At 40.2% G+C, this 72089-nt stretch overlaps 1 protein-coding gene across 1 annotated transcript; it reads left to right on the top strand.

Annotated features, from left to right (window-relative positions):
• Positions 1 to 14306: 14306 nt before the first annotated feature.
• LOC148021300 (uncharacterized) lies at positions 14307 to 18189 on the top strand. Its single transcript, XM_087699167.1, has 2 exons — positions 14307 to 15077; positions 15869 to 18189. Exon 2 carries the CDS (start codon positions 15915 to 15917, stop codon positions 17592 to 17594), a length of 1680 nt encoding a protein of 559 aa, XP_087555293.1. The 5' UTR covers positions 14307 to 15077; positions 15869 to 15914; the 3' UTR covers positions 17595 to 18189.
• Positions 18190 to 72089: the final 53900 nt, after the last annotated feature.

Raw genomic sequence — 72089 nt, 5'->3', positions numbered from 1 at the left:
GCTTTGAACACTTGCCATCAACAATAGCGATCCAATGATCTAGGAAGAAGCCGTGGACTTGCAAAAGGGGGGCCATGAGAGTGTCCCGACAGGGCAGTTGATTGAGCAGTGAACAAAAGTGATCATGGAGTAAATCCCGAGGTGTGATGCATGGTGTATTTCAATTACTGTTCAAGTAGCTGGACGAGTAAAGAAGCAGAGAGGACAGGGAGGTCTTGCAGGTATAGGTGTAAATTGGACTCTATGAAGACAAGAAGAGATTGCATGATACAAATGGAAGTTTAGCAGCTTCTCCTCATTGACACAGAGATAAGTTTGCACAGTCTAACAAGGTGCACAGAATAGCATTTGGCAATAACAAGGCTGGACTCTCGATCTCTTACCTCTGAAGCAGTTCAGCGTACCCCTTGGGCACATCTTTCTCTACAGTAAGGTTTCAACATCCTTGAGAAGGAGACAACGTGTGTTGATGTTGAAGGATATTCCAGGGAGTCAAGAATAGTGCCAGTACTTTTCTTCATATGATCAATGTGCAAGATGATGATGAAATGAAGGTTATGAAGGATTGAACTCTGAGTTTGAGATGGCTGCCTATTTCAATGAAGATGTATTGGAGCATGTCCTAAAATTTGCAGCTAAAGTAGATCCCTGAACATCTCTTATTGCTTTGCTGGCCTGTTTTGGTCCACAGGCCTTAACAAGTTCTAATAAACAACTTTCAGTAGCCTTTCAGACTTCAAAAGGTCTTATCAAACGCAAGCTTGATACAATTGCAAATCAATCAGTGGATAGAGAACCTAAAATTCACCAACACAGACAAGGACAGGAACAACATATCCCTCGTTTGTAAAGTTTGGTAAAAGAACCACAGGCTGTGTAGGCATTGGCAGACATAGAAAAAAGAGCAAGACTTGAATCAAATGCTTATGCTTATGGCCAACATGTATATGCTGATGGTACACACTATGATCTACATGCATCTTATGAATATGAACAGCAACAACATGCAAATGAACATGAGCAGTATGCAAGTACATCGGGACAGCATGTTAATGCTTATAAACATGATGTACCAGGTCATAATGCAGAGTATCATTCCATTGAACCTTGGCAATAGAATGGCTATTATGGACAACATGCTTATGCTTATGAACGCATTTGATAATGAGTACCTTGATCATGGTTATGATGACTGGTACATGTCCGATGATGATATAATACATGATTTGGGCATACATGAATATGAAGATGGCATTGTGCTTCCCGATGATCCGGGAGATTATGGATGTGATCATGGACTTGATTATGGGGATACTTCATCGTATCCATTTGATTCGGGTGGATTGGAGTATGTGGTTGATGGGCATTCTATTCTCTTGGACAATCATTATGACGGAATACCTTTTGATCTAAGAGGTTTTGAGCAGGATTTTGCACCTTCATTAGGCCAACGTCCATATTGGGGTTCAGAATCTTCATCTTTGAGAGGTTTATTTGGCTGAAAATTAGTCCATTTATCTTTTGTTCTACTGCAGACAGTTTCTGGATAGCTTACTGTTTTGGTTCAGCTTCAATTCCAGTTTGATTACAAAAGAAGGATATCTATATGGATTGCAAGTATGTCCAATCAGTTTTCTTTTGACTCATAGCACACTTGATTTAAATATGCCCATCACAAGATATCTCCATTTTACTGCAACAGGTTCTGTAGTAGACAGCAAGCTGTCTATTTCTTGTAGGTGTCCTTTCTTGGAGTTATGATGGTTTAGTTTTCAGTTTTATCATTTCAAAATGGATGTTTATATGGCCTATTCACTTTTCCACTTATGATCCTCTCCATTACTTAGTACAAACTAGTGCTTTTCCTATTTTTGTAGCCCTTGTATCAGAGCAGTACTCTGTTTCATCTATCCTTTTCTAGTCTTTCAGGTTTTTTTTAAGGACAAAAACTTTTGGGAAGGGATGGATTGTAAGAAGCTGGGAATGAGGAATTTAGTGTGTATTGCCATGTCACACTGACATTAGTATAAAAGGAGAGTACATGTAATTTTATGTTATCTTTTTGACACATTAATACAATTACAGTCTTTCTCTCCCATCTTGCTTACAGCTTCTATGGCTTCTCCCTCTTTCCTGTCTTTCTCTCTCTAAATCTAGTATTTCTCTCTCCTCGTCACTCTTCTCTCTTTTCATGCAGTCTTTATCTCTCTTCTATAGTCTTCTCTCCCCTCTTTCTCTCTCCCTAGTTCTCTCTCTGACACAAATGCATCTTGAAGACCCACTTGAGTCCTATATGTGGGATAAACAAATTGAAACCTCACTCTAGATGCTACTTACTATAGCAAATTCTATTGTAGTCAATCATATGGTCTAATGCACGTATGTTTAAATTTAATGCATTGGAAGTTAATCTAATGTCACCTAGGATTTTTCACTGTTTCTAATTTTTAAGACAAGATAAGAATAGTTGATATGCACCTTGATGCTGACGCATGTGTTTTGCACAGCATGGAGGACAAAAATGTGTCAGTAGCAAATGTTGTGCAGTGCGCTCCCAGTGTGCAAATGAATATGTGCAAAGGGAAAGAGGTTATAAGGAAGAAGGCAGTTTGTTGTGCACTCAAGCATATTGGAGGATATGAAAGTTTTGTTAGTTTCTTGAGAGTCATTCATCGCTTGGATGGGATTGAGAAGCAAGTAAAGGCACTATTTCGACGTCAAAGGGCTTCAGTTTCTCTTGGTGAGAGCATTGATAGCCATCTACAAAGGATTGAGAGAATTTTGGAGGAGAAATACGAAGGAAACCTTTGTGATGGGGTAAGGATATATGATGAGTTGGTGGAAGAAATCAAGGGTTACATAGGGGAGATATATTACCATGTCTGAAAGTATTGGCCATGTATTGGATCCTTGGATGATCATGATGAGAAGATAAAATATCTTATTGACAGTGCTGGTCGTATAGAGGATGGCGTATGTGAGTTAATTGCTCACAAGAATGAAATTGTTTCCCTTGATATGCAACTTACTTCTTTGAAAGTTTCTCTTAATAGGTTTTTGGCAATGTTAACCCAGATCAATCACCGTGTGGGGTCATTCCCTTTCAATCGAGAGCATTTCCCTTGATGTGCAACTTGCTTCTTTCAAAGTTTATATAGATAGGTTTTTGGCAATATTAACTTGGATGAGTCGCCGCTGCATAAGCACATCCTTGGAAATCTCCATTTTGAAAAACATTGTCTATCTCTTCCAAATTGAAAATCGCCACATACTTGATATATATAATCTTTGCAAGACTTTTTAAATGAGTTGTGTTTTATTCGATTGATGAAAATATCCATTTTAAAAAACATTATCTATCTCTTCCAAATTATTAAGATTTTTTAATCTCATTTTAATAGCTTATTTTTCCATATTTTCACCTTGGTATTCATTCATCTTTGAGTGTCGAACACCTTTGGATCTTTAACACATTCGAGCCTTTGGCAAGACCTATGTATGGATCTAGACGAATGAACATCCATTAGTAGGGCTTGCACACACAGAGACACAGAGAGAGAGAGAGAGAGAGAGAGAGAGAGAGAGAGAGAGAGAGAGAGAGAGAGAGAGAGAGAGAGAGAGAGAGAGAGAGAGAGAGAGAGAGAGAGAGAGAGAGAGAGAGAGAGAGGAGAGGAGGTAAGGCATGGCTATATATGCATTTGGTTATGCGTGTTGGGCTTAATACATGTGTATTCTTTCACTTTCGAGTCTAGGATATCATCGAGACTAACATGTCTTCAAGTTTGAGTGATGCTTGCTGGGCCTTTGGTGAGTGTCATGTGCACATGTGGATGAATGGACATCCATCGGAGAGGGGAATCATTAATTGGCTTTTGGCGAGCACTGTGTATGTATGTGCTCATGCATGATTATTTACACATGTGTTCGTGCATGACTATTCTTTTGTCTTTGAGTCCAAGGCACTTTCAATTTAGGGTTTTCAGTTGGAAATGTATTTGTCTTCAATGGCTTTGAGATTTCTCTATTGGGACTCTTATACTCTATTGAAAGTTTCATGTAGTCATCGTGGAACAAAGCAAAGCTATGGACGATGTTCTAGACATAGTGCATTCGACTCCATTGAATGCATTTGATTTGGTTGAATAAATAAAACAGCCACAATATCATCTCTTCGATGCTTGCCTGTTTGGAGCCATTTGCATGAGTATGGGAGATAGTTATTCTAATAATTGTATTTTCTCCAAGGTATTGTGTTCTTTTTGGGGAGATAGTCATTTTTATACTTTGTTGCAATGTGGAGTTTAATAGAGTGAATAAAGTTAATGTGCGAAATATGAAAGAAGTGGCGAGGCAACAGGGAGGGCATGTTAGTAAATCCACAAGGACATCAATGATCCGAAGAAACACAAAGGCTGCTTCAAGTTCTTTGGAGTTTAAACACCTTGAGACCAAGATGAATGAGTTGATGGAATTGCATACGAGTTTATCCACACGTGTCGATCATGCACTTGCTATTTACTTTGCAGAGTTGCATGAACAAGCTAAAGGTTTGTATGGTGTTGTGTGCAAGACAAAGCACGCCCAGAGTGTTCTTCAACAAGTCTCGAGTGGTTTGGGTGGTGAAGTGAGGGAACTTTCAGCAATTGTCTTTGAGACAAGCAAGTTGATGAATTTGTTGTTGAATGATATGTGGGCATCATTTTGGGGGCTTGGAGATGACCATGAGCTTGTGATTTGCTAGAGGGGTTGTCAACTACCATTCTTGCAGTTTCAAATGAATGTTAATAGGTTCAATGCCTTGCTACAACAATTGAGTCGTCAAATGAACGGTCCCAATTGAGGAGGACTTGCTTGGCTGAGGCTTATGATCTATTATCGTCTCGCTTATATCTTATTTGAAAGTGCTTGGACTAATGTTTTTTTTATGATGATGTGTGCTTTCTTTTTGTGAAGCTTATATTGGTTTTAGCGTAACGATGTGATACCTCTTTCTTGAGGTTTGATATGTATAAAGAATTATCATGTCTTGCAATTTGGATACAACTTTTTTTATTTTTGTAGTGTAGTGCATGCGAGAGTAATATTCTCTAATTGTATGGGCTAATTATAATTGTAATGTTTGAATATTCACCTCTCTCTCTCTCTCTCTCTCCAACATTTGGATGAAGGTTATGATCTATTGTTGTCTCGCTTATGAATATATTGAAATGCTTGGGCCACTCCTTTTTTTGTGATAATGTGTGCTTTCTTTTTTTGTAACGAGACTAAATTGAGTAAACTGTATTGGGTATCTACAGTGTGGTGTGATGTCTCTTTCTTGATGCTTGATTTGTACAAAGAATTATTATTATTATCATGTCAAACAATGTGGATTTATAACTTTATTCATTTTTGTGGTATAATGCATGTGAGTAATAGTCTCTAATTGTATGGTTCAATTGTAATATTCTCTCTCTCTCTCCTTCTCTCTCTCTCTAGTGTTTGGTTCAATTTATTGGGGAGCTTCAATCTATGATGCATTCTTCTCTCTTTAAAGAGTTTGTAAACATTGATCGCATTTATAATTCTATGTATGTGTCCATTGTCTCTTTGTTGAGGTTTTATCTATAGTTTTTTTATAGATAGAATTATTATATCTTGCAATCTAGAGAGAAAACTTCATTGATTTTTGCAATATAGTACGTATCAAAGAGTAATATTCTCTGTAACATACTTGGATATGGACATCTCTCTCTCTCTCTCTCTCTCTCTCTCTCTCTCTCTCTCTCTCTCTCTCTCTCTCTCTCTCTCTCTCTCTCTCTCTCTCTCTCCAATATTAGTTTCAATGTCTAGGAACTTGCTATGGATTGGAATAAGATTGTGTATTCTTTCTCTTTTGAAGAGTTTGTAAATATTAAATACATTTTTATTTTTAATTATATTGCCTCTTTCTTGAGGTTTGTTCTATCGAAATACTCATTATGTCTTGCAATCTATAGAAAAGGGTTCATTGATTAAGAATCCTAACATTTTATAGTTTATCACGCATTCATGTTGAAGAGTGATGTTTGGGTTTGAGTTATAGGCTTTGGGGGATCGCGCGCCGGTTAGATATAGTTTTTTTTCATTTGTCTTTGGGTTAGATATCTAATTTTATAGAATATATAAAAATATATGATGATTCTAATTTTAACTACTATTGTTCCTTGTACATAGGAGGATTGTGTTGATTTAAATTGCTGTAGTATTTTGGATTATGTGATTCTAGATTGATTCTACTTTTAAGTCTTTTTGAAAATACTAATCCCAATCAAGTCTCTCCTTGAAAGAATGCATGTTTTCTCTTGATGTGCAGGCTTTGTGAGAATCCAAACAATATGGAATTAAATAATCAGAGAACTAGCAGGGATTATGTGTTGCGTATTCATAGGCATAGACTCAACTCTACACGATATAGACGACGACAGGTTTCTAGGCTTAGAGATCAAATGACAAAACATGACCGGAGGGGGTATAAAGAGATGTGTTCTACTATAGTTGAGTGTTAGAACATTTTGTAAGGAGGGGATCTAAATCCTGATAGCTTGATTTGTGAGGGACTTCACAGTTTGATTAAGCAGCAATTTGCTAATGATTATAATTGTGATGTTGAAAATCACCAAAACCTAGGAAATCTTGTGATTAATGAGTCACGTGTCAATAATGCTCCAACCTTTAGTCCTCAAAATGGAGGTTTTTGCTCCATTTTACGTGCTTTGCCTGCAATGGATATTCATCCTACAACTACAATATTGTTATTTCAAGACCCGATTGTGCATTCCATAGGGAGTCTTTCTGAGATGTGTGAGCGATGTTTTGCTAAATTATGGAGATGTGAGGCTCAAGTGCAGGGGTTAGTTTTGTTTGGTAAACATTGTTGTCAAAATGGAAAAGTAATGTTGCCATAGTTGCAATATCCACCACAGCTATTGCATGATTTATTGCATGGTATGCATCCTCAAAGCAGAGTATTTAAAAATAATATACGAGCATATAATAGTGCTCTTGCATTTGTGTCACTTGGTGCCAATGTTGATGAGCTTTTGTCTGTTGTGGAAAATTCTTATACCTTTAGAGTGCATGGCTGCATTTATCATCGTATAGGCCCTTTGATTCCTAATGTGCAACGACAGGAAAGGCCAAGATTTGCACAACTTTATGTTTATGATACTGAGCATGAGTTATCTAATCAGTTGGATGTTATGCCTAATTTATTGCCAAACTTGCTTGGGGAGTTTCAATCTATGATGCATCAACACAATGCATATGCACAAGCTTTTAGATCCGTTGGTATGCAATTGCAAAACAATCCCTTGCATGATTTTAGAATGACTATTTTTGGGGTTCAACATGCTCATAGACAATACTGAGCTCCAGTGGCAACTGAGGTTGTGGCTATCATGCCAGGAAAAGGCGATGATAATACTCTTGATCGTCGAGACATACATGTTTATAGGCAGGATGGACGATGTGTTGCTATTTCAAACTTGCATACGGTATATATGCCAATGCTATATGTTCTTCTTTTTCCTATGGGTGATGATGGTTGGCATGTAAAGGTACCTTATAGTGGTGTTAATGTTCCAATTAATATACATGGATTGTCTAATAAGGACTGTGTTACTTATATGCAATTTTATGCATTTCAACTACAAGTGCATGAGGACACTGAGGTGTGCATGTTGCAGGGTGGTCGATTGTTGTAATAATTTATTGTTGATGCTTATTGTAGTATAGAGCAATGTAGGTTAGCTTGTGTCGTCAAAATCAATCAATTTTATGCTCGAAAGTTTATAAGGGCTTAGCAGATATGGTGGGAGTGATGGATGATGGGCTGGTGGGGATTATTGGTGCCTCTATTGGTAAAAGGGTGGTTTTGCTGTCTTCCTTTACTAGTGGGCCAAGTCACATGTATAAGTTGTATCAGGATGCCATGGCTATAGTGTGGAGTAAGGGAAAACCTAATCTGTTTATAACGATGATATGTAATCCAAAGTGGTTAGAGATAACTAATGCTTTTTTTTCCTGGACACTGCTTATGATCGTCCTCATTTGACTGCTCAGGTATTCCATAAAAAACATGCTGATATTATGCATACATTGTTGAAAAGGAATCTGTTTGGGAATGTTGCAGGCTATGTTAGTGTGATTGAGTTTCAAAAGCGGGGGCTACCGCATTCTCATACTTTGCTAATTTTGGAGCACCCTTTTAAACCCTCTGAAGCATGCCATTATGATAGATTTGTTTGTGCCGAGTTTCTTGATAAAGCAAAGTTTTCAACTTTTTTTGAAACTATCTCAAAGTGCAATGTCCATGGTCCTTGCGGTGCAATGAATCCCAAGAGCCCTTGCATGCGCAATGGTTGATGCACTAAAAAATTCCCTCGGAGGTTTGTGAATGTAGCAATTGTTGATAGCTCTGGCTATCCTGTTTATAGAAGACAAGATGATGGAAAGACGGTCACAATAAAGGGTAATACTATTGATAATCGATGGATTGTTCCATACAATCCATACTTGAGTAAAAAATACAATGCACATTTAAATGTTGAGGCATGCTCAACGGTGGCAGCGGTTAAGTATTTGTATAAGTATATATACAAGGGACATGATCGTGCAACTATTTTTTTTTTTTGGAAACTTAGGGTTAAATGGTACGAACTTTCGTGAATTGGATGAGATCAAGAGTTATTTAGATGCACGGTATGTTTCTGCTTCGGAAGCATGTTGGCGAATATATGACTATGCATTGCACAACGAGAAGCCTGATATACAATGGTTGCAGGTGCACTTGCCTGATGAGAATTATATGGTGTTTCAAGATACCGACAATATATCAAATGTTATGCAAAATGAAGATATCAGGAAAACTACTCTTACGGAATGGTTTGTGTGCAATCATATTCATCCAAAGGCTCGAGCTATTCGGTATCAAGACTTTCCGGTGTATTGGGTGTGGAATGCACAACGAAAGGTATGGACAAAGAGAAAGAGTGGAAATACATGTGGTCAAATATACTTTGTGCCGCCCACATCTGGTGAGCATTATTACTTGCGAATGCTCTTGACAGTGTCTCGAGGATGTATGTCTTTTGATGAATTGCGTATTGTTGGCAACATGGTGTACAACACCTTTAAAAAAGCCTGCATTGCAAAGGGCATGTTAGAGGGTAATGATGAGTGTGTTGTGTGCTTGGAAGAGACTGCATCTATACAAATTGGTTCCTAGTTGCGTGCTTTGTTTGCTGCAATTTTGGTCTTCTATGAATTTGCACAGCCTGGTCAGCTATGGGATAGGTTTATGTCACCAATGGTGGAGGATATTTTGTATAAGTTACAGCTAGAGCATGTGCATATATCTTCTACAGTTCTACAACAAGAGGCATCAAAGAGGGCTTTATTACATCTTCACGATCTTTTGCGACAGCATAGGCGAAGATTGTCTAACTTTGATGGATTGCCAGAACCTCATCAAACAGATTCTTGGTTGTGTGCTAACCCTCTTTTAGAATATGAATATGCATATGATATACTGGAGCAACGTAGAGTTTGTGTTTGTATGGAAGCAATGTTGAATGACGGACAGAGGGTTGCATATAATGCAGTTATAGGTGCCATTGGTGGAAACTTTGGGGATTATTTTTTTAAAAATGGTCCCAGTGGGTCTGGAAAGACATTTCTTTACAAGTGTTTGCTTGCTAGGTTGCGCAGTGATCGTCATATAGCATTAGCAACGGTATCATCTGGCATTGTTGCTTTGCTTCTGCAGGGCGCTCATACTGCTCACTCGAGGTTTAAAATTCCATTGGATCTATGTAATCAATCCACCTGTAATATTCATGTTCAAAGCAATCTTGCTCCACTGTTCAGACAATCGAGCCTTATTTTATGGGATGAGGCTTCCATGATGCACATGTTTGCATTTGAAGCTGTCGATAGAGCTTTAAGAGATATTATGAGCTGTGATAAACCATTTGGTGGAAAGGTTACTTTGCTTGGGGGTGATTTTAGGCAAATCCTGCCCGTCGTGATGAAGGGCTCCCGTGAAGATATTGCTAATGCAACACTATATTACTCTCATTTATGGCAGTATGTTAAGGTGCTAAGGTTGTCTGGGAATATAAGGATGTCAACCGCTGGTGGTGTAATGGATAATGGATTTGTTGGTTGGATTCAAGGGATAGGGGATGGAGTGGGTATTACACAGAATTGTGATAAGTTACATATTCCATCTAGCATGATATTGAAAGGGCGCTCTATTGAAACCTTGGTTAATAGTGTGTAGGTGAAGTGTCCACGGTGAGAGACTTTGGGACATATTTTAGTGAGTGTGCTATACTTGCAGCGCGGGATACAGAGGTGGCTTCTTTGAATCATTGTGCACTGCAATCGATGCTAATAGAAGTTATACAGTACTATAGTGCGGATTCAATTGCAAAGACGGGTGATAGCTCATTTTTATACTCTATAGAGTATTTAAATACACTAGATCTTGGAGGTGGATTTCCTCCCCATCTATTGCTGCTAAAGATGAATGCACCTATTATTCTACTTAGGAACTTAAATCCAACAAAAGGTTTGTGTAATGGTACACGGTTGATGTGTAAGGCATTCAATAAAAAGGTGATAGATGTTGAGATAATAACAAGGACAAATATAGGGGAACGAGTTTTTATTCCTAGGATCACTTTTATTCATAGCACCTTGCAATTTCTGTTTGCTATGAGGTGGAGGCAATTTCCTATTCGACTGGCGTTTGTTATGACAATGAATAAGTCGCAAGGTCAGATATTGTATGTTATTGGTCTTTACTTAAAGATACCGGTATTTACACATGGATAGTTGTATGTTGCATTTTCAAGGGTGAAATCCTCATGCGGTGTGAGAGTGTTATTGGATGAGGATGGAAGCACTGTGAATGTCACGACGAACAATGTGTATAAGGAGGTACTTCAGAAGATGCAATGAGGTGCATTGCTTTTTTGCAAAGATGCATACATAGATGAATTTTTTGGAGGGTGAAATGATATGCTTGCATTTTTTGATGGCTTTGTAGTCCTTTCTTGGTGTGTATGTGAAATGGCCTCGAAGTTATATTCGGTTGGCATATACTTGATGGTAATTGAGTATATATTCTCTACACTGTATATAAGTGTTTGCTTGACTTTTGCAGATGCCTACTCCAAGATGGGGTTATTATCCAGCTTCTGAGTATCAGAAGGAACTGCAGTATATCTTGCGCGTAGTGATAACACATGATATTATAAGAAGAACACTTGCAAGGGTCATTGAGCGTTTGTATGATGATGTCAACATATAGATTTTACTTTTAGTTTTTATTGAGGTGGTGCATTGTGGGTATACTCAGTGCTTTCGAGTGGATATGGGTGAAGCTAATCATGAAAAGAGGTTTCGGTGATCTCACACTGATAGAATATTGACGGGGTGGCCGGTGTATGAATTTAAGGACCTTAGTTGTTTTGTGATGCTACATCAAGCTGTGACAATGCCTGCCAAGTGGTTTGCAAATGTTAAGCCAGGTATTGTTATTCCAATGTTAAGTGATCTTGGTCAATTGTTAGATGTGTTCACGTTTACGTTGTGGGCTTTTAAAAATTTAGGCGCAAGAAAGAGATGAAAGACTATTATGTCCCCTATACCATCATCGGGATGAAGAGCAGAAATGGGACTTGCTTCACCTGAGCATGCTATGTTGGAGAATGAAATTTTTTTCAATGATTCCTCAAAGAAAAGAAAGTTTCATTTTGATTAAGCCCCATGGAAAGTTTCAACATTTTTGTAGCATTTGGATGTAGATGCATAGGTGTAATCAAGAAGTGGTACTTTGTGGCTTGTTGATACTTGGATTTATGGTACAAAGTTTTTGGCTCTGGAGCAAGATTTGGTTTTGGGCTTTGCTTCACCTATCTATATTTGCTTGGATATGCTTACACTTTGGGGCTCATTTCAATGTAGCAATGTTATTTCTGATTGTAACATCGAATGATCATGTAGAGCTACTTCTAGCTATTGCGCATAGCAAGTATAGATGCAGCTACAATATTGGTACATGGTAATTACATGTATATATGTAAGTCTATGTACTCCTAGATGCATGTTTGGCCTTTTGTACATGCGTGTAAGAGTAAGAGAGAGAGAGAGAGAGAGAGAGAGAGAGAGAGAGAGAGAGAGAGAGAGGGAGGGAGGGAGGGAGGGAGGGGGGGAGGGAGGGAGGGGGGGAGGGAGGGAGAGTGTGAGTGAATGAGTGTGAATAGAGGAGGGGAGAGGTGTAAAAGGGGTGAGAGAGAGAGTAGAGGAGAGGGGTAAAAGAGGGGAGGGAGTGAGAGGTAACAAGGGGGGAGGGAGGAAGAGATAAAGGTTGTGGAGGGAGAAGAAAGATAACAAGGGAGGAGGGAGAGAATGAGGATGATAGATGTGAGAAAGAGAGATGGGTAACAAATGGAGGGGGGGTGAAGATAGATAGGGAGAGGGATAGAGATAATATGGTAAGCAAGCATATAGTTTCTTGCACTCAAGGATAAAAAATATGCATTTTGTATGTCTTTTGTTTCTATTTTGGTGCAATGTTATTTCCAATTGCAACATCCAAGGATCGTATAGAGCTACTTCTAGGTATCATGCAAAGTACGTATGGGTAAAGTTTACGAGTTTGGTGTGTAAAAGGCATTGTATACATATGTGAGTCTCTATACATCTAGATGCAAATGCATATCTATCCTTTTATACATGTGTACATGAGAGAGAGAGAGAGAGAGAGAGAGAGAGAGAGAGAGAGAGAGAGAGAGAGAGAGAGAGAGAGAGAGAGAGAGAGAGAAATAGAGAGAGAGTATGTGTGTGTGTATGTGTATGAAAATATAGGGAGAGATGTAAAAATTGTGTGGAAGAGGGGTCACAAACAAAGGAGAGGCATCGACTAGGGGAGGGAGGAATACATTGTGGATATACTTAGCGTTTTCAAGTGCATATAGGTGAAGTTGAATAGGATAAGAGGTTTTGACGATCTCACACTGATAGAGTACCAAGAGAGTGGGCGATGTATGAATCTAAGGACCTTGATTGTTTTGTGACCCTGCATCAAGCTGTAACAAAGCCTACCGAGTGGTTTGCGGATGTTAGGCAAGGTATTGTTGTTTTAATGTTAAGTAGTTTTTGTTGGTTGTTAGATGTGCTTACATTAATGTTGTGGGCTTCTAAAATTTTAGGTGCAAGAAAGAGAGGAAATACTATTATGTCCCCTGTACCATCAATAAGACGAAGAGTGGCGATTGGACTTGCTTCGTCTAGTCATGCTATATTGGAGAGTGAAAAATTTCCCAGTTATTTCTCAAAGAAAAGAAAGCTTTGTTTTGGTTAGACCCTATGGGAACTGTAAATTTTTTGTAATATTTGGATGTAGATGCATAGGAACAATCAAGGAGTGACACTTTGTGGTTTGTTGATACTTGAAATTGTTGTGCAAGGTTATTGGTGCAGTCTCTAGAAGAAACTTTGGTTTCGGGCTTTGCTTCACCTATGTGGGTTATTAATACTGAGAGTTTGCATGCAATGCTTGGACAAACTTAAATTTGTGGTGTGGTTCATACATCTTTTATTTGTGGTTCGTTTCACCGTAGCAATGTTATTTCTCATTGTAGCATCCAAGGATACAAGTTGTTTCTAATTGTTGTGTAGAGCAAGTATAGATACATATGCGTCTATGTACTCCTTGATACAAATGCATATTTGGCCTTTTATACATGTGTAAGAGAGAGAGAGAGAGAGAGAGAGTGAGTCCACAGATACAGAGGTGGGAAGTGTAAATGGGGTGAGAGATAGAGGGGTTGTGAGTAGAGGAGAGTAAAGCATGTGATGTTTTTGTGATAGCATTACCCAATGTGCAATAAGGAGGTGAAGCTGCCGTGCGATACAGTTCCCTTGCGCCCCGCTTCGTGGCAGCGTTTCTACCTTATCCATATCTTTCAATTTTTAATTTTGTTCCAAGTACATTCATCACTCCTCAAACTCCAATAGAATAAATACCATACCATAATTTGACGTTGTTTTTAATAGACGATTAATAAATAAAAACAAAAGTTTAAAGTTCAACTTTTTGTGATGGGGGGAGGGGGTAGGTTTTTGCGAGGTGTGTCACCTGAGAGAGAGAGAGAGAGAGAGAGAGAACCGTTGACATCTTAAAAGCCCTAGGGGGCTGCGACAATTTGGATAGACGTAGCCTACGAGACGAACAGAACGACTTAATAAAGAAAGGCGTCTGTCTCAAGCAAAGAAATCTCAAGACTCTCTAACTTAAAGCAGCAACAGAAAGAAACATGAAGACAATCTCTCTCTCTCTCTCTCTCTCTGTGTCTCCCCCTCCGTGTCTTCTGCTGTGCTCGAGAGCTCGCGTCTCCATGCCTTTCGCTTTTTTCTGAATATACAAAAAAATTGAACATTTCCACCTTTTCTCTGACGACTCCAGCAGAGACTCCAGGGGCCAACTGGGGGCCTTTTTTTCCCGTTCTTTCCGTTTCTTTCTGTTGTACGATTGCGGCCTCCTAAACAGAGCAACGCCCTTCTCCTGCAGAAACCACTTTTAAAAAACACCTTCTTTCTTCTAGTTAGCCTTTTGGATGGCGCATTTCAAATTTGGGCTTCTTTCATCATGTACTGCTCCATTATATGATGAGTATGTTTTTTGACAACACAGGGCAAATGTCCATGACAGCATCTTGCCTCGGGAAGCTGTCCCCCTCCCCCCATAGCCGTTGCTGCCCCACCATCTCCACATTTCAAATACCCAAAAAGGGCGCAAAATCAGACAAAAAGCTCACACGTCCATCTCGCCTGCTGCTTCTACTCTCTACACAGCTGCCGCGTAAGGACTTGGAAGCCATCCCATGCTTCCTGTGTATCGTTCTTTTGTTCCAAGGCGATGGTCTCTCTCCAACGTATGACTCGAAAATAGAACACCAGGCTTCCCCCATCGCCGATGAGAAGATAGTACACCCAGGCTTCCCCCATTGCTGAAATTGGGTCTGTCCTCTACCCTCTGTATCAAGGTACATCATCATCGCACACTTGTAGTGTATTATTGTCTCATTGCCCAGTTTATGTAATGGCGATCGAGTGATAGAAATTGGGTCTGTCGTCTGTCCTCTGTATCAAGGTACTTCATCATCGCACACTTGTAGTGTATTATTGTCTCATTGCCCAGTTTATGTAATGGTGATCGAGTGATAGAAATTGGGTCTGTCGTCTGTCCTCTGTATCAAGGTACTTCATCATCGCACACTTGTGTATTACTTAGTCAAATTATCTCATTGCCCAGTTTATGAAATTACTATTGAGTGATAGAAATTGGGTCTGTCTTCTGCCCTTGGTTGTATCAAGGTACTTCATTAGCACACACATGTAATGTATTAGTAAGTTAAATTGTCTCATTGCCCAGTTTATGGATTAGTTAGTGATAGAAATTGGGTCTGTCCTCTGTCTATGTGATGGTCATTCAGTGATAGTTTCTCTCCCTTGCTAGATTAGTTAGTTCAATCCTCTCGCTTGCCTAAGTTGACAAATGTATCAATTTTGCTTTCTCTGAAAAAAAAAAAAACAGTTTTGCTTTCTGTGAGAAAAAAAAGTATCAAATTTGCTTTAAGAGTATGACCTATTGCATGCCTTTTTGTGCAACTACTGACACATTGTCCCTTTGGGAATTTTCAGCCTGTGTTTTGGCTTTGTTCAGTTGCAGTTTGTAATAATTTTCAGAAGCTCAGAATCCTTGCTTGCTAGAGTTTTGTAATTTTGAACTGCTGCTATTATTAATACGCCTGTTCATGGTGAATTTACATTGCAGTACACACAGCCAGCTTTTTGATTAGCCACCTGACAGAGTAGGGATTATGGGTTGTGCCTCTTCAAAGCATCTCAAGCATCAGGCTTACACAGATGGATGGGCCTCCCCTCCAACTTCTACACCCAAATGCAGAACACCCAGAAGCGAGTGCTCTGTCGAGTACTATCACCACCATTATGTGGCGCTTGCTTCAAGCTCTTATGGCTACTTGAAGTTGGATCCACCCAATTCAGCAGATAAACCTAGCAGGAAGAAGAACCCTTGCAGTGTAGTTCTTTCATTGAGCGACATGTACGACAAGCTTATGAGCTTGGACACAGGTGATTCAGCTTCTACTAGGCTGCTTGGAACATTAAAGAAGTCTAATCTAGACAATCACCACTCACTTTCAGTTCAACCATTGAGCATGAGCTTAACAGAGCCTGCTATATCAGAAGCCCCACCTGAAACTATAGATGTGCGAGACATGATGCAGGGCTTGGAAGAGAGTGCTCCACGAGGCCTGTCGCCATCCATATCGCCCATGGGCATGAAGTCTTTCAGCCCAGGAGCACAGAGGAAATTTGGAGTAACGTCCATGTCCCTTTTACCACTGGAGAAGGCAAATACATGGCAAGATGGTGCAGAGTTAACCTCTCCATGCAAATGGCCAGCTGAAAATGAAGACGGATACAGAAATGAGAATGCGAAACCTTTTGGATCTGAGAATGGGCATCCCCATGTGTTGCACCCTCCTAGAAAAACAATGGTTTCTCGAAGCCCTCTTACAAGCACCAACGTGTTTCCTCAGGCCTCTAATTCACAAGCAAGGGTGGATAAAAAAGCTCAAATTTCCTACTCAACTGCAAAGGACAGCTTCTTCTACAAAAAGGAGACTGCTGAGAACAGGGTTACTGTATCAAAAGATATCTCTGTCATGCAACCAACCATGAAGTATTCACCTGGTGGCAAAGTTAAGCTTTCTCTGCATAAGGAGCAAAATAACAAATACTCCAAAATCACGCCTTTGTCAATCCCAGCAAGGAGCCTGTCAAAAAGAGCACTTGTGAACCGTCCTGAGAGTCCACTGTTTGACCCTGACCTTGTTGCATCCTATGAGAAGGCATTGGAGAACCTCTCTGAAGATGATTGGAACACATTCTATGTCAATGCGAAGCTGCTCCGAACCACGCAGAAAGACAGGAGTTTGCCAAGCATATCTAGTATCTGCCGCGCACCGCCAAATTTAGACAGGACCCTGTATGACCCCTTTGAGTCCTTTGAAAAGAAGTGCCCCCCTGGCGGTGAGAACATACTTGTGCTCTATACCACCACGTTGAGAGGCATCAGGAAGACCTTTGAAGATTGCAACCATGTGAGGGAGATCTTGCAGAGCTTTGGATTGAGCATTGACGAGAGAGACGTGTCCATGCATCTTGAGTTCCTCAATGAGCTGAGACAGCTTATGGGAAGAGTGGTTTCTGTTCCACGGATGTTCATCAAGGGGAGATACATAGGTGGGGAAGAGGAAGTGTCCAGGCTTCATGAGAATGGCAAATTGACTGAGCTTGTTGAGGGTCTCCCTAAAGAGATGAATGGGGGTAACTGCGATGGCTGTGGCAGCATCCGATTCGTGCCGTGCCTCGAGTGCAGTGGGAGCTGCAAGCTTATAACTGAAGACAACAAGGTTGTGAGATGTCCAGATTGCAATGAGAATGGGTTGATACAATGCCCAATATGCACATAGGTGGGGTGATTATTACCGTCGATATAGATTGTGTTGATGCCATCGACACTGTTAGTTAGGTGATTGCAAGCATGTGCATGAAATCATACTGCTTTTTCTTTATTACCATGAATGTCCTCACATTTTGGACATCAGCTTGATTCTGTTCAAGGTTTATTTTTGTTTAGGAGGCAATTGCGCAGACATCACATTCAATTGGTTATTTATCTATGATGTACTGTCAAAGTACAGTTGATTCTCAGCCTGCAAGGAGAATGGGTTGATGCTAATATGCACATATGCACATAGGTGGGGTGATTATTACCGTCAATATGGATTGTGTTGATGCCATCAACATTGTTAGTTAGGTGATTGCAAGCATGTGCATGAAATCATGCTGCTCTTTCTTTATTACCATGAATGTCCTCACATTTTGGACATCACCTTAGTTTCTGCTCAAGGTTGATTTTTGTTTGGAGGCAATTGCGCTGAACCACCTCATTCAATTGGTTACTTATTCATGCATGCACTGCCAGGGTAGTGCTTGTGATTGTCATGACAGCCCTTTTTATGGGGTAACTAAACAGGAGTTCTAAAAGTAAAATCCCTGTGCTGTGTAAATATATAAGAGGCATCTGGGGCCAATACAAACTTGCTCGTTTTTGGATAACATGAATCAGTCGAATCGATATAACAGGCGTCAGTCGAATAGTATTTCTTGGCCTGTTGGGATGGTGTTTATAGATGTAAGAAAGTGAGAACCTATTTAATTAAAGCTTTTATTTGGACGAAAAAGAAAACATAACAAAGACCATGCTACCGACTCAGATCTCCTTATCTAGTCAAAGCCATTAGGCATAACCTCCATAGAATTGGACAAATTAGATAAGTGGGATATTGCATGAAAGATCATTACCTAGCCAAAACAGATAGTGATAGTATTGGTAGAGAGAGAGAGAGAGAGAGAGAGTGCGTGTGTGTGAGTGAGTGAGTGAGTGAGTCAGTGTGTGATGTACAGGACAAAGATACAAGTCGAAGTTTTTAGTTACAATCAACTTTAGGAAGCCATTGGTAAACAAAAAAAACCCACAACAATATCATACTAGCACCAAAAAGAAAACCAACTACTAAAGCTATCAAACTTAATTTATATATTTAGAAGTGGACAGGAAAGTTTGACTCAAATATATTGAGGGTTTTTTTTTTGGCGATCACAAAGTAATTATATTTGAATGTGGTAGTGCTCTCAATCCGATCAAAGCCATGAGAAACTAGCATTGCATCAAACTAACAAAACTTGGAGAAGGCATTTGTAGCTATTTTGTACACTTGCTCTGTGTGAGAGAAAAAAATTTCTTGTGTGTCTTACTCACCTCCCAACTTTCTAATCGGGTCTCTAGGGGTTGAATATATTGAGGGTTTTTTTTTTGGCAATCACAAAGTAATTATATTTGAATGTGGTAGTGCTCTCAAACCGATCAAAGCCATGAGAAACTAGCATTGCATCAAACTAACAAAACTTGGAGAAGGCATTTATAGCTATTTTGTACACTTGCTTTGTGTGAGAAAAATTTTTCTTGTGTCTTACTCACCTCCCAACTTTCTAATTGGGTCTCTAGGGGTTGTTTTCATGGTGCACCCAACTGGTGTTTCCAAATAGACAAGTCATGCCCAATGTAGCAAGAAATTTGAGGGTATCCCTCGAGCTTCGGACCAAAGCCATGAGAAACTAGCATTATATTAAACTAACAAAACTTGGAGAAGGCTTTTGTAGCTATTTTGTACACTTGCTCTGTGTGAGAGAGAAGAAAAATTCTTATGTGACTTACTCACCTCCCAGCCTTCTAATCGGGTCTCTAGGGGTTGTTTTCATGGTGCACTTGACTGGTGTTTCCAAATAGACAACAAGTCATGCCCAATGTAGGAAGAAATCTTAGGGTATCCCCTGAGCTTCAGACCTTGGCACTTCTTGCCCTTGTCCGGGACACTTTAATTAATGGCCATCTTGGGCTACTTGCCCGGCTGAAGGTTATTATGTCTGACATTCTCTCCCCCTTTCAAAAAATCATTGTCCTCAATGATTAGTGATGGGAAGTGTCGTCGAATTAGAGCTTCTGATTCCCATGTAGCATTAGTAACAGGTAGACCCTTCCACTCAACTAGATACTCGTGGAGAATATGATCATGCAATTAGATATCTCTTCAATCTAGTATCTTGTCTGGTCCATGGTCAAAAACTGAATCATGTTCCTGCAAAGGTATCATACCATCAATTAGATTATCATCAAGTGAGATATACTTTCTTAATTTGCTAACATGAAACATTGGATGAACACGGCATCCAGGAGGAAGTTCCAATCGGTGAGCTACATCACTTAGCTTCTGAATAATTTCCACAGTCCACAATATCTTGGAGATAACTTTGGACATTTGCTAGTCGATAAATTAGACGACTTGGCTGGTACTTGGAGAAAAACTTTTTCTCCAACTTCAAAGATTCTACTTGATCTTTTCTGATTTGCAAAATGCTTAGCCCTATCAGCAGCTTGTCATAACTTGGCTTGAGCAATTTTAATATTAGACCTGTATGTCAGTAAGAAATTCTGTCGCAGTTGGGCATTTCTCATCTGACCTTACTGTACTAGGAAAACTTGGATTCATTCCATAATTTTTTTCAAAAGGAGACAAACTTGTGGCCTTATGAGGTCTGTTGTTATACACAAATTCTAACAAAGATAAATGCGTATCCCAATCTGTTTGTTTATCAGATACATATGCTCTCAGTATGTCTTCTAGTATTTGATTGACTCTTTCTGTTTGACCATATGTTTTTGGTTGATCACCACTTGACATGTTTAAAGGCACATTTAAACGACCAAAGACGATGCCAAAAATGACCAATAAACTTGACATCCCTATCAGACACAATGGACATAGGTAGACCATGCAACCTAAACACATGATTAATAAACAAATCTGCGACTTGTGGAGCTTTCACACTTTTGTGAGTGGTTATAAAATGAGCCATTTTATTGAAACGATCCACTATCACTAGGATAGTGTCTTTTTGTCTTTGGGTTTTAGGTAAGTTGACAATGAAATCCATGGAAATACTTTTCCAATTAGATTCTGGAATTTGTAATGGCATTAGCAGACCTAGTGGCTTCACCATTTCTACTTTATTAACTTGACATTGAAAGCATTGTTGGTCATATTGGCAAACATCCTTGGCAACCTTTGGCCACCAAAATGTCCTTCTAACAAGCTGTATGGTCTTATCAATACCAGGATGTCCTGCACAAGGCAGATCATGGCTATCAAACAAAACTTTCTTTCGTAGTTCCCATGCACTAGGAACATAGATCTTGCCATTTCGTTTAAGAAACCCATTCTCAATTGAAAGGTTCTTAAATGAACTTGCCTTATCAGAAATAATAGTAGGTAATGAAACAAAAGTATTTGGTCCATCCCTAATCAAAGAGTCTCGTTCTATGGCCTGATAAATTTTTGCCATATAAGAGTTCTCTAACTGTGCTTCCTTTATTTCTTGAAGCAATGAGCTTTCTAAAATTGTAAAGCTCATTTGATACATTATACGAGATAATGCATCAGCAACAACATTATCCTTACCCTTCTTGTATAGAATTTCCATCGAGCGTGGCACCCTCGAAGATCTGGTTGACTACAAAAATACTTAAGGGTATGGTGATCTGTATAAGCTTTAAAGTTTGCACCATATAAATAGTGCCGCTAGACTTTAAGGCAATGAACAATAGCATAAAGCTCTTGTTCATGAACTAATCAATTTTTTTGGCTTGGGGAAAGCTTCTTGCTTTCAAAAGCCAATTCTGTTGGCTTGGGGAAAGCTTCTTGCTTTCAAAAGCTATAGGCTTGCCTTCTTGGCTAAGGACTACACCTATCACGATGCTACTTGCATTTGTTTCTAAAACAAATGGTTTCTATCTTGAGAACAGGGGCAGTAGAAACTGCTTGTTTCATAGCCTCAAACTTTCTTATTGCACTAATGTCCACACATAGGGCACCATAGCTTGCAACAAATCTGTCATAGGAGTAGCTATATATGAGTATGCGTATATAAATCTCCTATAGAATCTTGACAATCCCAAAAAGGAACGAAGAGTTGTTTCATTTTGGGGTGTTGGCCAGCTAAGTATCACAACAACCTTCTTAGGGTCCATCTTGATCCTGTCGGCAGATACAATATACCCTAAATACTCTATCTCTGCTAAATATAGAATCATTTTGTATGGGTTAGCATAGAGTTTTGCTTCTTGCAAAGTTTCAAAGACTGTCACCAAATGTGACTCATGTTCATGAATACTCTTATTATACACAAGCACATTGTCAATAAAATCTACAACGAACTTGCCCATGTATAGTCTTAGTAAATCATTCATTAACATCATAAAAGTAGCAGGAGCATTTGTTAAACTGAAAGGCATAATCAAAAACTCATATTGACCAAATCTTGTTCTAAAAGCAATTTTAAAAATATCTTCATCTCTTACTCTAATATGGTGATAACCACTTTTTCAATCAATCTTACTAAAGATAGAAGCATCACCTAGAGCATCCAAGAGATCATCAATATGAGGCATAGGATATCTATGCTTGACAGTTATTTTATTTAAAGCCATGTAGTCTATACACATTCGAAAAGAACCATCTTTCTTTTTTACAAGTAAAATAGGGTAAAACAGGGGCTGCAAAGGGTGAAAAGCTAGGTCTAATCAATCCTTTGCTTAAGTACTCAAACAATACCTTACGGACTTCATTCTCCTCTTGTAGACTCATCCTGAATGGGGGTCTAGCAAATTGGATTAGCTCCTGGGATGAGCTTAATCCTATGCTTCATGTTCCTACGAGGAGGTAAACCAAGAGATAGTTCAGATTTAAATACATCAAAAAATTGGGCTCTTATTTTACTTGATAAGATTGAAGGGATACTTGTGGAACTTCCACCTTTATCCGTGTCATCCTTTGACACACATTTAGAAATATTTAAAATATAACAAAAATAAAGAGACTTACAGTAAATCTTGAGCGCCTTGGTCATCAAGAGAATCTTCACTTCTTGGAGATTTGGTTCTTTGCGAATCAACAATCGTCAGCCCTCGTGCTCAAATTGATAAATATGAGAAGAGAAGTCAATGATAGGTCTCTTCTTTGCATGCCACTGCTTGCTCAACACTAGGTTGAATCTTGCAAGCCGTGTAATTTCAAAATCCAATTTGTCCTCATAGGACTAGATCTGTACAGGGAGGTCAACAACTTGCTGATCCCATGTCTCTGTACCCATCCCGTTAGCTAGCTCTACTGAATAACTATATTCTGAAGGGGTAGTCTTGAGCTTCAGTTTCTTGACGAGATTAGAGCTAATAACATTATGTGAAGAGCCCATATCAAATAAAATACGCATAGGGCATCCTGCCACTATGCCTTTCATTACAATGAGCTTAGTGTCAACAAACTGGTACCCCTTTTGTGCCTCAGGCGATAACACTGCATTTGGCACAGTTGGTACTTTCTTTGTTACTGTGACGGCTAGGATTCATTCATGATAACCAAAGTCATGTGGAGGTGACTCATCTAGGTCATCTCTTGCCTTATCCAGATCATGCGTTGGATTAAGCACCATTTGAGTACTGACTCTTGCATTCTTGGGACAAGCCTTAAATTTATGTTGCCCTAGGCATCCGCAACAGAGTCCTCTCATTGCTTTCTCCCTTTGCTGTGGAGTGAGCATGGATTTATTGTAGGCTCTCTCAGCCATAACAGATACCTTCCTCTTGGTACCTGACACAATCTTGATCATATGCACCTCTCTAGTGTCCTTTGCACGAGGAGCACTAGATGCAATTGTAGGAGTAAAGACAAGGCGTGCACCTCTAGTCTAAGGGAATATCTGGGCCTTCCCATCTTCAAGGACCAATGCAAGCTCTATTGCCTCATTCAAGGTTTTACATCTCTCCAGCCTGACAAGTGGTCTTAAGGTTGCCCATGATAAATTTATGCACTTGCAGAAAGTTAGTAATATGTTCAGGGAACTTTAACAGAATCTCTCTATACTTATCCGTATATTCTTGGGACAGAGTAGCTCTTCTGAGCTATGAAGAACCACACATCTAGAGCCTTTTTCCGCTCATCTGGAGGGACAAAATTATTATAAAACAATGTCTTGAATGCAATCCAAGTAGACGACTCTGCATGATCCTGCTCAAATTTTCGCCACTAATGGTGAGTGACATCCATGAGATTACATGTAGCTTGTTGTATCTTTAAAGCATCCTCATGAATATGGTATAACTTAAAACATTACTCCCATTTAGAGAGCCACTGTTCCACATCATTTGCAATTTTTGTGCCACCGTGCCATTGAACTTAGGCGGCTTAAGGTCTTTAAGCTGCCACTTAGCTTCTCGCAACAACGAAGGAACGACTACGGAGGAGTCATGTACAACTTGTGTGTTAGGTATACATGCATCAGGAAAACTCTCATCTAAAGGCCTCTTGCATTTATCCAAAGCATTTTGAGTTAAAATGTGCATTTGTTCAAGCAAAACTTGCATAGTGCCTTCCAAACTAGAAAGACGATTATGCACATCATTAGATGAAGAGGGCAACTCATCATCATGCATAAGAGGTTCTTCCTCTACATCAATGTCGTTCAAAGGCACATCTTCAGTGTCCCTGACATGATTGATTAATTGATGTTTTTTTTTTTTTGGATTGATAATTCAAACCAACAAAAGCAAGGCAAACATAAATACAATGTACTTTCAGAAAACTACTACGTTTTTGCACAAATACTATCCACAAGAAGCATACATGTCAAAAGAAAGCCTCTTTGTACATTTCAAACAAAAGTGAAAAGTTGAATAAGTCACCAAATCCTCTTTGAAACCATGCATAAACATATAAGTGCATAGAATCCACACTCTCAAGCATACATAGACGCACTCAAAGTAGTGAAATTTAAGCCCCAAAAGGTAGAGATAAAGCGTATCTGGCACCAAGAAAGCAATTTGAAATGTCCTCGCTAGTCCTTGCCAGTCAAAACTAGAGGTCAAATGTGCTGAAATTTGATACTCATGGATGCAAGAAAACCACAGGAACTGACAGCACTTGAATTGGAGTTTGTTGGAGCCCAAAAATCCCAAAATTTACCTGCCTCTAGAGGTCACATTGGCACAAGATTTTGGAAGTGCTCCCAAGCTCAATTGATGATGATAATACTTCAAAAACCTGTCTTCAAATCATTCTCGAAGCTCGTGAAATCGGTTTGCAATTTGGATGTTGTACCAAGAAGTTATAGATCTCAGAAATGTGCTTAGAAAGAGGACAAAACACCCTTTTTTTAAAACAAGGGGATGGAGGGCTCACAAGCTTGATAAAAAGGGGATTTTATCCCACATGCAGAGTTCCACAAGGAATCTACCAAGTATAAAAGGTAAAAGGGAGATGGTCATTCTCTCAAGTAAAAGAGAGAGAGCTCTCTTGTGTGATGGAGAGTGCCTTGGCCTTGGTGGTGTTATTGGTTGCCGTTGGCTCACGTGATTGGTTCGTTGGGTTGCTGCCAGGCCTTGTGGTGGGTGTTGCCACCTGTAGAGAAATAGGCTTTTCATGCTGCGTTGTCTTGTGTGGTGTGTTGCAGAGATGCCTTCATGTTGCCCACTCGTGTGTGCTCTCGCGACTGCAACACAATCTCACTTGTGTGGCCGTAACAAAAAACCCCCAAATTTTATTTTTTTTAAAGAAACCCACGAGCTCTGATACCAAATGTGTGAGAGAGAACAAAATTTCTTATGTGTCTTACTCACCTCCCAACCAAATATACCCTCTTCTCACCTTCTAATCGGGTCTCTAGGGACTGTTTTCACGGTGCACCCGACCGGTGTTCCCAAATAGACAAGTCCTGCCCAATTTAGTAGGAAATCTAAGGGTGTTTCCAAATAGACAAATATTGCCCAAATAGACAAGTCCTGCCCAATTTAGAACTTCTTGCCCTTGTTTGGGACACACTAATTAATGGCCATCTTGGGCTACTTGCCCGGGCCAAAGAGGTTATTAGTGTGACATGCTCCCTTCTGTGCATTGACCAAAAGAGAGATTTCATCTCTTTCTTTACTTTCTTGAATATATGATCAATGCCATCTTTGTTGAATTTTTTGCCTCCATGGACCACCCTATTCCTACATCTCCAGATGTTCTAGCATACTACTACTTTGATTACTGCCTAAATCATCCATGCTTCTTTAGTCATCGTGTCCATGATGCCCAACTTTGCTTGTTTGAAGTTGACTGTTATAAAGAGACTTGCATTGAACATTAACTTCTATGTCCTTTTCTAGATCTTCTTGATAGGAAAGCACTCCCAAAATAAGTGTGGGATATCTTCTTCTTGCTTGCTATGAAAGATGCACATGGGGTTGGATCCTTTAAAGGTACTGGTTTTTTTCTTGGTAGGTAGCTTCAGAAAGATAACTCTCCACATGAAAAGGTTTAATTTGAAGGTTGGGATAGCCTTCCAAACTCTCTTGCACCTTCTCTCTTAGATTTCTAAGGAGTCAAAGGGGAATTTATAGGACCATTTGGCTTTTAGCTTATGTAGGAATACTTGAGTTGGCTTGTGGAAATTCTTCCTCTTCATCACCTTGCCATATAAAAGTTTGACTCCCTTACTCTCTTTGCTTATGCATTTACCTCCATTCTTCTCACAATCTCTTTGCCTATGTATTCACCTGCATTCTCATACTCTCTCCACGTAACTTTGATTTCCAAAACCTCCCCCCTTGCCCCCCTTCTTGACCCCCCCAAAAAAGGACCAAAAGATAGGTTGTGGTGGATCATTATTGTGGGAGCTTCGCTCAACTGCCAAGACCCATGGACCGCTTATTGTTTCAAGCGTTCCAAGCCGAGCACTAATGGCTACCTCTCACATAGCCAATGCACCATCCATATCTACGGGTGTAGTGAGCTTACCTCCATGCCGTTCAAGTTACCTCCTCTCTTGCGCACTCCGGTAGCTCCACAATCCAAGTGCAAGCTTCAAGCAAGCTCCATCCTCAAGCTCCACGCTCTAAGCTCCATCACCGCAAGTAAGAGAAGAGAAGAGAAGAGAAGAGAAGAGAAGAAGAGAGGAGAACATGGAGAGTTTCTCCTCCTTGGTCCCTCACCCTCACACACACACACTCCCTCACACTCTCACACTCGCTCTCTCAAGCACAAGCTCAAGCAAGCAAGAACAAGAAGAAGAAGGAGAAGAGGAGAGCCACTTTTTGCCACACACAAGAATGAGCTTCTCATTCACTTTTCAACTTTATATACAAAACCCTAAATCCCTTTTTGGGCGGTCATCCCCTTTTCTCCTTTTTTACATGGCCGGCCGTAGCCTAGGCCCTTTTTCTCATTGTCCTTCTATCTTCCTAGCTTTCTTTGCACCGCCCGTCTATATTTACAAATTGCACGGGTAAGAGCCCAGCACTCCTTGAATTAAACCATGATGCGCTTACGCTCTTTTACAAGAGTTTTGAATTGCGCTTTACCTTGTGTGCCTTTGTCTTCCGTTTCTCTTTGCCTTGGCCTTTGTCTTTGTCTTCAGTTTTAGCTTTCCGGATTTTCCACCGCCTGGCACTCTTTTACAAGATTTCAGGGTGCACCTTTGTATTTTAAAATGCACCTTTCCCCTTTTTGCAATGTCTTGGACTTTTAAGGTTGCCCTTGCGCTTTTGGCCTTTTCTCCTCTTCTTTCTTCAATCGAGCTACCTTTTTTCCGCCTTTGCCCTGCATCTTTTTTATTTCCTTCTGCTTCCTTCGTGTTGGGGTTAACATTACCCCCCTCCTAGACGAGTGCCAGTCCCATGGCACTCACCGTCGTAGGTAGCAGGTGTTAGCATGCACCGAAGATGTGGGTGGCAAGGACGGCGGGGGTTGTGATGGCGGAGTGTCGGTAGTGGTGGGGAGGAAAGTCATTGGGGGCACGTTGGTGGGTTAAGTTGGAGGTGGTAGGGCAATTGGAGTTGGTGGTAGGGCTGTAATTTGGGGGGTTGCACGGATGGAGTACAAGTGGCGGTTTGTTGGGGATTCAGTGTATGATGAGTCGTGGCAGGCTTACAGGGTGATAAGGATAGGAATTCAGAGTGGAGTGTTGATGAAGAGTGAATGACACCTTTGTTGGAGTCATCAATACCTGCAACTGAAAAAACCTCCCATGTGGTCTGTCCCTAAGGGTAGTGCTAGTCTTTTTATAGACATAATTTGATTAGTTTGGGAGACAGGTCAAACTCTAAGCAAGCCTGGAGTATTGTCTTGCACTTGAGGACCCAAACTGTGTATAGACTTCAGTGCAGATATTATGTGAGTGTCCGTGCATACTTAGATATTATGTAGGTAGAAGAGTGCGGTCGGCAGCTCATAACGTCGTGTGGATGAAGCAGAGTGGTCCATGGTGGAAAGAATTACATGTGAAGGTGGGTGTGCCATTGTGTGCATTGTGATTGTAGACGTATCAGGATAGGGCACATGAATAGTGTACGAGCCGGAGGTGGGCGACATTGGCCTGTGGATGAGAACGGTGTATTGTTCATGGCCCTTCGTGCAGTGCGTGCCCCAAGTGGTTGCCATGGTTTTAAGGTAGAGTGTGAGAGGGAATTGTGGGAATGGTGTAGGGTGACAGGTTTAACCATATACGAGACAAGCTTCCTAGGGCTATCCTGCTCGTGATGTGCCTTGAAGTATTGTGGGTGATGTTAGGAGTCTAGGGGACGAGACAGAGCCAGCCGACCAAGGTCACTGGACGCACCTAATTTGAGAACCCCTAGGTGCGGTGATGTGCGCATGGGTGTGTTTTTTATTTTCTCTTTTCTTTTCTTTTCTTTTCCTCATTTTTTTTTGTCCACTGTACAACCATTGCAATATGCGGGGGCTGTGAGATTTTCTATGGATTGGGACTTGTCAAGCCTTGAGGGCGCGGGAAATGGATGTGACCATGATGAATTTTCCCTAGCCTCGTTGTTAGGGGGGCCGTTGTTGCGATACCGGTTCGATTGCAGCGCCCCCCGTCGTGAGTGCATAGCGTGACCCAAGAAAGACCATGACTACGCGTGGGTTCGTGCGATGTGTGCACTTGCGAGGGTGATGGTTAGCGTTCAGCAGCATGACTTTGTTGCGGTTAGTGTACGATCGTGGTTTTGCAGTGACCCAAGCGTTGAACATGTTTGCACGAAGACCTGTGTTATCTCGCATCCACTTATCACGTTGTGAGAGCACATGCTTGATTTCGTTAAGTAATTCAACAGATGTAGTTATGTTAAAACATGACTTTCCGAAATACTATGATGTTAATCGTACTGCATATGCGATCTCTTCTCAAAGTTGCGGCATACATTAGCTATAGGCAGCAGAAGTTGCATGAGTGGGGAGTTTCCGTTTCACCCATCAAAAAGACAAAAAGTTAGGTCCTGATGACTTATTAAGCTGCTCGTACATCCTAGGGCTTAGTCGATTTCTACTAGGTAGGGCGAGTTCGATTGGTTGGGCGATTGGGCTGGTGTTGGTGCGGAATTGTTGTGAGGTCGGGTAGGGCACATATCAGCCGGGACATGGATGGTATAGTGCCGGGCCGCCGCCAGTTCCAGAATGCTTTTAACTAATTCGTTGAACTCTTCCTTGTCCCTGGCCACCTTTTCTGCTCTTGGGCCTTTGGTGCTTGAGCGCTCGTGAGGGATTTGTGCAACTGGTGTTGCCACGGCTTGCAGGCTTAGCTAAGCTTTGACTTTCCTGGTTCGAGGATTTTTAGGCCTTCATTCGAGACGGTGCCGTTTAGGCCCGCGCTTCTTTGCATATTTCTTAAAAGTGGATACATAGCGTACCGAGGGAGGGCGCATGCTGCGTGCTCCCGTCATCTGCGAAGAGCGTCTCTACACACCAGATGTCCGTGGTTCTCCATGTGTTCCTTCTGGAAGTCTGCAAGATGCAATCCAAGGGTTAGGCATTGATATGGAATAAGATTGTTCGCATAGGAGGGATTTCAGTGTGGGTTGTCAAACGCATATGACTAGAAGAGAAGGCACGGAACATGTTGTACTCATTGTAATGGTGTCCCTCTGGCCTCTAACTATGATCAGATCTTGACTCACGCCGAGTTACATCGGTTGGTGGTCCTACGTTTGGAGGGCTCGTCCTCGGAAGGATAGGCCGGGAAGGGAAAAGTGTGTAGAGAGGGACTGCGCCCTACTTACAACATGAGGGACATTGGTCAGGGTTTTCCATGGTGGCAATGTGGGTGCATGCCCTTTGCCCCAGAGGCGGACATGATCTGGTGAAAGGGAGACTGGCCTAGCATAGCCGGTTGGCCCCTATTCTTCTATCTGCGCTTGGGTTTTTATTGCTTATGTGTGTTGATGATGGCTATACAGGGTGACGCAAAAACCATTGTTTATATATATATATACATTTTTTTGAATCCTTGTCACTTAACTAGGATAGAAACCAATTGTAGAACTCGGGATTGTACTGAAGCGTGGCACACACATCTAGCACACGTGGCAGCTTACTCAATACTGATAGATATTTTGCCACATCGAGTAGCATGGAATCTTGTCCGAGTCTACTGGCGACATGTAACTCCTCCTCAGTGAGAACCTTATCAAGTAGAGGGTTTTCTTGGCTTGGTTCAACCAAGTCCTTGTCCTGAATGGTAGTCAGTACTCGGAGGGAAGTTGGTGCCACATAGGTTGGGTCTCTTTGGGACTGCCATTTGGCCAATCGCTTCTCAGAGATTGTCATGATCTGAGCCCCTAGTTCAGCCATTGCAACGCGGCTTTCACACCAACGCTGCTCAAATTGACTTCGGCTTGTTGAAAATCGCTTTAGTTGCTCTATGTCTACGAGATTCGGTTGGTAGAGTGCCTCATTGAATGTGACAGTTAAGCCCAGTTCGTTTGCTTCCTCGCCCGAGATAAGTCGCAAGCATTCATACAGGAGCCTTCTATAGTGCTCATCAAGGTGTTCCTGCTCTTCCCAAGATAAAGGGAAGGGCAAGTAGTCTCCAAGCTGCTCTTTAGGGAATGCGCGCATGTTTGCCAGGACATAGACACGTGCGAACACCTTGAGCTTGGCATCCAACTCAGCTAGGCATTCTGAGACACCTCTATGTTCAACGAGGGCTTGCTCGGTTGCCATCTCATCAAGGCTCTAGGAGTTTGCCTAGGCTTTAGCGTAGTTGGGGGCTCAGGCCTAGAAGAGCAAGATCAATTAATGCTAGGAGTGCTCATGCGCTTGGGATCTCCATGGTTATCTTGAGGCTTCGTCATTGTGTCATGGTTCTCTTTGGGCATGATTGGTATGAATTTGTCGCCCTGTTGTGGCAGCGTTATCTCCACTCTTGATTGGTCAATGAGAGTTCTATTGTCAGTGGATTGAGCGTTGGAAGCAACTGTTGATGGCAACGCCTGCTTTAACTTTTTAGACCACACTGATGTGTCTGAGGGTTCACCGCTAGTAGGAGGGACATCAATGGGTTCAGTGGTGGATGGACATGATGCTTTATTTCCCAGCTCTCCAGCGCTCTTGGTGTTAACGCTCTTGGAGTCCACGACCACCTATGGCTACCTTTGTTTGCACTGTTTTTGCCTCTTTCTCTTGGTCAATGAAGGCATATCTCTAAATGGGTCAGGACCTTGGACAAGGTCAACCGTTGTTGTGCCTGGTTGGGCCTTGGCATTTCCTTTCTCTAGTATGCCCTCATGGAACATAGTCGCGGCCCGTTGAATAGCCTTGCTAGGTTGAGTGGTTTGGTGCATCATTTCCTTGGCCACACCTTTGAGGGGTTTCTCCTCGAGCCTAGGCTTCAAGTGCTTGGGACAGATGGGAGTTGTCAAGGCTACTGGTTGCGGTACCTTCTCCTCAGATGAAGTGTTAGGGACACGTTCCGCAAGGGGTGTGGTCACAGCCAAGGGGTGCGGTACCTCCTCCTCAGATGAAGTGTTAGGGACACGTTCTGCAAGGGGTGCGGTCACAGCCAAGGGGTGCGGTACCTCCTCCTCAGATGAAGTGTTAGGGAGACGTTCCGCAAGGGGTGCGGTCACAGCCAAGGGCTGCGACTACTGTGATCCCTGGTTGGGAGCAGAGGCGTTTAGTCCAGTGGGTTGGTCACTCTTGGTGGATCGCAGTGTGGAGTCCTTGGGGCGATCGGACGTGGTCGTGTCTTTTGTTGTCCTCTGAACACTCACCTGTGTGGATCGATCTTGAGTTGATCCAGTCACATTGGGTCGCATGGGAGTATCCTTGGGCCAAGAGCTATGGCTAGTGTCATGTTTCCTCTCTTGGGTATTTGGAAGCTTTAATGGAGACAGAGGTTGGGAGTGAGCCCCTGCCATTGACAGCTGTCATTGCGCCTCCGGGGTCCGTTTGGGAAGAGGGAACGTAGGGGACCTAGGGCTCTTAAGCAGACTTGGCATTGGCTGAATGATTTGCTTGTGATTGTTGGGGGATTCCGTCGTTAGCTTTGTTGAGCAATCAGCCTTATCATGAGTGACCTTGTACCTGTGGTGCTCCTTGTCCCCTTGGGAAGTCAAAGGCTCCTTGGCCCCTAGTGGACCTCGCGCACATTCGACGGATCTCTTTGATATTTGCTTGCTAGGCATGCTAGGCTAAGGATCTAGTATTTGATGGGTCATGTTCGGTTTCTTGATTTCAATCGTGAGGGCCGCACTCACTCCAATATTTTTGGTCCGAGACTCGAATTCTCATTTAGGGATCCTCCCATGTCTCATTCTTTTTTACCTAATTTGGGCTCTTGACTGAGGTGGGTTAGCAGGAGGTTTTGGTACCCAAATCCATCAGGTGCCTGCATAATACCCTTGAGCATGAAGCAGCGCCTTGGATATCCATCGTGGCGTCGTGTGTGCTCTCCATGGATGTCTTCGTCTGTAAGGCTTGGGCTTCTTTCATGATCTTCTACGATATTTGTAAGTCCAAGTCCTATCCTTGGGCTTATATCCTTCCTTCTTTGTTTCAAGTATGGCCTCACTTATTGGTTCTCTCCATTCAACCTGTGCTTGTATCAACTCTTTCAACAGCTCCCTGCTCTCATTACTAGGCTTGCTTGGTATGTCAGAATGCTCCTTGCCCTTCTCTCAAGGTTTGGTGAGGTTCCCCTTTCTAAAGGTCGCGATTATCCTCACACCTGGTAGTGCTAGGTGTATCCTCTGTGCTATATAGTCGGCTTCACACTTCGTTGCCTTTTTGAAGGGCCTTCCTAGGAGGATTTCTTTTCCATACTTCTCACTATTCGGAGGAACATAGAACAAGATTGGCAAGCATTCTGTTTCAGTAGTTACAAGGATTCTGCACTTCCCTAGAAGTGCTTGCGGCCGTTCCCCATAAGGATTAAGATTTGCATTAGTCGGTTTGAGCTCTGGTTGACCTAGTAGAGTCCATGCTCCATAAGTCAAGATATTGAAATCTGCTCCTTCATCAATGAGAGCATCCACACTATGCTCTCTTTTTGCAATGAGTTTGACCCTAAGGTAAGCAGGTGGTACTATGTCTTCATCGTCTGGGTCTTGGTTTGCAGCTTCAAGCCTTCTGATACATGCCCTTGAGTCCCTAGCCGCACAGTCAGATGTGGATTCTCCATGGAGATCTTGGGTTGTCTGTGCAGCGCTGCTTAGGATACATCTATCGTCAGGGCTATCATGTCTAATCATCTCCGCCTTGGCAGCTTGATGATGTTGCATTCTTCTTTGACTAGATGTAGTTTGAACACAATGTACATGTGTCCTTGTAGTGTGGCCTTTTTGCCCTTGATGGCTAGATTGGCATGTTAAGGTTCTAGGGTCTCTGGTTGCCTCTATTCGGGTGTGGGCTTCTGGTTGCTCCTTTTCAAGGGAGCCTCCATGCTCGCGTAGGGCCATTACTGCCCGAGGGTCTAAGTTGAAGGGTCTATCACGGCGCGCGTTCTCTCTCCAATCTACTTGGGGAGGGTGCAGAGGGGGCAGGGCCTCCTTTGCAAGGGTTCGAGAGGTGGTCCCCTCCCCGACCCGCAGGGTCGTTACGGTAAGCACCATGCACAGCTTGGAGGATCGTTCCACCAAATCTCGAACCACTTGCTCAAAGTTTCGGCCCAGTGGTGGATCTACGATGCGCCTTTCGCTCTATGTAGCCTGTGGGGTCGATTTCGGGGTTCAGAGTTTTCCTAATTCATCGCCTCGTTCATCTTTGGGTCTAATTCGACTTTTCCACTCGGCGGGTTGTGTCTAAGTCCCTGGTCTCGCAACTGCCCACATCTAGCCACCAAGCGACTGCGCCCTACGATTTTGCCTATTCCGTGTGCCAGAATCAAGTTCTGAGTGTCCTAAGGGCTTCCGATAGTTTGCACTGCTAAGTGTTGGCTAGGTTAGGTAAAGTTTTCTAAAAATTTGGTCAAAATGCATACTCGGCCCAACTGGTCTGAGTTGCAGGGTCCAAGTGCCCAATTCGGCACGTTCGAGGGCCGAGTGGTAAGGGCCGTGTGTGACTGTCTGAATGAAAAATTCGGCCGGTCCAAACCCGGGTGTTCGAGGGCCGAGTAGGCTGAGGCTAGGTCAGGTGGCCGAGTGGGCCGAGGTCGAGTCAAGTGGCCGAGTAGGCCGAGGCTAGGTCAGGTGGCCGAGTGGGCCGAGGCCGAGTTAAGTGGCTGAGTAGGCCAAGTTGAGCAGTCCGAGGGCCAAGTCTGGGCCTCGGACCAGAGTCATCGTTACTCGGACGTGCCGGGCGCCGGGCGTCTTTTCGCTGACTCTCACGAAATTCGTCGTGCCGGGCGCTGGAGGCCTTCCCCCTTGTCGAGCAGCTCCAGATTGGTCCTACTACTGTAGGGGAAGGTGTAGAATTACCTGGGCTAGCCACAGATCTCTCTGATGCCAAGATTGAAGCAGATTCCCTCACCAGGCTTTCCTCTTCTCTCCTGCTCTCCTGAAACCCTACAATGCACAATGTGGCCTTTCTTGCCACTTTTGGCCCTTATACCCCCTTTCGGGCATGGTATTGGCACCCCCAATAACTCACTTGCCGACCTTAGGCATCATAAGCGAGTTTTTTACCACTTTTGCATGATTCTTGCCCTGTTTTTGCCCTGTTTTGCAATAGTAACCCTAATTCTTATTTTCTTTGTTTTTCTTTGTTTTCTCCTGCTCTAATGCATCCAAATCACAAAGTAAATACCTACACTACTCCATCTCACAACATAACTCTCAAAAAGAAAAAAACCTACTTCTCAAGGAGATCGAATACTATCTTTAACCCCCTCACTTTCTACCTATCTCAAGCACCGGTTCGGGGGAAAACCCTTACTTTGATGCTCGATTCGAAGCGTGCAAGCGCTCAATGCTTGAATCTGTTGATCCCGGCAACGGAACTAAAATGTGGGAGCTTTCGCTCAACTGCCAAGACCCACGGACCGCTTATTGTTTCAAGCATTCCAAGCTGAGCACTAATGGCTACCTCTCACATAGCTGATGCGCCATCCATATCTACGGGTGTAGTGAGCTTACCTCCATGCCGTTCGAGTTACCTCCTCTCCCGCGCACTTCGATAGCTCCATGATCCAAGTGCAAGCTTCAAGCAAGCTCCATCCTCAAGCTCCACGCTCCAAGCTCCATCACCATGAGCAAGAGAAGAGAAGAGAAGAGAAGAGAAGAGAAGAGAAGAGAAGAGAAGAGAAGAAAAGAGGAGAAGATGGAGAGCTTCTCCTCCTCAGTCCCTCATCCTCATACTCTCACACTCCCTCTCTCAAGCACAAGCTCAAGCAAGCAAGAACAAGAAGAAGAAGTAGAAGAGGAGAGCCACTTTTTGCCACACACAAGAATGAGCTTCTCATTCACTTTTCAACTTTATATACAAAACCCTAAATCCCTTTTTGGGCGGTCATCCCCTTTTCCCCTTTTTTACATGGCCGGCCGTAGCCTAGGCCCTTTTTCTCATTGTCCTTCTATCTTCCTAGCTTTCTTTCCACCGCCCGTCTATATTTATAAATTGCACGGGTGAGAGCCCGACGCTCCTTGAATTAAACCATGATGCGCTTACGCTCTTTTACAAGAGTTTTGAATTAGGATTTTTCTTGTGTGCCTTTGTCTTCCGTTTCTCTTTGCCTTGGCCTTTGTCTTTGTCTTCAGTTTTAGCTTTTCGGAATTTCCACCGCCTGGCACTCTTTTACAAGATTTCAGGGTGCGCCTTTGTATTTTAAAATGCACCTTTCCCCTTTTTGCAGCTGCCTTGGACTTTTAAGGTTGCCCTTGCGCTTTTGGCCTTTTCTCCTCTTCTTTCTTCAATCGAGCTACCTTTTTTCTGCCTTTGCTCTGCATATTTTTAATTTCCTTCTGCTTTCTTTGTGTTGGGGTTAACAATTATATTGCATGATTAGTGGATAGGTTTCCCCCTATTTTCTACCTAGTTCCCAGTTAGCCTTATGTTTTTTTATACCAAGGCTAATAGGGTAAAAGTTCTATCCTAGTGGTCACACTATCACTTACAAAATGAAGTATTTCTTACAGACCAGATATGTTTGTGTTAGAGTCATAATGTTGATTGGCTATCGGACAATGTAGATTTATGGTTGATCAATTAGAATTGTTATCACTGAAAGCCTTGTATTAACCACCCTTGGTTTTTTTGCAAGGGTTAGTGGGGGAAATTGCGGGTTAAGAAAATGCCACGCCTTGCTCCACTGGGGTAAGTAGGGTCTACTGGGCCATTAGGGGAAGTTTTGAGGTCTTGAAAATGCCCTATAGAAATCCTAGAGAGAGAGAAAATATTTTAGAAAATAAAATCAAATTTTACATTTTTAAAAACTTTTATATTTTGGTAAGTAAATATATAAAAAATTGTTAATAAGTCATTGTCGTGATATTCTCGTGGTCACATCAAACCTAGAAATCTAGGCCACCATAAAGATGACAAAGATTGTCATAATGAAAATCTTACTCATCCTTATTAAAGTGAAAACTAATATTCAATTTGAATTTTGTTCGACATTTGATTACTTCCCTCCATTCTCACTCTCTTCTTTCTTTCCCATCCTTACTAGTTTCTTCTTCATTTTCCTTCTTGTTTCTAATTCGCATAGTTTTTCAATCCAATCTTATAATTATATCCTTAGCTATGGATTAGTCATCCAATGATATCTATAGCTCTAGTAAAATACCTCTCTATTATCTTCATATTGAGTTGGATAGCGAGTATAAACCAATAAGGAAGAGAACAAAACCCATTACTATTACAGAGTCTACAAAACATATACTCAGGTTTGAAGGAAAGAGAATCTTGATCTTTGGTTAGATGGCAGGCTATATCCCAAATATCCTAGAAAAAATAGTACTCTGTCTTTCTATAATATCTCTTCATTGTTGAGGTTCATTGGCGATGGTTATAATGGGTTTCTAGGCTATACACTTAACTTGGTTGTAGAAAAGGACGTCCTCAAATTGGAGAACCATCTTTTATCAAAATATAACAATGAGTTACTGCAAAAGCTAGGGGGACTATAAACAAAGGATTCATTCATTGGAGAATCACATCAAATCTTATCAATGAAAGCAAACTATTTTAGGCCTTTGAAATCGACAAAAGGCTCTTAGAAATATTGAGAGTCTCAAACGAGGAGGAGGTGGTTGTGGTAAAAGAATAGTTGATTTTGTTTAGGTCTCTTCTTCAACCGAATGCAAGTGAAAGAGATTCTTTGAAAACATCTTAGTTTTATTATCATGAGTCTTCCTTAAGTAGTTTCAAAAATATTTTGGAGAATAAGAAATTTAAAAAGGCAAAGAAACAATGCTTGGAGTCATTTATAAAGGATCATTCTTTGGATACTGAGTTAGTGCAGAAGACACTAGATAATATTGGTATTAGTCGAGATGCTTATATACAACTTTTTCATCTATTATATTCAAATATGAAGTAAGGACAAGTACGTAATTGCCAACTTCTAAGGCCATCTGTGATTAGAACTATAAGATGGAGAGTGAATAATAAAGTAAAGGAGATTTTGAGTGAGCAAAGCCATATCAAGGCTAGCTTCAAGGGCAAGAAAAATGAAGTTGTATTCAATGAATTTAACAATATTTTCCTTGACTTGTCTACCCTACAATGTTTAATGATTAGATTCTATGACTTATCACTAGAAGAGACACAAGGAGTGACTAGATTTGTGGTTAAACTTGATGAAAGTGAGATTCTAAAATGTACAAAACTAGAGAGAGTCTCTACCACCTTGATGAATAGAGTACTTTCATCAGATTATTACAATCACTCAATGTCATTTAGTGTTCAATTAGAACACAACATCTGGTGGCTAGGAGCATTCGAAGTAGATATAGATGATTTTGATATATTGTATTGGGTTTTTCATTGAACACCAATACTTGATGTTATTAAGAGACAACAAGTAGGAGAAGAGATATTTGTTGAAGAATTTGGGAACTATAAGATTGAGTGGCACATAACTAGTGACTTAAAGACACTTAAATGTATGTACAATGTATCAAAGGGAGCCAACTCTAGATCTCCTTGCCTATATTGCATGTCCCCAGCCATAGAGTTGAACTCAAGTAATTGGAATAGAGCTTCCTCTATGCACAACAAGGATCCACACTTTAAGGCAGTCCCTGATATTCCTTTAGTGAATGCCCATATCTGTACACTTCATGCGCTTTGTAGGATAATTGAAAATCTTGTTCATCTTTATATAGGATTTACATGGAAGTTGAAGCCATTATCAACTAGAATAGATGCTATAACAAAGATTGAAAAAGTTTTATTTGCAATTGGTTTGCATGGTGGTAATGTTGTTATTGAACAAGATCTTCAAAAGTCCAAGGATGGCAATTGTGTCCCCAAAAATCCATCTATTGGTGGAGTAAAGGCCAGAAGGTTCCTAGACTTTCATGGGAGACTTGGTAAGATAAACTCTAGGAATGGTGGTTGAACTATTAGATACAATCATTGGAAGTGCCTATATAATGCAGTTAAGGATCATGCTAATAATGGACAAGCTCAAAATAGAAAAGCCAATGTTTGGAAAACACTAGACAAAGTATTCTTTTATTGTGATAAAACAGAGTGGAATGATGATGATCTGAAAGAATTCAAAAACCAATTGAACTTGAAAAGGCAATGTCAAAAGGTTGGGGTAATCAACGCTTCACTCACTATATGGTAAGAAGTTTGCATATGTATGTCTCTTTATTGCCTGACTCATATAGGGTTTTCTAATTGAATTTCTTTATTTGTTAGCTATGCAACATATTTTATACAACCATGCTCCATATTTGATCAAGAAATATGAATCTCTATCTATTTGGTCAACCTAATGTATAGAAAAATCACATTATCAAGCAAGAACAAAAAACTTTAGACACACAAGACATGGAGGTGGAAGATACAAAGCAAACAATTTATTAGAGGTCTTTCAATGGTTTTACAGACAAATTTGGCACAAATTCAAGCTCAAAGACACAACTGCATCATGTAATACACCATCTTTGGCAATGACTATATCCACTATTACATTACCCAAAGAAGAAAAGAGGGATATAATTTGAACTTTTATGCAAAGCAAAGATATTCAGAATGGTTACAAACTAGACAAAGAGATGGAAAAAGATGGATTTCAAGAAACCCTTAACATCTTTTAGTCTTACTCTATTGTAGAAGAGTCTTTAGTTTCAGGAAATTCACTAGGTTCTCTAAAGAAGTCTTTTGTTTCATCCCACTCGATGAGACCTCTACATTTCAGGAACTCTTATTTCCTATAGCCTGGAAGGAGCTTCAAATTCTTGGCATCTCCTACATGGGAGAGAAAATGAGAGGCAAGGATTCCAAAGTATCTTGCCCTAGATCCACTGTATCCATGCATGAAGCCAAAAACTCTTACAAATTCTTCATTCTCCACCAGAATTATATTTTTTGAACTTCTATTGAAAGCTTGAGATCCAATCACCTTGGAGATAGCTTTCAAAGCCATTATTGGTAAGCTTAGAGAGTTTGACAACTTGCTATGATAAATTTCAACTGTTTGATTATTTAAGCTTCCAATATAATGACCAAGGCCTTGACTTTTGCCAAGCTTTAATGGCCTTGAGCCCTTGGCTCTTCCAAGAAAGTTGTTTGCATATTCAATTTCTATCTGCACAATAAACCATAATAGTATAAGGTGTTAGTAGATAAATATCCAATAATATTTGTCTATAATGCATAACATACTCTAATATAAATCACAATCGATATCTTAGAATTATCTTTCATACCTTAGGATTTTCATCTTCTTCAAGAAGATTATCATCATATAGATTTATTGAACTTTTTGGTTTCTCCTCTAATGGAAACTTCAATTTCTCTTCATACCCCATGTTATCAATACCAAGTCTCTGTCGAATTTGTAAGTACTCTTCCTTTGTATAGGTATCCCCCCCTTTTCATATTCCACGATCTTATTAATACCAGAATGCAAGGCTACAGAACTGTCTTGAAAATTATCTCCCTTAACATCAAGAGTTGCTAGCAAATCCTCTTCATAATCTATAGAATTCTTATCATTTTGATCCCATGCTGTAAGGATTGTCAAGCAGTAAATTCTCTAAGATCAAAAAGGTGTTGAATATCATTTAGTAATACATATATCTTTTTGTTGATGAGATAACTGGGAAATTTTGGGACACATTCAAGAGGACCCGTTTCAATCTCTGCACTCAACTCTATTTCCTTTTCTTTCACTTTTGTAATGTTCTCACTTTTAAACAAATCAACATCAAATCCCTACACTAACTAGTTCTCAATATCCTCTTGAAAAATTTTCCCCTTCTCTTCAACTTCTTTGTCTTTGCATGCAATATCCTCTATCTTCTTCTCTTGTATTGTATCTGAAGAATAACTATCCATATATTAAAGATATATAAGAAATCCAACATCCTTCTATACAAGAAGACATTGATGCTGATTTTGATGAAAATGGCAATCTGCTTTCTACTTCTTGAATTCCTCATTAGAAAGGCTAAACCTTATTTGTAAAGTTGTTCTAGTAGCATTGGAAGCTTCCATTACATCGCTATAATGGGAGAATCCCTCAATCTCTAGGCCTTCCACATGTCTATCATAAAACTCCCTAAAATCCTTCAAGAGCTCTTGCAAATCAAAGGGAACATTGAGCATATCTTTGATGTAAATACATCTAGATGAATTTCCAGTTGCATGAAGAAAATCAAACAGCTTTTCATCACACTTATCCTCCAAATTCTCCTCCTCCATTCCCTCTAAAGAAAACTTCCTTTTAGTCATCCTGATTACTCACATAACCAAATCCAGAAAACAAAAAATTAAAATTAGGGGCATAATATACAAATCCACATTTACTCATATTATCCAGAAGACTAAAGAAAGATTGCTAAATTTTTTTAGTCAAAACCTACAAGGCATTGCTTTTGTATTTTGATAAATTTAACGTGTTTATTATGTTAGATATTTAGAAATATAAGATGAATAAAGTGAATTCGCCCTTTGTGTAAAGAAAAGAAAGCATAAAATCCCAAGTCTCATTGATCAAACTTTGTTTTACATTCACGACTCATGAAACTTGAAAACAATAATCCAAACCGCTTGACAAAAAATTAAAATTAGGGGCATAATATACAAATTCACATTTGCTCATATTATCCAGAAGACTAAAGAAAGATTGCTAAATTTTTTTAGTCAAAACCTACAAGGCACTGCTAAATTTATATTTTGACAAATTTAACGTGTTTGTTATGTTAGATATTTAGAAATACAAGATGAATAAAGTGAATTCACCCTTTATGCAGCAGAGAAAGCATGAAATCCCAAGTCTCATCGATCAAACTTTGTTTTACATTCACAACTCATGAAATGTGAAAACAATGATTCAAACCACTTAACAGTTCATAAAATCGCATTTTACATGTCACTTTGACTAAAAAACTTAACTAATTCGTGTTTTATATATCCGAAAAATTTGAACAAAACAATGCATCAAGAACATCAAAACCCCATTGTTTAACATGTGTACAAGACCAATATTGATAGAAAAACAAAGTAAAACCCTTATAGAATTTCTAAGTTCATGATGTATCTTTCTCCTCTTAAACCAACTAACATCTTCAATGCCTCAAAATTTGGGATTGTAGAAAAAAAATATTAAGAAAAGTGTGATACCTGATATTTGCAGTCCTCCCTGCTGTTGAGAATAAATGGTTTTTTGTAAGAATACACCTAGTTTGGCTTGCGATGCTTACAAGATAAATAGCTCGTTGAAGATAACACAAGATACGTAAAAGAAATAGTAATAAAAATGCATCATATATATATATATATATGCCAATGATCCCCGCATGTTTGTTCAAGAAGTACATTGTACTAATTCGGAGGAGGTGAGCTTAAAATGAAAAAGAAAATGCTAAGAATTACCTTTAACATTTAAAATGTGGAGCCATAAAAGTGCTACCATGCCAAAAAAGTAAGTGACACATGGTACAACTTCCCTGGCAAAAAACAGTCTGCCTATTGTACGTGTAAAATTAATTACACATTATAGCGGCCACATGTGTAAACCAACATCCTTATAAATCCAATTTGTGAAGGCAAAAGAAATTTTTCGAAGATAAAGCTCTTTCTATGCTCAATCACACCAACACAATGCTAACTTGATCACAGTGCAAAATTATTCTTGAGGCGCAAGGCGACTAAAGAAGGCTTCATTTCCCAGCATACACGTCGAACCCTCGAAAATGTAAGTTTTTTTGACAAATCTGAGTTAGATCTAAATCACTTGACAGTTTCTATCAAATGATCCCAAAAAATACCAAATGTATGAAACATGATTAGTCATGGCTCTTCCCATGGACAAGAGCTATTTCACGTTTCATACATCGCTTGGAGGGCAAGTTTCTCTTTGATCGAATATGTATGAAACGTGAGATTGTGTTACTTTCTCTTGTCTATGTGAGGCCTCCTCATGTTTCATATGACTTAGGTCTGCATTGTTTCTCTTGTGACGTATGAAACACGATAGGGTGTTAAGTTCTCTTGTCCAAAAGGTCTCCTCGCATTCCATATGTCTTGTGTCTGCATTGTTTTATTGCAATTGGATTTAGACTATGTGATTAGAGTTTGTTTGCTACTTATTGATTGTAGATAACATGATATGAGAGATTTGGAGATATTTACTAATTTGGTTGTATTATTTGTTTTTTTGGATGTTTCAAATAGCTAAAACTAAGGCCATTGCAAGGAAGCAAAAAGTTTCTCCTAGAGGTCTTGCTTCAAAGATTCATCAATCCTCCAAGCCTTCCAAACTTACAAGGAAATCAAAGCCAAGAAGAAAGTTCTCACAACATGTTAGGTGCCTAATGGAGATTAGAAGTGCAATAAAGGCTTTGAATAATGTAATTCCAAAGCTGTCTTTTCAGAGGCTTGTTAGAGAAATTTGTGACAAGCATAGTCTTGATAGTTTTAGATGAACTAGGGTAGTTCGTAACTGTATTCAGGAGGCTACATAAGATTTTTTGATTGAGTTTTTCCAAGATTCTTATATTTGTGCTGCTCATGCATATAGGCTCACTTATGGATAAAGAAATGATAATTCTTAGGAGATTGAGATATAGATTTTCAAAGGTCCTTGAGCCAGTCTCCCTTTCTGATATGAAGGCTTTCAATATTTTAAATGTGCCTCCATATATAAAGAAGAAAAATGATCCAGGTCATGCATGAAAAGGACACAAGACAACATGAGAAAGAGGAAAAGGCCATAGAAGAGCAGAATGGAAGGAGTATAAAAGAAAGAAGGAAGAAGAAAAAGAAGCAAAACAACTCCCATCTTTTGAAGAGGAGTTATCTACCCTTCTTAAAAGGGCTGACCCTAAGGGCTTCAATGTTTGTTTCTTTTTACCTCGTGATATTAACAAAATATCTGATATGGTATTTTTGAACTCTAATTGTGTTCAAATTCTCAAGAATAAAGCGAGAGAAGTAAATGACTCTATTCTTCTTGCTGGGATGAAGTATAGTATACCAAATTTTGTTTTTACTCACTATATTTTTCTAGCAAAAGACTTTCATGTTGATGCTTACTATCTCCATTCCTTTGCTAGGTGTGTAACGCATGAGTTCCTCTTTGATATACAACAAAAGATTGAGGTTCTTGATCCATCTATCTCATACTATATGAGAAGTGAGCTTGATGCAAGTGTATTTGACCATTGATTCAATTCAATTGACTTTGAAACTTTGGAGCTTCTTCTAATTCCATACAATGAAAAGTAAGTAATTTGATATTTTGTAGTCGTGTTGTCGTGCTCCACCAAGCTGTCGATCAGGTTGAGTAGATTTGTCAAATCCACATCGTTGATGCCACCTGCTTGGTCCTACTTCACGCGTTGATGGTTTGTCTACGTCTTGGGTCCTCTCCTACTGGTGGGTTCCTTGAGTGGTTTATCTGAGTGAGTTCCTTCAGTTATTGAATACAATCCTCAATTTATGGTCACTCAGTGTGTGTGTCGCTTCTCGTGCACTTGTGCTCAATCAGGCTTTCAATTTTCTTAAGTGCATTCAAGTGCAAAAATTCAAGGTGAGTGCAGCAACCAATCTCGAAGCGTCTTACGCACTCTCGCTTTGTTTCAGGCCTGATAGACTTGTTGGTCAATTTTCTGGCCGCCTTGACAGGGTTCACGGTTTTTCTAATATGTTGCCTCGTTTGTTTTAGCCAATCATGTTTTAACTGCTTAGCACTTTGTGTCTAGGTCTCTAGGTCTCGATGCTGCCTACTTCAAGCTGCTAAGCGGTTGCTCCCTATGATTTCATCTATTCCATGTGTCAGAATCAAGTTCTGAGCATCAGAAGGACTTTTGATAGTTTGCACTACTGAGCTCTGGTTATATCAAATTTCTAAGAATTTGATAAAAAATCATATACCTGAATAGAGCGGTAGGCTCGTCGATGTTTCGATTGGATCGAATCGTATGATGGCTCTCTCTCTCTCTCTCTCTCTCTCTCTTTCTCTCCCTCCCTCCCTCTCTCTCCCTCTCTCTCTCTCTCTCTCTCTCTCTCTCTCTCTCAAATGGTCACAAATGAGCTCTCCCTTGGCCTCTTGGCTCTTATACCCCTTTTCGGGTATGGTGTTGATGCCCCCAATCACTCACTTGCCGATCTTAGGCATCACAAGCGAGCTTTTTACCAGTTTTTGCACGATTTTTGCCCTATTTTGCCCTGTTTTGCAACAATAAACCCTACCCTTCGCCGGTGTGATTTCCTAATCCTAACCTACGCTAAATGCAACAAGAATCGAAAGCAAAAAATTGAAATAATTTCTCCAGGTTTTTCAATTATCAAACAAACAAAATATCCCAAAATACTTACTTGTTTTGAAGATCAAAAACACCCAAAATTCCTACCTATCTCAAGCTCCATTTCGGGGATGAATCCCTTACTTCGATGCTTGATATGAGGCGCGCAAGTGCTCAAGCTTGAATCCGTTGGTCTCGGCAATGAAACCGAAATGTAGTGGGAGCTCATGCTCAACCGCCAAGACCCACGGACCGCTTATTGCTTTAAGCGTTTCAAGCGAGCTCTAATGGCTATCTCTCACCTAGCCGACGCGTCGTCGATCCTATGAGTGTAGTAAGCTTACCTTGATGCCGATACGAGTTGCCTCCTCTCTCGTACACCCTAGTAGCTCCACAATCCTAGATGCGAGCTCAAACATCCTCAAGCCTCCTCATCTCCAAGCACCATCCTCCATAGCCGCGAGCGCGAGAAAAGAGAAGAGAAGAGAAGAAGAGAAGAGGAGATGGTGAAGAGCTTTACCCTCTTGATCCCTCACTCTCACACACTCACTCCCTCACACTCTCACACTCCCTCTCTCAAGAGCACACACAAGCAAGAAGATGAGGAGAAGAGAAGAAGAAGCGAGCTCTTGTTAGCCACACACCAAAGAATGAGCTTCCATTCATTTTTTGAACTTTATATATAAGCCCTAAAATCCCATGGGCACCCATTCCTTTTTTACATGACTGGCCATTGTGGCAAGGTCATTTTTCCATTTCCCTCTTCTAGCCTTATGCCTCTAGCCTACACCCGTCTAATATTTTACAATTGGCATAGGAGGGAGCTTGGCGCTCTTTTACAAGAGTTTTCCAAGTTTTTTGAGGTGCCTTTCATTTAAAATTGTGCTTTTTGCCCCGGCTTAGCTTTGGAGGTTGCATGCGTGTCTTTGCTCTTTTTCTGTGTTTTTTAATGCTTTTTCCTTCCTTTTTCCGCCATCTCGACTTGGGGTTTCTGTGTTTTTTTCTACTTTTTCCTTCCTTATTCCACCATCTCGACTTGGGGTTAACAATTATTTTCACTTGTTTTCTCTCTATACCATTAGTATTACTTGTTGCCCATTCCAAGTAAACTCCATAAGCATGTGATTGAGATCCAATGAAAATTTGCAAAGTTTTGAGACAACCACATCTAATAATAATGTCAATGGAACCCATATCTAGGACAATTGAGTCCATGATAATAGAACAAGATTGAGATAACTTAATAGGAGTTTGTAGGCATATCTTCTTGCTTAACTCATGAGCTCCATTTGTAACTTGTACATTCAGTGGGAGAGTCCATTTCTTGAGGCAATAACTTTAGCTCATATGATGATTTGGCATTAACAAAGTTATGTGTGCTATCCCTATCTATGAGAATATGAGCAACCTTAGAATTGATCTTGTCCTTGAGCCGAATTGTATTCTCTCCTTTACAACCCATCTAAGTATCTTGGGATATGAAATATAGCATGGGTGAACATGCACTAGTCAAAGTCACAAGTAGAAACAACCTCTACTTGTAATAGGCTTTTCTCGTGTGCCTTATCTTTATCAAAACCTTCTATGATTACCATGTTAAACTTGGCACTATGGGTCTTGCATTTTTATTTATGATGGATTGACCATTTCTCAGCGTACTTGAAACATAATCCTTTCAACTTGTCATTAGAAAAGGGCTTGCTACTTATGTTATTACATGATTGTTTAGTTCCACTTTCAGCTCTCTTGAAATCCCCTTTTGGTTCAGTATTATACCTAAAGTTGTTGCCTTGTTTAGAAGTATGTGTTGCAGGATAAGTGGAAATCTTGCTAAAAGTATTTGGAGCCCTGTTTTCTTATCTATAGTCCTCTCTTTATTGTTTGAACTACTATCCAATTATCATTGACTAATTTCAATGATAAGTGACTCTTGTTTTGGGCTAAAAAGAGTTCAATTCTCTACTATATTTTTAATTAAAGTATTCAATATATTATATGGCTGCATGTATATTTGTAAGCTTTGCTGCCCCAACCTCTACTAAAAGGTTTAGATCAATACACAAAATATACTTATGCAATTTTGTTGAATTAGATATACCCTCAACATACATGGAAAGGTTTAAAATTTGACTAGAATACTCTCTAACTACAGATCCTCTTTTCTTAAGATCACACCATTTCCTTTCTAATCTCTCTTATTCCATTGGAGATATGAAAACTTGAGTAGTTAATTTAAAATATTCCTAAGTTTGAACATTTGTCCAATTTTCCTCATGTATCTCCACCATGTGTGTGCATAAGCCTCTCCGTGTAGGGTTGCATAATATATATTTGCTTCATCATTGCATGGATAGAGGATAAAGTACATTTTTAACTTGTTGATCCATTCTTCTAAATCTATTGGTGAAGGCTTATCTTTTTTGAACTGAGGTATGCTAATCTTCTCCTTCTGTTCTTTATCATTGTGATAATGATGTCCATTATTATTGGGTAGACCAATTGAATTTTGTTTATAAGAGAAATTACTAAATGTTTATTGTCAATGGTTATTGTTACAGGAACCTTGTCCTTTTTCTTGTTGCCAAAAGAATAATGATCGAGTGAATTAGTCACATGTGGCTAATGTTTTTGGTTGGGCTAAACATATGGCATCATGTCATCAAGGTCTTCATCACATTAAAATCTGTTCTCTCTCTCCTTGGTTTCTCATGAATGTGTTGACCTTGTCCATTCCTTACATTAGGCACTTGTGTATTTTGTGGATAAAACTATTTGTAGAAGGAACCGCATCCATGTATATCATAATCTCTATTAGAATGCTAAAAATTATCTTGTTGTCCTTAATTCTTTGAAGAGTTTAAATTGGGTCTTCCTCTATTACATAAATTGAAAGGGGATTGAACTATTTCTTTGACTCTCAAAGAGCCACCATGCTCATAAATTGAGTGTACAAACTCCTTGGTTGCCTTAGACTTCGCATAATTATTTGAAAGTGGTACACCATTATTATTAGAAGGTTGATTATTTTGGCATTTATTGCCCAAGTTGCTAAGAATGACAATCATTTGACCAAACTTGTCATTTATCATATGATTCAATTGAATGATACCTCCATTTATGCTATCAATCCTTTGTGAGAGTTGTTGGTAATCATTTGAATCATGAGATACATTTGCTTTAGCCATAGGTTCCACATCATGATGATCTCTTAGCCAATGTGAATCATCATTTGTGTTGCTATTGCCCATAACATTTTTACATTGGTCTATTATCCTCATGGTGGACGAGTTAATCTATGCATGATAATTATCAAAGTTCTCATTCATATTCTCAAGCACTTGCTCCTTCTTATTTCTAGCCATTGGAATAGGTGTAATAAAAAGGGACATATTGTCAGTAAATGTGTGATATCTTGAGTTATATTCTAAAAAAATCTTATTATGTGGGGGTAAGGAAAATTTATTGAAATCCCAAGTTAAAATCGGGTAGGGAGTAAATGCGGATGAAAACAAAAAACCTTGTCTAGCAGTCTAGGGGCTATATATAGTGACTACCTATATCAGTAAAATGACCATATCTTTTGATCCACAACTCCATTTGATAAAATTTTTAGCTAGAACCAAAGCTAACATTATTCTTTTTGAATGGACTACAAGAAACCCCTATTAAAACCAATGTATCTAATTCTTTAATTAATTATTTATAATGATCTAAAATGAGACAGGAATGTGTATACACATGCAATTGCACTATTTAGTCCTATTTTTCAAATATAACCATGGTTCTTCATCAAACACATGTGGTATTAGTACTAAAATTCATCATGAATATGCTATAAGTATCATCCAATCACCTATATATTATCTATAAACCTGTAAATCCCTACAATTATTTATGTTCATTGCCTTGTTTTACCCTGTTTTAGTGCTAATGAATTCCAAGGATCCTTAAGTATTTTCCATTCTTTTCCAAGTGGTCTTCTACAGTCCACCACCTATGGTAAGGGATAAAATGGCATATGGGTCATCCAACCACCTATATATGACTTCTAAACCTGTAAATCCCTACAATTCTTTATCCTCACTACCTTGTTTTACCTCGTGTTGGTGCCAATGAATCCCAATGATCCTTGAGTCTTTTCCACTATTTTCCAATTGTGGTCCACCACCTATGGTAGATCGTCTAGCAGTTATAGGATAAGATTTGTAGGTCCACCACCTATGGTGAGGGATAAAACAATAGATAGGGTACCTAAATGGGCTTTGAAACTCTGAAAGGTATACAAAAAGTTCATTGTGAGTCACGTTATGCACCCCTACAGAGTTCTAAATAGCAAGGGAAAGTCACCTCTCTTTTTTATTGCTGTCTTGCTTTGATATTTTTCCTCAGTCGCGGTATATATACATGGCAATGCTAGTGTTCTAGAAAAGAAAGATGATATGCATGGCTAAAATAAAGCTTTGGGCACTCAATGATATGTAAGAATTGAAAGCTCAATGAATTCAAAGAGGGCTAAGAATGGTTTACATTTAGTAATTAGTAACTCATTGAATTACTTAACTCACCTCTTACAATTTCTTGGGTATTTCAATGTATATGATCAATAAAGATTAAAATTCAGATATTATCCAATCACACAAGTAAGAATTCACTAAAATTTTTAGATAGCAATGTACTTGCATTCATAATCATTCACAGGAAGTGTCAATGAAAGAAAGAAAATTGATGGGTTGAGTTATCATGCTCTTAATGATAGAAATTCAATATTCAATGGTGTAAATATCAATCAACTAATACTGGGAATTTCAATCAAGCAATGAGGGTGTACTCAATTCAACTTGTCTTTCTATAATTGGCTAAGCTTTAATAAAGGGAAATGGAGAGATTAAAAAAGAGCAGATGATATACCTTGTTCAATGCTTGGTGATGAAGAATGCTAAGATTTTGATCAAACTCCATCATAAAAGCTGATGGGAAATCCATAAAAAGCCTCTATTGATAGGAATTCCACTTGAAGTCTCCAAATAGCTACAAGAATGCCATTCTTGAGCTAATGCCTTCAATAATGGTTGAAGAGACTTCAGTCAACACAAGAGGGAAGACTTTTCTTTTACGGAGAAACTTTAAAAAGGGTACAAAATGGAATGTAAAATGCAAATAACCACACACAATACATAGAATAAAGGTGTAAATATGACTATAATTAAGAACTCAAGAGATTTCAAATATTCATGACTATCCAAGCAATTCAATGAGACAAAAAAAATCATGAATCTTAATAGGTTGCTTTAGTGTCAGTTAAATCTATTGGTGTGGCCTTTCTCTTATTTCCATGGAGTATAACACTTCATAATCCTCATGGTTTGACCAAAAGCTTGAAGAAATTCATGGCTGCCTTGTTTTCCCAAAGTTGGAAAGGCAAAAACACATTAAATCTTGCCAAAATGCTTCAATTTTGCATCCTCAATGCATGATGAAGGTTTAGAATAGTATCCAGGAAGAGATTATGTAAAAGCCTCTTCAAAATTTAAGGATTCAAGTAAGATATTGATTGCTATCCACAAACTCCATAGCTAGGGCTCAAAAGAAGCTTCAAGAGTGAATAATGAGTTCAATGTCTAATGATTGAAGTAAGAGAAGGCTTTGTAAAGCTCGGAAGGATTAAAGCCCCATGAAATCTTAAAGAATTTAATAAAATTGTACTACTATCTTGAGATTTGAGAAAGAGAGAGAGAATCCACCATAGCTGACCTTAATAAGCTTGCATATGGTTCCAGCTTGTAGAATGTAGGAAATTTGGTAGTTCACTCATGATTGTGTGTGAGAGAGAATGCGTATGTGAGGAGAAAAGAAGACAGGGTAAGACACAAGCTAGCTACAAAGTAGAAGTGTAATCATATTGATAGATCAAAGAGAGTTGATGCTACAAAAATGAGTATAAGCCTCTATAGGCTTAGGCAAGTGGTTGCTTACATCATCATTGATGTCATGATCACATGGGTCCAAGACAGAATAAAGAGTCTAAATACATCTCCCCCTTTTTCCACTATCTAGAGGATGATTCACATGAGCCGATTAGAGAGGTATATTCCAACACCCTCCCTGGGGTTGAATAATAGGCAAGTGATGGATAATGGATAATTAGGATAATTGGATTAGGTGGTACTCTCTCATAGATAAATAAAGGAATACATCTGGTACATTGTCTAGGATTACTTGATGTGAATACATGTGGTATGATGTCTAGTTTTACGCAATAGGAATACAACTAGTAGAGTGTCTAAGATATCTCAATGTGAATATATCTAGTACACTATCTAGGATTTCACAACAACATGAATACATCTAGTAGAATGCCCAAGATTACTTAATGTGAATGCCAGTGGTACATTGTCTAGGATTACAAGATATGGAGGAGTTACCAAATAAATAAAGTCTAGCCATTAAAAGATTAATCAATGGTTTGTTGTTGAAGAACTTCATGGTTGGACACCTTCATTGAAGAGTTTGATGATGCATAAACTTCTTCTACTACATTGTTACTCTTGAAGGCTAGAAATAGTGTCCTCATAATAAGAGACACATAAAGCTTGTTGTCATTGCCAAGCACCTTTGTAGATGATTCTCCCTTACTTGTAGCATGTGAATAAAAGGACGTCCTCATGGAAGACACATTAAGCATTGGGTTTGGAAGATTTTCTCCTTGTTTCCATGCTCTTTTCTTGGTCATTGGAAGCTTGTTGATAAGACTTAGATAATCCTTAAACATTTTGAAATATTTTATATGGAGAAGGAGATGAAGATGTGCTTCAAAGGGCATGTGAACTAGATATATAATGCAATAATGGATTGCCTCATGTGACTAGCTTCTGGGTGAATGAGGGTAAGAGAAATACAAAGGTTATTAACCTTTCATTTAGTTATAAGCTAAAAAGCTTATAATTGCACCCTCGTCTACACTAATTGTACTAAATCAATCATCGCTAAAGATGTCGTAGTTGCACACAAATGACATTGGGTGAGCGGCCATTGACTGTGAAAATGCCACAAATGTTGTGATTGCTACTAGCTTGAATTTTCACTAGATGTGCATTGACAATAATGGCATAGAGCTTGCTACTACTTATCTAGTTGTCAATGTGGAGCTAAGCACTAGAATGGTTCCTATGGATTGAGACACCTATTGCACATGATGTTTGTTGATGATTGCATTGGATGTTGACATTTGATTGTTGCCGAGATTGTTGCTACAATTGGAGGAGCTGAATATAGTGTTGAATCTCTCTCTCTCTCTCTCTCTCTCTCTCTCTCTCTCTCTCTCTCTCTCTCTCTCTCTCTCTCTCTCTCTCTCTCTCTCTCTCTCTCTCTCTCTCTCTCTCTCTCTCTGTGTGTGTATGGGTAGGTAATGATAATGCATATAGGAGTTCATGAGAAGCGATAGATGAGAATTAAAGAGGGGAAGAGAGAAATAAAAAAGGAAAGAGAGTAGGTGAGGAAATCAAGAAGAGAGTATAGCTCCAAATGCAAAAGATGGCAAGTAGGTGGAGAGAGAGGAGATAAGATGAGATAAGAATGATAATAATGATAAAAATGACAAATATATATCTCTCTTATTCAATATGGCAAGTGGAAAGCTTAACCAAGATAATGAGCCTAATCTAATGCATAAAAATGACGAATATATCTCTCTCATATTCAATGTGGCAAGTGGAAATCTTAACCAAGATAATGAGCCTAATCTAATGCATGAACCTTACTAATGATAGAATTAGGAAGGATAATGAGGTCCTAAGAGCTTTTTCTGATCTCATACCCTGTAGAAAATTTGGTGTTTCCACACATGATCATGAGCTAGAAAACATGTCTATGGAGGATGGTACTATAATATGCTCATGATTGTGTGTGAGAGAGAATGTGTGTGTTGAGGAGAAAAGAAGATGATCTTGTGGTTTGATCACAAGAGATTTGCCAATTCCTTGGAATGAGATTGGCAGATTCTTGCGCAAGTTTAACTTGCAAGAGGATGAGTAGCTGTCCTGCTATAGCACCTTTCTTGGGGAAAATTTGCCAAGATAGGGGAATTAGGTATTTGCTTGGAAGCAAAGGATCAGTCAACAATTTGGAGCGATATGGTCGCCATGATTTATTGTTAATGTATGAAACCTAAAGTATTGGTTAAGTTGGGCTAGCAGGGTGTTGCCCTAACCCAAGGACAAAAGGGTTAACAAACAAACCCTTGGGGATCTTGCCAAGTCGCAATTGATCCCGGATCGAATGCTGGATGCATTCGGGAAAAAGGATTCACTCCTTATCAGCTGGCCAAATAAATGACCATTGGAATTGATTGTGCTTGTAACAGTTTAGAAAGCACTGTTTACATTGTTTGCTCAAGGAACTAAAGGATGGAAATATATTTAATGCTTCAGGTTGAAGGCCTGAAGGGAGAGGCAGCTTCAGCTACCCCCGACTGTCTGCCTGACCCTAACTAAGGGGGTTCTTAGCCACACCGGGAACGTGGACCGAACCCGCCGCGTAGGATCTCTTCGTTGAGCGCTACTTGGAGTAGGAGGACGCTTGGGTGCCAGGGGGGCTCTGGCCGTAAATCCCTTGCCTTTCGGGCCCTGTACAAGAGGCCAACGTGACTCGGGATTGGATCTTGAGGCTCGCATACTAGTCTACGGGCAGAATCTTGGATTAGTAATCCTTGTGGATTGCTGGATAGCCTTCGGGTGGATTGCTGGATAGCCTTCGGGTGGATTATGGATACCCTTCGGGCGGATTATGGATTAGCCTGTGGGCTGGACTTTATGAATGTATTCTAAAGATAAATATGATAACCTATTGAAAAGGAACTTGTTTGACATTGTTTTTCTATGTCAAGTGCTAAGATTACGTGAAGGAACCAGTGTCTAATAGGCTAATTAAGGAAGTTGCTTGATGCATGTCCAACTAAATGTGGTAGGTAATCAGACAACTAAAGCAACCTTGAGGAAAGTGCGGTGGATGTTGCCATGGGTCCGTCCTATGCATGGGTGGTCCCGGTTGGCCGGGAACTTTTCTCAATCGTAATGGATAGCAAGGAGCTCTTCTCAAAGGAAATGAACAGCAAGGGCATTGACCTAAAGTTTAGGTAACAACAAAAATCCCAATTTATGCCGTTTTAGGGGAACGGAATGGGACTATGCCTTATGGGCAAAGAGGTCGAGCCTTGCATCCCTCTCGTTTCCCATTCTCCTTGAACCAAGTGCAGCATGAATCCGCTTCATCCCTAGCATTTCTACATAAAGTAGTTTGCTTGGGGTTCGACGCTAGTTACCGTTTAGGAAAATGACTATTAGGGGAAACCCTGATTCAGGTCAGTCCTAAGTGGGAATGCCCAAAATACTTCCACTACGTAGCAGACGCGGAAAGTCCTAGTTTGCAAACCCCGTAACATTCCATGGGAGTGCCGGGCGGAGCTTTCTAGACTCTCTTTTCGATGGACTACTAAGACGTGTCCTGAAGGGGAATAGGTGGACACGTTACACGTTCCAAGTATCTCACTTAAAGATATTAAGCACTCACTACTTGATGGAGAAAGAAAACTTAAAAGCAAGGATGCAAAGGAACACACCACCAACAACAGTCTCTTGTATACCAAGGGCACTTATGGAACAAGAGGCCATGGTCGAGGACTCAACACCAACAACAATAAGGATCGGATTCTATGTCATTACTATGGCAAGACTGGCCATACAATTAGTGAATGTTTCCACAAGAAAAGAGCACACTAGATGCATAATGATCACCACCAGAACTAGTTCATGAATGAAGAAGAAGAAGATGCTTTCGCTACCATCAACAACTTTGATAGATTGTTCTAAAGAAAATTTCATTGTATCTTCCCATAGTGGATATTATCATGTAAAAACCTACCAAGAATGTAAAGTTTCAAGCTTGACCTAACTAGGCTACCTAAGAGAAGTCTCCCAGGCCATGTCTATATGTAGGGGGGGGGGAATACCAACAGGTGTAGAAACTCATCATTTGAGGGAGGGCATTGAGAAATAGGAAAATGATGTATGGTGCAGGAAGAGGTACTTTGTATCCCATGCATAGTGAGGATTGTGGAACAAGCTAGAAAGCTATATAAAGTTGTACTTGACTATTATTTCAATGCAATGCTATTGTCCTTTCAATCAAGTGTCATTGTCATTGTCCATACACACAAGAATGTAATTATGAGTCCAAGTCTCAATCTTGGGAACCTAATTCACTTGTGTGACAGTTGGTCTTGTCTGTGTCTATGTCCTCATGAGTCTTGTCTACATTTTCTATCCTCCATAGCTCATGCCATGCTCTAGATCCACATCTTTTGACAATCTAAACCACAAATTGAAGAGATGAGATTGTATAAATTGAGGAAAACCAAGCCAAAATGGGTGCTAGGAACACTAGTCATCTTCCCCTTTATTAAGTTTTGCATTCATGTGACACGATGTGAACCATCATGCAATCATGAAAGTCATCGTGGCTAAATTTAGGGAAATCATTCAACAATATGAACGAGAGAGAGAGAGAGAGAGAGAGAGAGAGAGAGAGAGAGAGAGAGAGAGAGAGAGAGAGAGAGAGAGAGAGAGAGAGAGAGAGAGAGGTGAATGGGTGCTCAATATTGTCCATGAGATTTTTTTTTGTTTTCTACTATGAGTACATTTCTATTTTCATACCTTGAGCGACCATGCATTATCAATTCATCTCTATCTACTATTTCTAATCTAGACATTAACTTTACAGTTGATGGGTATGATGTTTTTATTTTGGTGTCAACATCAAACAAATCCTATTTGTAGACCAAAGCCATTATCTAGAAGTGAAAGAGATGGAGTTCACTCTTAAGGTAGTGCATCCATAAAAGGGAGTGAGAACAATATTAATTGGAAGAAAAAGAACATTTGTCATGCAATCAACATCACACACACACACACACACACACACACACACACACACACACACAAATGTGCATGTGCACACATAGATGCAAAAGAAAAATTAGGAGATGCCGCCTCTTTGAGGTAACATTAGTAGCTAGCTTGCACATTTGGTGATAGTTTACTGGAAGGTATATTTATGCTACATTTAGTCATTCTCAGCCAACGTTTTTAGAATTTTAAAGCATGTACATGTGCTTGATTTCACACTCTAACTTTGAGATGACAAATGTTTGTGAGACATAGGTTCCATATCTTAAAGGGCTTAAAGAGGTGGCTAGCATTGTCATGGGCAAAGGAGATGAGTGAGATTATATGATCACCTAAGGTGAGCCCTAAACCAAGTAATGATGAGATATGTGGGGTGGATGTGAGAGAGAGAGAGAGAGAGAGAGAGAGAGATGCAATATCTAAGAATTTGTATCATCATGGCTTTAAGGAGCTATAGAAAGTGCATCATTACATATAGAGCAAGTCATTTGTTGTGTGTGAAACACTCTATTTAATATTTTGTGAGCAAAGAAAAGCAACGTTGCAATAGCATGGTTGCTTCCCTTTGCATTAAAGAATGCAAAACGATTGAGGTGAGCCTCGTGAGCTTCGTAATAATGCCAACCATGTGAAGATGGGCTGGCAAGCACCAATCAAGCTAGCTAGCTAGTTTATCATATGCAACAAATTTAGTAGATATTTTAAAGGTAATGAATGACTATAGACTGTCGGCCTCTCAGCAGGGTGAGAGAATGACGTGACCCACACAAGTCTCGAGACGCTTGAGACTCACAGCCACGAATGATTTGAATCGATGAAATACATATATTATAAGCACTATTATACGTCTTTGAACGATAATGCATCTGATAATATAATAGTATATTAACGTTAATATGATATTATTAATATTTGTGTTTTTGTGTGTGTGTTTTTTTGTATTAACATTAATAATCGTATTACTAATATGTATTATCATATAATCATACTAATAATACATCTTATACATATTAATAATATACTTGCATTTTAATACAACATTTATGTAAATATGATAATATGTATATTACTATGATATATATTTTAGCATACGCACACGCACACACACTCTCTCTCAATATTAATATACATAATATGCAAATATATATGCAATATATCATATGTAGCTAATTTTGCACCTAATCAATGGTGTTCATGTTACTTCCTTGAATTTGTCTTGTTCATTTATGTCATTGTGATCTATTCTCTCCAATTCTTTTTGCAACCAGTATGGATCTTGTGAAATATGTACAATCATGTAGCACTCTATAACGGGGATAGATATCAAAATTTGTTATGTTTAATTTAGATGTTACCCAATTATAAACACTATTGGTATATTGCCCCCTCAAATACAAATGTTATATATATGAATCAAGTGCATAGTAGGATCCACGAGGGCTTGTAGAAATCATCTTTAAACTATCATTAGCCTCTTAAGGACAGCTTCTGAAGAGAATGAAGTTTGTGATTAATACAAAGGTATTAATATTTTCTAATAGTAAAGTTAATTTTTTTTCCTTAGGCCTTAGACCGTAGTGTGTGAATGGATAAGTACCTGAGAGAGGATGACATATAAGAAAGAGCTACAAAAGGAATGGTGACTTTTTAGCCTTCCCTATGCCATAGCGAAGAGTTTCGGTGATATTTTTCCTTAATGCATAAAATAGAAAAAATGAAAACTACTTTGCATGATTTTAGTTGTATGTTTTTTCATGTCAAGAATTGCATGGTGGGGGGACTTGATTGAGCTACTGTGCCAAACACACGTCGTACACACAAGAGGAATCTCCCTCAAGAAGGAAGAAGACATATGGAGCCCAAATAAAGGAAAATGGCCTATTGAGTCAAACAATGCATAACTGACTATACTAATTCACCGGCACTATAACTATGCTAGTTATAGATAGGTGTAATAAACTAAATATAATAAGTGATAAATCAATGGCCATGTGAGGATCATAATGACCAAGCTAAGTGTAGAGGTGCAGACCCATCTAACTAGGCAGTCCATCATCAATATCTGCACATGTTGAGCTTGCCGTCTCAACACTCCCCCTCAAGCTCAATTATATTTTGGCAACTCCAAGTACGCTTCCGAATTTTTGAAGCTTCTCTATGTCTAATGCCTTTGTGAAAATGTCAACTATCTGATCCTATGTGCTGACATATACCAAAGTAGATGAGGCTACCAACCAACCTCCTGTACTTCCCAATGTCTGCTAGTGATGTTGTATCCTCAATGGATAAGTTCACATTGACCTCCCTAGGTGTAGCTATCTCCTTACACTCGGTCATGCCAAATGAGTTTAAGAATCTCCCATGCATACTTCTTTTGAGAGATGAATATTTTGCCAAAAACTTCAATCTCCAAACAATAGTGGAACAAGCCCAAGTCTATCATTCAAACTCACAGGTTAAAGCCTTTCGAGTCTAATGGACCATATCTTCATAATCACCTATAATAAGAAGGTTGTCCACATATAGGTTAATCACTATAGACTTTTCACTATCCTTGTAAACATACAAGTTAGCATGTGAGGCATATATTTTGACATTCAAACTTACTAGAAAGAATTTATCTATCCGTAGGTACCATGCTCTAGGTGCTTGTTTCAACCTATAAATTCCTTCTTCAGCTTACAAACTTTGTTATCACAATGGGGGGCCTCAAACTCTAGTGGTTGAGCCACATACATATCCTCCTTGAGGTCACCATTTAAGAACACACATTTGACATCCATTTGGTAAACTAGCCACTTATTATGAGCAGCCACCCACCACTAGAAGTATTGTGCAAATAGTGGTCATTCTGGTAGTTAGAGAAAATGATTCTTAAAAATCAAATCCTTCAACTTATGAAAATCCATGCGCAACTAATCTGGTGTTGTACTTTTCTAAGCTACCATCAGCCTTGTACTTTACCTTTTCCAGACCCATTTCATGTCCAATAATCTTTCTCTTTTCTAGCCAATCCACTAGCTTTCAAGTGTCATTCTTCATTATGTTGTCATACTCAACTTGCATAGTTGCTCTCCATGCTAGATTGGAAAGTGCTTCTTCCAAGTCTTTTGGCTCCTTTGCTTCTCTCATAATCTTAGCCATCAAGGTCATATTGAGTATGTAAGCAATAGCCTTTCTTTGCTCCTCTATTCTTAGTGACCTCCTTGGTCACTTTGCCTTTTTCTCATTTGTGATAGGCATAGGATTGCTGTTGCGATCATTGAGTTGCTTCACCCATCACAACAATGACTTTTCGAGTGGCAAGATTGTAGGTTGGTGGACTTTTTTCTCATCATCCAAAGATGATGCATCCTCCTCCTTGAGAGTGGGGACAACTCTTGGGATACGTTCATAGTGGACTACTTCTTTGCTTGATGATAAAGTTGAGGAACTTCTATTCTCCTCCTCCACTCTATGTGGTTGCTCCTTGAACACCACATCATGCCTCGCTATGATCTTCATTGCCTCTTGGTCATACAATTTGTAAGCCTTTTGCTCATTACTATAACCCAAGAAGATATATTTAGTGCTTTGTTGATTTAACTTGTCTCTCTTATCCTTTGGAACACATGTATACCATTCACATCCAAAAGTTCTAAAATGTGAGGAAGATGGTTTCTTACCAGAATATGCCTCATAAGGAGTTTTGCCCTTAATAACCTTTGTGTAACTCGGATTGAGAATGTGGATTGTAGTATTAACAGCTCTTCCACCCAAAACTTAGGCAATCCCTTGCCCTTAAGTATGCACATTGCCACAATGGTGCGATTTAAGCATTTAACAATGCCACTCTGTTGAGGTATATGAGATATTGTCATTTGATTCTTAATCCCTTTGCTCTTGCAAAAGTCATCAAACTCCTTTGAGTTAACTCGTCACCACCATGTGTTCTAAACTTCTTCATACTATGCCTTGTTTCATTCTCAACAAGTTTTAGCCATTCTTTAAACTTACCAAAAGCTTAAGTCTTATCACAAAGGAAATACACCCATATCTTTATATTGTAGTCATCGATGATCAATATAAATAAGAAGATCATCCCAAGGCTTTTATAGGTATTTTGCCACACAAGTCAGCATGCACTAACTCTAAAGGAGCCATCGCTCTGTTCTTACTTTCTTATGGACATACCTTTCTTTGTTACTTGCCTATCATACATACAAGCTTCACATGACTCCATTTCAATTATACTGCAAGTAAGTGAGCAACCATATCTTGCTTATGCATCTCCTTTAACACTACAAAACTAATGTGACCAAATCTTTCATGTAAAAGTTTACTTATGCCCATACCAGTGGTGGCTATAAGAGCACATAGCTCATACAGGTTATTTATTCTTTCTCCTTTTCCGACATCTTTCCTAGCACTATTGATAATTTCTACACCTATCTTAGTGAATCTGACCTCATGGCCAAGATCAGTTATAGAAGCAATTGATTGCAGATTTCTCTTAATCTCTAGAATATACAACATATTTGAAAGATTATTGAGTTCACCATTTTCAATAACAAAGGAAATAGTATATGTGACCTCAGCAAGGCATTTGGCATCATTTCCAAGCATCACAGTGATGGATTCTTGCAGAGGCTTCATAGAACTATATAGATCTTTCTTGTTGGTCATGTGATGGTGGGAGGCACTACTATCCAATACCCATGAGTCAGTATTAGTTATTTCTTGCGGTGAGGGACACACTTCCTTAATTGTCTCCATGAATAACTCCAACTCTGCTTCAACTATATTGGATGTCTCCTTCCCTTTATTCTTCATAGTGCCATTCTTTTCATCTGTCTTCTTGACATGACAATCTGTAATTTCATGTCCTTTCTTCTTGTAGAAGTAATCTCCTTGTTCTTACCACCCTTTTTCTTTTTGTTACCATTGTTAGAGGAACCACCTTTACCTTTCGCACTAGCGGAGAATGCAACATCTCCATTGCTACTACCTTCTCGAGCTTTAACCCTCAACTTCTCCTCCATTAGTACTGCACAAAACTCCTTAAACATCAAAGCTTGGGGTCTCACCTGAGTATTTAGGAAAATTACCAATCCATCAAACTTTGGTAAACAAATCTGAAGATACCTCTAAGCTAGCTCCTTACTAGTCTTTTGTATACTAGTGCCAGATATCTGGTCTTGTAGATTCTTGATCCAAAAGGTGGTCGGCAAGTTTGACCATATTATGAATCTTCCCCAGTTGGCTGAGAAACATTTCCTTTATGGTTGGTGGGCTAAGGGTGCTATCCCTAGGTCCCTCGTTGTAACGTGTCCCCTTGTCCACTTGTAGGACACGTCTTAGCAGCCCATCGGGAAGAGAGTCTAGAAAGCGCCGCCTGGTACTCACAAGGAATGTCACGGGGTTTGCGATCAAGGTCTTCCCAAGTCTGCCACGAAGCAGAAGTATCTGACCGTTCCCACTTAGGACCACCGACCTGCATCAGGTTTTTCCTAGTAGTCAAGTTTCTAAGAAGTAGCTAGCGTTGAGCCCCAGACAAACCACATTGCGCAGAAGCATCAGGGTCGAAGCGGATTTATACTGAACTTGGTTCAAGGAGAATGGGAAACGAGAGGGATGCGAAGCTCAACCTCCTTGCACGTAAGGCATAGTCCCATTCCGTTCCCTTAAAACAGCATAAATCGGGACTCTAACTCTATTGATTCTAGGTCATCGCTACTGCGCTATCAACTCCTTTGAGAAAAGTTCCCGGCTAACTGAGACCACCCTTCCGTAGGACGGACCCAGAGTCACGTCCACCACACTTTCCTCAGGTTGCTTAGTTTACCTACCACATTAAGTTTGACATGCAAAAACAGCTTTCTTAATTAACCAATTAATCACTCGTTCCTTCACGTAACTTAGGCACTCACATAGAAAAACAATGTCAAGCAAGTTTCTTTTTCAACATTTGAACTTTATTTATCATGGTCTTTGGAATACATCAAATATCCTGCCTGAAGGCTATCCCAGCAATCCTCAGGATTGCTACTTCAAGTTCCGCCCGTTGACTAGTATGCGGGTCTCGAGATCCCATCTCGAGTCACGTCGGCCTCTTGTGCAGGATTCAGAGGCAAGGAATTTATGGCCAGAGCCTCCCCTGGCACCCAAGCATTCTCCTGCTCCAAGCAGCACCCACGGAGAGACCTCTTGCGGCGGGTTCGGTCCATGTACCCGGTGCGGCTAACAACCCCCTTGGATAGTGTTAGGTAAACAGTTAGAGGTAACTGAAACTGCCTCTCCCTCCAGGCTTTTAACCTGAAGCATTAGTTGTTTTTCTTGAATTAGTTCCTTGAGCAAAGAAGTACAAACAATACACCTAAGTGTACAATCACGAGCATTCCAGTGGTCATTCGTACGGCCAACTACTAAGGTGTGATTCATTTTCCCTAAATACTCCCAGCATTCGTTCCTGGATCATTCGCGACTTGGCAAGATCCCAAAGGTTTAGCAATCTCGGTTGCTTGTTTACCCTTTTTCCTTGGGTTAGGGTTTATATCATGTTGACCCCAAATTGTCACTACCTTAGGTTACTTTATATTATAGTCAAATAGATCCTGGACAACCCCGTCATCCTAACTTGGTTGGTTAATTTTCTTCTTGGCAATTCACCACTACCCTAAGCTTGACAAATTAGCTCCCAAGAGGGACTGTTGTAGTAGGGCAACTACACAATTCTTAGAGAAACTAATTTGTAGTTAGAACTCGCCAACCTTGGTCTAAGGTGTAGTAGTAAGAACTTGTGATTTAGATGCAAGAGCATATGACCTTGCAGGCTTGTTGCACGAGACAGGTGTCAGTACCTAACTTGAGGGGTTATATCTCTCATCATATAGTATTTCTTGATCAAGAATACCTTTAATCAAGATATAGGGTTTGGGAGTCCTATTGACCCCAATCCAAAACCCTAATCCTACTAGGATGATAAACGTTTTGGTCCTAGGGTCCCTAAATTCCTTGCGAAAGTCTAGCATTTGGTCATCTGATCCTTAGGGTGAGAACCCTAGATCATTCTTGCATGGTTGTTTTGATAGCCCTAACATTTCATGAATGTGGGTAGGACTTCTACGATTGAAAATATTAAATCGGCATCCTAAGCGCGATACTAAGCAAAATTTTATCATAACTTAACCCAACCTAGCACATTGAGGTGACCGTCGTATGCTAGCTAATCATACCTTTATGAATTTCATGTAAGCTACTCAATTACACGCGAATTACTTAGTTGATCTAACCAACTTACGATTAAAGATGATCTTCCCTTTAAAGATGCAAATACTTTCCTCTAAACTTGCAAGTACTTTCCTTAAAAGATGTAAGTAACTGCAAGATGTATGAGATGTATCATTCCATGTGAATATGCAATTTTAAGACCATAGGCCTTTCACCTTTATGCAACTATAGGATCTACAATGATCTTTTCATCTTTCCTTGCCCATACGATTTTGATTGACATTAAGAACTACCTCCTATCACCTTTATGCATTGAATTCAAAGCTTTTGTATTTTAATGAAGATGCATCATTTCCCAATTGCGAATTTTGATAAAAGAACTCTATGCATAGATGCATCATTCTTTCATGACCAGATGCCAATGAATACATCATTGATTTAATCCTTCCTTTATCACTTAACTCAACCTAAAATGTAACTATCATTGCATGCGAATTGCATACTATATGTCTTTTTGTGAAAGTTCATAAATCTTTTCCTTTCATTGCAACTATTTAGTCAACATTTAATGACCTTCTACAATTATCCTATATATGAGTCACAACCAAGAATTTATTACATAAGTGCATCATGTGTTATATGCCCTTCCTTTCCAACAATGTGAACCTTCCAATACGTAAGAACATCTCAAAAATGCATTTAACCTATATGCGCGATGCGACAAGGACGTCTTTGCACGAGTGCATCTTTTTAACTCGTGTATCATATGTTCAAAATGCAACTACCCTTGACCATGGAAGTGCAAGCATTACAAGTACCTCGTCATGCAACTGAGCAAAATATATAAATTTTCTAATGCATTTAAGTTTTTCTATATGAATTAAAACATGCTTTATGCATCCATTCCATGCGAATATATTTTTGGAACCTGGGCATTCAATATCGGGGCATTGTCCACTCTTGTGCTTTGGTGGAAGCTCCCGCGTGTGCTCCTCTCGATTTTTGCTTAGGAGCCATTGACGAAATTAATATCGACTCAGCAAACTCTCCCTTGGATCCCTTACGAGTTCCGAAGTTACTAGCAACCCGGAGTCTCCTCCGCAGCGCAGGAATTAAGCCTTGCAGGACACAATCTAGGAATCCCGAAAGCTGCGGGTGAACTTGGTCTAGAGGAGCTTCAATAGAAGCTTCTCAAGCTTCTGACCTTTAGAGATGACGTGATGGTGATGACGACGATTTGGATGATGATGGTGAAGATGATAATAATGAATTACGTGAGGATGACGAGGACAATGGTGATGGCGGTAGCGTGAGGCGTGGGGCGGCAGCTTGATGGCATGGCGGCAGGCCCAGATGATGCCCCCCCTTTGAAGTTTGGGAGGGGAGGGGTCATATAAGGTGGAGGTGGGGGGGTGTGGGGGTGGCCACACAGGTGGCAGTCGCATGCTCTCCTCCCCATGCCCCTCCATAAGCTCATACACACTCTCTCTCCCCGCCATGCAACGGGAGAAGGAGAGGGAGTTTATAAGAAAATTTTTCAATTACTCATTATCCTTTTCCTTGGAAGGGAGTTCCTGCGGTGATTTTTAGTTTTGTGAGCCATGGTTTCATATGCACGACTGGGGGGGGTGATATTGTTATTTCACGTGGACGGAGCAGTTAGGTCAAAGTTTTTTTTTGTTTGTGGGAGATTACTTCATATTTCTTTTGCATGGGATCCTATGGTTTTATAATATTTTGTTGTAGAAATATTACATTCTCTCCCCCTTAGAGGAATTGAGATGTCCTCATCTCGAGAAGCTCTGGGGGTATTGTTGGTTGAGAGTACGTTCATCCATCCAGGTGGCATCCTCTTCAAGATAATCTTTCCACTGGATGAGGTATTCTCTTAAGGTCCTGGACCTCAAATGCCTCTCCCTAACATCTAGGATTCTGTCAGGTCATAGCTCAAGGACTCCTTGGCTAGGCATTACAATTTGTTGATCGTTAAGCACATGACTAGGGTTAGGCACATACTTTTTCAATAGACTGACATGGAATACATTATGAACTTTTAGGTTTTCAAGGAGTCGAAGTCTGTAAGCATTAGACCCTAGGCACTTGAGAATCTTGTAGGGTCCACAATACCTTGGACTTAGCTTTTTGCACTCACCCAAGGATAGGGAACTCTTCTTTGGACGTACGCGAATGAAGACCATATCACCTTCAACGAAGGATCTGTCTTACCGTTTCAAGTCCGCGTAAGCCTTCTGTCTGTCCTTGGTGGCTTGGATGTCTTGTCTTATTGATTTGATTTGGTCATCCATGTCTTCCAGCATCTGCTTTGAAGCTTCAACCCTCAAGGTTGGATCCCAAAAGCTCAAAGGAGTACGACAATCGTGCCCATACAATGCTTGAAAAGGGGTCATCTGAATGCTTTGTTGGTAAGAAGCATTGTAGGCAAACTCAACCAGTGGCAAATATTGAATCCATTTTTTGGGTTCACGATAGCAGTGTGCTCTAAGCATATCTTCAATGACTTGGTTGACTTGTTCCATTTGACCATCGGTTTGGGGATGGTAAGCTGTACTGAAACAGAGTTGAGTCCCAATGGCCTCAAAGATAGCCCTCCAAAAGTGTGATGTGAAGAGGGAGTCACAATCACTAATGATTCTTCTAGGTAACCCATGCAGTTTGAATATTTCCTTGTTGAATAACCTTGCAATGTCTGAGGCTTTATAGTTTGTCTTAGCAGGGATAAGATGTGCAACCTTGGTGAGCATATCTACCACGACCATAATGGAGTTGTATCCTCCCTGAACTTGGGGTAGGCCAACAACAAAGTCCATACTAATGAATTCCCATTTCATTTGGAGAATGTAAAGTGGTTGCAATTTCCCTGGCATTTTGACATATTCGGCCTTTATGCATTGACAAGACAAACATTTCGTGACATATTTGAGAACGTCACCTTTGAGCCTATCCCAATAATAGCTCTTCCTGACCGCATTAAGGGTCTTCGCATAGCTAGGATGTCCTGAGAAAGGGGAGTCATGGGCTTCCCAAAGTATCTTTTGCTTGAGAGATTGGCTTGCAGGATACATAATCTTGTCCTAAAGTAGACAAGTCCACTATTGATAGAAAATTCTTGATACTTCGTTTCTAGCTTCGGATCTTAATCTTTGATGGGGATCTCCCTTAGCAATTTCTGATAGGTTGGGTCATGACATGCCTCTTCTCTAGCTAGCTCAAGAATTGGGTTGTTTGGCATGGATACCTTTGTGGCTAGAGATCTTGCTGTTGATGGATCTTGCAAAATCAAAGAATTTAGAAATGCCTTGCGAGACTGAGTGCATCGGCAACTACATTCTCCTTTCCAGGCCGGTATTTAATTTCAAAATCATATTCTTCTAGTACTTCAATCCATTGACGTTGCCTCATATAGAGCTCATTCTGGGTGAAAATCCAGTTAAGACTCTTGTGGTCCGTCACTAAGGCAAATTTGTTACCCAGCAAGTAGTGTCTCCAAAGTTTGAGAGCATGGATGACAACCAATAGTTCCAGATCATGGGTAGCACAATTCCTTTCATGGCTCTTTAGTTTCCTGGAAGAGTATGCTACGGGATGACCTTCTTGTATAAGGACACATCCTAAGGCAAGTGCGCTAGCATCAGTTATCACTTCAAACTCCTTACTAAGATCAGGAAGTTTCAAGATGGGTGCTAATACCAAGCTTTGCTTTAGTTTGTCAAAGCTGGTCTGTTCAACAGGTGACCATACAATTGCTACTTGCTTCTTTAATAGATTAGTTAGAGGCGTTGCAATCAAATCATAGTTTTTGATAAAGACCCTGTACCATCCTATCAATCCAATAAAACTACGTATTTCTTTGACAGAAGTTGGTGTTGGCCATTCCAGAATATCTCTGACCTTGGCCAGTGGATCCATTGAAATTCCTTTCGCTGATATAATGAATCCTAGATATTCAATTTGTCGCTTGAAAAATGCACACTTCTTCTTCTTGGCATAAAGCTTGTGTGCTCTCATTGTTTCAAGAACAATGCGAAGTTGGGGTTCATGATCTTTTTCCTACTTGGAGTAGACTAGGGTATCGTCAAAGAAGACGAGTACGAAGTCATCAAGATAGGGCCTAAAGATATCCTGCATTAACCTGTTGAAGGTAGCAAGAGCAATTTTTAGCCTGAATGACATGACTAGGAATTCAAAGTGTCCATACCTTGTGCTGAATGCGGGTCTTCGGGATATCTTCTTCCTTGATCCTTATCTGATAATATCCAGACCTGAGATCTATCTTAGAGAAGATCTTCACACCTTGAAGACAGTCAAGAAGTTCATCTATTTTTGGAATGGGGTATTTGTTTTTAATGGTTGATTGATTCAACCCTCTGTAGTCAATGCATAGACGAAGCGTTCGATATTTCTTCTTCTGGAACAGCACTGGAGCTCCCCATGGCGAATTGCTAGGATGGATGTAGCCCTGGTCTAACAATTGCTTGAGTTGCTCCTTCATCTCAATCACTTCGGAGATGGACATCCTATATGGTCTCTTTGCGACTGGTGCAGCTCCTGGGGCTAGCTTGATTTCGTGATCGACTTCCCTTTGAGGAGGAAATTCTATCAGCTCTTTAGGAAATACGTCTGTATATTTCTTTAACCATGAAGGTTCTTTCCTAGATTCCTGATTCTGATCTAGCTTATTTAGTTTAATCAAACAGACAGGTAGGCCCTTCCTAACTTCTTTAATTATCCATGTTGCTTTTGCCAACTGAATTTTTGGCTTACCAGTCTCTCCTTGAGTTGTAACTAGTTCCCCTTCAGAATTTCGAAAGGAGACTTGGCCCTTACCACAGTGTATGTGGGCATCATTGGGTATAAGCTAATCCATTCCGATCAAACATTCGTGGACACCTAGGTTCATTACCTTGAATCTGACTGAAGTTGACTTTCCACCCAATAGGAATTTGACCTTAGCAGTTTGCATGGTACAAGAGACCTCTCGACCATTTGCTAATTCCACAAGTAAGGTAGGTGCATCTATTGTGGCTATTCCTAATCTTTTTGCACAGACTGGTGAAATGAAGGAATGTGTACTGCCACAATCAATCAAGGTTTTGAAGCTTTTACCTTGATAATCTGATGGAGTTTGAATCACTGAGAATTGGTGATTCGGGCCTTTCTTGTGAAGAGCGGCATGAACCATTGCCCTCTCAATGTCAGCTTCCATGGATGGATCTTCTTCATCACCTAGCTCCTTGTTGGCAACATTGGAGGTTCTCCCTTTGGCCATGATGGTGGCTCCTTGGCCATGGACGACTCCTTGGAATGGCCCTTGGCATTATCCTCGGTTAAGCTTGGGACATTGCCTCTTGAAGTGTCGAGGCTTGTTGCAATGGAAGCAATGGAGATTGCGGCCATTACCTTGTGTAGGAACGAAGTTGTTGACAGCATTGGCCCTAGCTTTCTTCCTTTGTCCTTGATTTTGGCCATGCGCTCTCTTAGCCTGAAACCTATACATTCCCTTGTTCTGATCCTTGTAAGACCAAGTCTTGTTATCCCTTGGCTTGGTTTGCACTTCCTGTATTATTGGTGCAGCTCGAATGAGTGCGTCTTGTAGGTCTATTGGGAGCATTGATTCCAAGCAGGTGTTTATGGGTGGATTTAACCCAGCACAAGACTTTGACACCTATTGTGTCATATCCATTTGTGGCACGTACTTTAAGAGAGAGACGAACTTTGAATAATATGCATCAAGGGATAGTCCAAGCTGCTTCAATTCATAGAATTCATTCATCTTCTGTGTGCGATAGGCAAGTGGCAGATATCTCCCTCACACAGCTTTTTTAAGCTTCTCCCAAGTGACTAACCCTTCTGAGATCCCTTGGTCTCTGCACCATTGTTTCCACTAAAGTCTTGCTTCGTCGATAAGCTTCAATTTGGCAAGCATGGCTTGGTTAGCAGGTGCAGTTTCTGCTGCCTCGAAATAGTCCTTCATGGACTCGATCCAGACCTCAGCGTTAGTTTGGACAGGCCCTTACCATCGAATTCAGGTGGCTTGATTTTTTTGAGAAGGAACTTCTTTTCTTGAATTACAGCTGTACTTAGTGCAGGGGTCGAACTAGGAATCCGCACTTGAGGTTGCGCTTGGGCAATAAGATTCTTTACGTTAAAACTTTACCAACGTTTCTCACATTACATTAATATGCCCAATACGGCTTTTAGCCAAGTGACCTAATCACTTAACTCCTTTACCAACACTTACAGCCAGTACAGACAGTGATAAAAATCTTATTCATTCATGAGGGAATAGCCCTTTTGAGTACATTTATTTTGGAAAAGTAGAACAAGCTGATTGGCACATCAGTTTGGGAAAAATAGGATTGTGTTACATTTGGCTACAGGGACTGAGTAATAATATGGAGAGAGGTCATGGATTTTCAGGAATTGATAGGTCATAGGAAGCTTGGGGTATCCCTTCCTTTGATACCCGTTCTTCTCATAACGCCCCAGTACCTTGATCCTATCTGCAGGGATCACCCGAGTCACTTCTTCGTACACATACTTGTTCTGCTTGACTTGCCGACCGCCGACATGCAGGGTAGCGTTTGCGTGAGCCTCGACAAAGATGAACAGATTCATGATCTTTAAATCCTCCATCCACTTGATTCTCTTCAAGTTGGTCTAAAGGTACGTGAGTCAGTGGGATGCTATGTGATATATTCCTGATTCACCCGTCCATCTCCGTTCCACGTATAGGGGTGAAGAGTTGTAGATGCGGTCTAGAATATTCATCATGCCTAGCCTCCGTCGATAATCCGAAGCACGCATTGCAGTCACATACATAACCTGGAAAACCAAGAATTTGTTCCATGCTTCGCGACTCTATAGCCCAGCATCCATAAGTACGTAAGAAAATGTTCTTAACGGCAACATTGCTCTACTTCCCCCCATTAAGTTCCTTTGTAAATATTAGATCCCATTGATTCTCTTTGATACCAACTATAGTCTTAGCAGCCCATTGGGAAGAGAGTCTAGAAAGTGTCGCCTGGCACTCACAAGGAATGTCACGCGGTTTGTGATCAAGGTCTTCCTGAGTCTACCACAAAGCTGAAGTATCTAGCCATTCCCACTTAGGACCTGACCTGCATCAGGTTTTTCCTAGTAGTCAAGTTTCTAGGAAGACGAACCACTTTGCGTAGAAACATCAGGGTCGAAGTGGATTTATACTACACTTGTTTCAAGAAGAATGGGAAACGAGAAGGATGTGAAGCTCAACCTCCCTACCCGTAAGACATAGTCCCATTCCGTTCCCCTAAAACAACATAAATCGGAACTCTAACTCTATTGATTCTAGGTCATCGCTACTTCGCTATCAAGTCCTTCGAGAAAAGTTCCCAGCTAACCAAGACCACCCTTTCGTAGGACGGACCCAGAGTCACGTCCACCGCACTTTCCTCAGGTTGCTTAGTTATTTAATTACCTACCACATTAAGTTTGACATGCAAAAACAACTTCCTTAATTAACCAATTAATCACTGGTTCCTTCATGTAACTTAGGCACTCACATAGAAAAACAATGTCAAGCAAGTTCCTTTTTCAACATTTGATCTTTACTTATCATGGTCTTTGGAATACATCAAATATCCTGCCGAAGGCTATCCTAGCAATCCTTAGGATTGCTACTCCAAGTTTCGCCCATTGACTAGTATTCGGGCCTCGAGATCCCATCTCGAGTCACGTCGGCCTCTTGTGTAGGATCCGAAGGTAACAACCAGAGCCTCCCCTGGCACCCAAGTGTCCTCCTACTCCAAGTAGCACCCACGGAGAGACCTCTCGTGGTGGGTTCGGTCCACATACCCAGTGCGACTAACAACCCCCTTGGATAGGGTCAGGCAGACAGTCAGAGGTAACTGAAACAGCCTCTCCCTCCAAGCTTTTAACCTGAAGCATTAGTTATTTTTCTTGAATTAGTTCCTTGAGCAAAGAAGTACAAACAATGCACCTAAGTGTACAATCACGAGCATTCCAGTGGTCGTTCATATGGCCAACTACTAAGGTGTGATTCCTTTTCCCCGAATACTCCCAGCATTCGATTCTGGATCATTCGCGACTTGGCAATATCCCAAAGGTTTAGCAAGCTGGATTGCTTGTTTACCCTTTTTCCTTAGGTTAGGGTTTATACCTTGTTGACCCCAAATTGTCACTACCTTAGGTTACTTTATATTATAGTCAAATAGATCCTGGACAACCCCGTCATCCTAACTTGGTTGGTTAATTTGCTTCTTGGCAATTCACCACTGCCCTAAGCTTGAAAAATCACCTCCCAAGAGGGAGTGTTGTAGTAGGGCAACTACTCAATTCTTAGAGAAACTATTTTGTAGTTAGAACTCGCCAACCTTGGTCTAAGGTGCAGCAGTACTAACTTGTGATTTAGACGCAAGAGCATATGACCTTGCAGGCTTGTTGCACGAGATAGGTATCAGTACCTAACTTGAGGGGTTATATCTCTCATCATACGGTATTTCTTGATCAAGAATACCTTTGATCAAGATATAGGGTTTGGGAGTCCTATTGACCCCAATCCAAAACCCTAATCCTACTAGGCTGATAAACGTTTTGGCCCTAGGGTCCCTAAATTCCTTGCGAAAGTCTAGCATTTGGTCATCTGATCCTTAGGGTGAGAATCCTAGATCATTCTTGCACGGTTGTTTTGATAACCCTAACATTTCGTGAATGTGGGTAGGACTTTTAAGATTGAAAATATTAAATTGGCATCCTAAGCATGATACTAAGCAGAATTTTATCATAACTTAACCCAACCTAGCACATTGAGGTGACCGTCGTATGCTAGCTAATCATACCTTTATGAATTTCATGTAAGCTACTCAATTACACGCGAATTACTTAGTTGATCTAACCAACTTACGATTAAAGATGATCTTCCCTTTAAAGATGCAAATACTTTCCTCTAAACTTGCAAGTACTTTCCTTAAAAGATGTAAGTAACT

The sequence above is a fragment of the Lygodium microphyllum genome, chromosome 18 (genome assembly GCF_053477565.2).
Source record: "Lygodium microphyllum isolate KBCC chromosome 18, Lygodium_microphyllum_v1.1.10, whole genome shotgun sequence".
NCBI lineage: Eukaryota > Viridiplantae > Streptophyta > Polypodiopsida > Schizaeales > Lygodiaceae > Lygodium > Lygodium microphyllum.
Note: the sequence above shows the minus strand (reverse complement) of the source record. Positions and strands in the feature narration are given on the sequence as shown.

Excerpts from the sequence above, each read along its gene's own strand:
- LOC148021300 (XM_087699167.1), top strand. The coding sequence starts at position 15,915 with ATGGGTTGTGCCTCTTCAAAGCATCTCAAGCATCAGGCTTACACAGAT.